General features: G+C 45.7%; 2 protein-coding genes across 3 annotated transcripts; one reads left to right on the top strand and one right to left on the bottom strand.

The window, feature by feature from the left end:
* The first annotated feature begins 39943 nt into the window (after positions 1-39943).
* LOC126536245 (serine hydrolase-like protein) lies at positions 39944-52843 on the top strand. Of its 2 annotated transcripts, XM_050183137.3 has the most exons (3): positions 39944-40054; positions 46727-46891; positions 49230-52843. In XM_050183137.3, the coding sequence occupies exons 2-3, from the start codon at positions 46729-46731 to the stop codon at positions 49976-49978; spliced, it is 912 nt and encodes a 303-aa protein (XP_050039094.1). In that variant the 5' UTR covers positions 39944-40054; positions 46727-46728; the 3' UTR covers positions 49979-52843. The 2 variants fall into 2 exon arrangements, with proteins under 2 accessions (XP_050039094.1, XP_050039095.1); XM_050183138.2 differs by lacking the exons at positions 46727-46891; positions 49230-52843 and adding an exon at positions 41234-44700.
* A 466-nt stretch (positions 52844-53309) lies between these two features.
* On the bottom strand, positions 53310-68220 carry LOC126536248 (uncharacterized). Its single transcript, XM_050183140.2, has 6 exons — positions 68039-68220; positions 65802-65902; positions 60919-60978; positions 60778-60852; positions 58986-59039; positions 53310-53514 (listed from the first exon to the last, which is right to left on the bottom strand). The coding sequence occupies exons 1-6, from the start codon at positions 68139-68141 to the stop codon at positions 53431-53433; spliced, it is 477 nt and encodes a 158-aa protein (XP_050039097.1). The 5' UTR covers positions 68142-68220; the 3' UTR covers positions 53310-53430.
* Between the last annotated feature and the right edge of the window lie 3869 nt (positions 68221-72089).

The following is a 72089-nucleotide window of genomic DNA, read 5'->3' as shown; positions in this document are numbered from 1 at the left end:
CCCACACCATTCACTAGATCATGTGAACACAGGGTAACATCTATGCAGCTTGAATAATTATACCCACAAAGAAATGTTGGAGACCCATCGTTTAAAACAGTCAAGTTGCATTTATCTATGGCGCACTCAATAACGTTACCACGTGCATCACAGTGATCACTGCCCCAGATGATGTGTGCATTGAAGTCGCCACATATAAATATATTAGAATGAGCTATCTTGAAGATATCCACAAGCGCTTCTACTGAAATCCGGTTTGAAGGTTGTAGATATAGAATAGATATAGATTAATCACTGTTATGCTGAGCTTGCCAAAGGATACTTTACATGTGATGAATTCCGGGAAGTCTGAGTCACTGGACTAAATTTGATAAGATGGTAGGTCTTTTCTGACGCACAGGAGCACTCTGCTAACAGCACCTTGACGAGAAGTCTTGTATATCACATAATTCGAGAGGCGAAAGTCGTCACTGATTCCCGCCTCTTGAATGCAAAGTATTGGGAAGTTGTATTGTACAAGCAGTTTACGAAAGCCAGCACACTTTCTTCGAAGACTGTTGGCATTCCACTGAAATATAGAGACATTATTGTAGCGGTTATTCATGCACTGCCTGCCGCAGTTTCGGCCCGGATTGTTGACACAATAGTGCTTCCAGAGGCAACAAGGCTTTCACTTCTGGTAGGTTGTTTGCTTCCGGCAGAGCAGATAGGATTGCCTTAAGAGCTGCGAAAAGCATTGGCAAAATCAGTTGTGTCACCGATGCGGTGGTATGTTCGCTATTAGCTGGCGTTACTCCTGCAGTAGGTGCATAAGGTCGCTGGGAAGAATGTGTGCGAATATTGGAGTTTTCTTGTGTATTACTTTCTGCCTGTTGTCGTCTGGGTTTCCGTAGCACTTATGCATAAGACTGGACGCTTGACTGTGATCCTCTTGATTGGTCTCTTTATTGCACTGTCGTTTGTTCTCTTGAGGAGGAATAGCTTGTTGATTATCTTGGCTGTGGTGGTTCCGGTGCCCGCTGTTGTGGGTGATCTTGCACTAGATGAACAATCTCAAGGTTTGGGGCGGGTTCATTGCGTCGCGGTTGTCTTCCATGGATAAGTTCGTGTCGATGCATTTGTGCCGCTGCCTTGTTCTGAGGGCAGCCTGACAAGGAGCTGGCGTGGTTCCCCGCACAGTTCGCACATTTAGGTTAAAGAAGTGACTTGCACTTCTTGTGGTCATGATCTTCTGAGCAGATTTTGCATCGACGTGTGCTGCGGCAGGTTTTCGACATGCGCCCAAATTTCTGGCAATTATAGCAGCAAAGTGCTGGTCCTAGGTATTCCTCGACAGGATGAGTGGTGAAGGCCAGGTAAATTCTTCCTGGAATAGGGCGATCCTCTCTGAAAGTCAGAATTACCGTGTGAAGTGGATGTGACTTTACTGCTCCATGTTCTTGGCAGGAATACCTTATCTGTCTGCGTGCCGATATAACTCCTGCGTCTTTCAAGAAGTCTAGGAGTTGTTCGTGTGTATACTGCAGATGCACATGTCTTACTTTCCCAACGTTTCACGTGTATGAATCTGGGATGAAGGGCTTGACTTCCAGGCCGCCTACACTTGAGAGCATCAAAAGGCGTTTTGCGGATGCTAAGGAAGCAACGCTGACACTGAAACTTCCATCTCTGTTCGTCCTGAAAGACTGTACTTTTTCTTTGGCAGCGGAAACTATTTTGGCAGAAACTCGGTTTGGATATACTTGCCAAAATATAGTACCTTCACTTGTTGGGCGAAAGACAACCGGAATGCCTTCAGCTCGCTTTTTCTTATACGTCACCAAAGTAAATGGTGCATCTTCACCCATCTCTTCTTCATCACCTAGCTCATAATTCGATGTTGTATCATCATATTTGCTGTGTTCTAGGCGAGGTTTCTTGGTCTCGGGCTCGCCATCAGCCATTATTCCTGAATTCGCCGAAGTTGATTCCGAGTTGTGGAGAACCAAACGTGCCGGCTTTATGAAGCTTTTTGATGCTTGTAAGGCCCCAGGCTTTTCTTTACGGCCTGTAGCATCATTTATATGTCTTGCTACATTTGGACGAGCATAAGGCTCGTGACGACGTTCTCGGCTTCCGACCACTGTAGTGAAGGGGTAATAGCCAGGTCCTCAAAAAAGAAACGTCGTACCTGTAAGGCGCCTGGCTCGCTGAATCTTCGCCCGACGTCTTGTTCGTCAATCGTCGCCAATGGTAATCGTGAATGTCCAAAAAACCATAAAAATTAGAGCACCACACAAAGACAGTGACCAAACAGATACACTTCTTCTTGCTTGCTTGCTTCTTCTTCCTTAAGAAGCCCTTATGCCCAGGTACACAAACAAATTAGGCAGAAGCTAAATCAGCTGAAAGATAAAGTCACGTCAATGTCCAACTTTTCGTATCTCTTTTTTTTGTCATGATATTCCTGCGTTTGTCCTGATGCTGGGTTCTCACAAGTTAATGGCAACGAAATTTCAGCGTTGACTGTTGCGTCTATGTCTTGTAGTAACGTAAACATTATTAACCACTTTACATGATGGAGAATTTCCGGACATCATTGAATTCTTATTAGACCTTTTCTTGCGCTTCTTCTTAAATTAAATTATGGGGTTTTACGTGCCAAAACCACTTTCTGATTATGAGGCACGCCGTAGTGGAGGACTTCGGAAATTTCGACCACCTGGGGTTCTTTAACGTGCACCTAAATCTAAGTACACGGGTGTTTTCGCATTTCGCCCCCATCGAAATGCGGCCGCCGTGGCCGGGATTCGATCCCGCGACCTTGTGCTCAGCAGCCTAACACCATAGCCACTGAGCAACCGCGGCGGGTATCGCTTCTTCTTAGTGGTTTATTGCTGCTGAAGGCAGACACAGAAAATGCCATCCAAACATGTGTGCAGCAGTGGTAGCCAATTAGCCGTTGATTACGGGCTTTTTTTAGAACCACTATAGATCACTGAGCATATTAATTTTTCCCCCATTTTCTCGGCAAGCACGCGATAGCCAACAGAAGGTGATTGCGACCTACCAAGATCATCATCATCATCATCATAAAAACTTTATTGTAAGACTGAGGAGTTTGGAGCACGCAGGCTCCCGGGCCCCCGCACGACCCCACTGCACCAAAGCGTTTATGTTCTTTCTCCCTGCGAGCGGGCCCAGGTCACTAGAAAGCTTTTCTTAAAGCTTACTTCGCCGCAGTAAGATCAATTCTGCGGAGAAGCCTGCTTTACTTCGCGGCTCTTCTTGAAGAAAAAGTTGTAGAAAAACTGGAAACGTCGCTCCTTCGGCCAGTCGAGACATTTGATTTAGTTTCCACAGTTGCACTTTGCACCATATTGAGGTGCTGTGCACTAAAAAACACATGTTTCAAAGTTGCATGAAGTGCGGCACACATGTGTCATCGTGTCGTGTTCATACGTGCGCCATATGACATCGGGATTTCTCACTTACAATTCACACTGAGGTTTTTGTTGACCGCTGGCGTATTGTATGCGGTAGGTAATCGTTAGAGGCTGGGGACTGAGGCAAGATTACTTACGTGCTACACATGTCCAGGGAAGAAGGGGAACCGAAGGGCTCGATTTTGTTAATCGTGATCATATAAAGGCACCAGACAATGAAGCCAAGGAAAGCATCTGGCGAAATTGACCAGGTTGCGGTTCAGTAAAAATACAAAGCTTTATTTCAAGATTAGGCAACGTCGATCTCTTTGAGGCCTGCGAATATTTGCTGAAAATTTATCTTCAGAATTCGAGTGATGCTGGAGTAGATTGGACCAACTTTGATACCTTAAAGACTGGAAATTGTAAAACGCACTGTATAGTTACAGCGAAGCTGTTTATAGCGAGGGTTCCGTGGATTTTTCATGTCTGTGTGTGCGTGTGCAAAATCTGCGTGTGCAAAACTCAGCTCCCGAATTTGATGCACAATCGCTTCATTCTATGCGTAAGCTTATGCGTCCGATCCCTTCGGTATTCATTTTCAGTAGATTAGTTATCAATAGGTACCATTATCAAGATCAGTAGTCTCTCAGGTAGATAATATCTTCTTTTGCTTGTTTACGGGGCCATGAGCCATTGCTTAGGCGGATATCAGCCGTTCATAAGCTTAAGTGACGAACAATTTCCCGTAGGATAGGCATAGAAATGCTTACGCATTTAATAACAGAGGTGATACGAGAATATGTGGGTTACGATTACCATCAATGAGGACTTATTCGCCTTCACAGAGTGGAATGGCTCGTGATAAATTCTTTTTTGTCGTTGTAATACACTCCGTTTCTATTCATTACAAGTGGTCACATATACATTATTATAAACAGGATAACGGAAGCGCACGTGCACTTCCGCAATCCTTTAAATTGGGCGACAGTGATTTCAACATGAGGGAACTCCTATATTTCAACACAACTCGTAATGTTTCCGTCCTGCGCCTCTTAAACAAAAGAAGTCAAATTGCGAAGACATCACCACGGGTAGCACGCAATTTCTTCTGAAAGTATGACTCACTGGAAAAGGCATGTTTACTACGTGCAGTTCGGGCAAAGCTCCAAATTTGGCAACTGCGCAACATCTTCACTTAGGTCCAGATAAAGACTGTCAGTTATGTTCTTTTTTAACAGCGCAAAGGCCAAGGACGAGACGAGTGCACGGACACAGCGCAAAGTTATACAACGCACCAGGAATAATTAGTTATGGGGTTTTACGTGCCAAAACCACTTTCTGCGTATTTGGCACGCCGTAGTGGAGGACTCCGGAAATTTCGACCACTTGGGGTTTATTAACGTGCGCCTAAATCTAAGTACACAGGTGTTTTCGCATTTCGCCCCCATCGAAATGCGGCCGCCGTGGCCGGGATTCAATCCTGCGACCTCATGCTCAGCAGCCTAACACCATAGCCACTGAGCAACCACGGCGGGTGCGCCAGGAAAGCATAAATAGAAGCATTATCCATAAACGCTTGTGGGGATGCGCGACTCTCGCGCGTCCCCTGGTATGTTTTTCCCGCATAGCGCGTCTCCTGTAATCCGGCTTCGCCGCGTGGCCTGGCGCCCGCGGCGGTCGGAGTGGTTGAGGCGCAGTACGAGAGATGGCGCGAGTGTTGCGCTGCTAACGCCGAAAGCGCCGAAAGACAAGGCGCTTGCTCTTTGGTTCGGGACAGCAAGCAGTGCGGACGTACCGTGCCGCGCGTGCGCCGATCCATGCTTCTGCGAGACCGTCTCGCGTGGCGGCCTTCGAACACGCCGCTGTTCACGTGACCGTACGCGCGAACGACCAGGCGGTGGGACCCAGCATCAGGCGAACATATTTGCTCGATATCCGCTCGCGGTGAGTCGGACTTCTAGATTTGTCGCGCGCCCATCGGCATGTTTTGTGGATAGCAACTCGGCTAGCAGGCATTGATCTTCTAAAAGGTGCAATAAATGCCCTTGCGATTGTTTGCACTACTGTGTTGTCGTTCCTTTGTCCCAAGAGCATGGTGTGAGGACCCCACACGCTTCAGGTGCAGTGGCTGGGGTTATCAATGTGTCTCCTTCTCTCCAACTTAATAACACTTCGGATTGGGATGTAGTGGTGTCCAGCTCGGAACCCACCGCCCACCTGCGGACCACCAACTGGGCTTTCGAGACCACCGAAAGCCAAGGGCTTACGATCACCGCACGTCCCCTGGTAGAAGAAAGAACCCAGCAATTCAAAGAACTGTAAAATCTGGGGAAAATAAAACTTTTCCTCCTCCTCCTCCTTCTTCTCCTTCCCCTCCTTCTGAGCTCGCAATTATCATTTGTTCATTTGAACAGATTACCTGGATTAAATCTAAAATCTAAAATCGCCAATGAACCTACTTACAAACTGGGAGATTCCATACTCAGGAAGGTTAACGAAGTTAAATATTTAGGTGTTCATCTAACTGCTGATCTGTCCTTTTCCAGCCATATTGACATAAACGTCAGGAAAGCCAGGAAAATGCTTAGCCAACTTATACAAACCCTTAGAACGGCCCCTCAGATTCTTAAAACCATAGCATATACGTCGCTGGTAAGGCCGCAATCAGTATATGCCACCGCCTTGTGGGATCCCCACCAGTGGTACCTGATTGATAAGTTAGAAGGCATACAAAACCCTGCTGCCAGGTTTATATCAAGGCAGTACTCCAGACACGCAAGTATAACAGCAATAAAGAAAAACATCGGACTAGAACCGCTACAGATAAGTCGCCAGAAGCACCGGCTGAAACTTCTGCACGCAATATACACTGATGCGACAGGCATTGACAAGCTAAGATACCTTAAAGCACCCCACTATATCTCAAACAGAAGAGAACAGTTTCAAAATACGTGAAATCTCCTGCAAAAAAAAAAAAGAAACTATACGAAGTTTTTTTTTCCCCGCAGTATTTCTGAATGAATTAAGTTGCCAGCTGAAGTTGTGAGTTTACCTCGGGATGTATTTTTAATGTATATTTGTATCAATGATTTGTGATTGCAATCTTCTTCCAAACCAATGGCTGCAGGCTGAATGTAGTTTTTTTTCTCTTGTACGGTTATTCATGTACTTTTTTGTACTTTTTTCACGTACTTTTTTCATGTACCTTTTTATGTACTTTTTTTCCGATCTTGACGCATTGCTGCTTTGTCATCCCTCCCTTTTGTGGGATTATATTCTCGTGCTAGTCGCTTTATATTGTACCCACTCCCCTGCTATAATGCTTCGGTGCTGCAGGATGTATTGTAAATAAATAAATAAATAAATAAATATCAAGTCCTAAGCTAGGCCGTGAATTGCATGATACGAAATGGACACTAAAAATGCACATTAATGCTAGTTAACAAAAACAAAAGGTCACTCACTGAAAGTAGTAAACCCTATATGTAACAGGAGTCTGTTTTTTTATTGTCGAATTTATGATCGTGTTCCTGTGGATACCTTCCCATATCGGCGTAGCAGGCAACGAGGCCACTGACACTCTGGTGCGCAGATCGCTGCCGTTCAAGCCAACGAAGAAGACTCCCCAGCAGAACATAATATTTTTATTTGAAGCAGAAAATAACATAATGATAGATGAACTCAAGCGCAAGGCTGCACAATTCTCAAATGCTAGGAATATTTTGTTCTCGCGAGCACATTGCATATTTGGGAGCCAGGTACATCGGCTCCTCCTAATTTTCTCCGTCACACAGGATTGCAAAGTGAATGGTGAGCCGTATGGGTTGTCGTGGTTCAGAAAATGCGATGCGTAATGGGCTCCGTGTCAACTTGTTTTTGATACTTCGTGTTGTTTGCTGGACTGCGAAGTGTTTCATACGGCATTGTGGTTGATAGCCGGCGTAGCTTCAGGCGGAGCAATTGCTCCGCCTGAAGATTTGCTTGTGGGAGTTCATCGTGTTTTTTTTTTCCTGTTTTTTTTTAACCTACGTAGAACATTAGGCAGTATAATAGCAAAAGCTTTTTGGCGCAACCCGCCGCCCCGTTCCAAAGGGGACGCTTATAAGATCCATCCATCCATCCATGCCGGCAACTTTTGCAAGGCGATGCCCGCTTACAGCAAGAAAAAGTTCAGCCAACTCCTGCTGCTTGACATATTATTGAAGGCGGCCGACCACTGGCAATCATCATTTAGGGAAAAAAAAATTGTGAATCCGGCTCTCCGTTAATGCGGAAGCACAGCAAGAACTTTTTTTGTGTTTTACGCTGCGCATTTCATGCGCTTGTTATTCGTAATGAATTTCAGCGGCACCTAATACAATTCTTAATGTGCTGACAAACACCTTCCGCAGATACTCCAGTGTTAAGTTAGGCGCGTAGATGGACTTTACGCCGCAAGCCTCCTGCCGCGAGATGGTACGATTACGCAGTTCAGTCGCTGCCTCCAGTATACTATGGAAACTTTTTTTCTTTGTCTGTACGCTTCTAACCTCAGTTTTATCACTTTGTGATAAAATTCATCACCCACCTCGAAAAGGTCAACAGACGTTCCAATCACCAAGTCAGTCGGGCAAAAGAAATTGATGTTCCTCGATCAGCTGTGTCATGGTTCTCCATCAATATGACATAGTGACTTCTGTTTGGAGCCCTAAAGTTAGCCAATGGAGAAGGCACTCGGATTTCGATGTCAAGTTTTACTCTCAATGGAGAATCTTCTATCAGTATCGTGTGCCGAATTAATTCTATTGCCGATAGAAGCCCATTCTCAACGGTCAGCAATCACTAGCTTTGTTCCACGCGAATGGCATTAAACATATTTACACAACGTATTCGCTCCATCTAATAACCTTCCACCTCTTACCGAGTTTGCAATGCAATAATGGAGGTTTGTTGGCGAAGCAACATGCTTAGACGCGCTGCTTCTAGCGTGTATAGCATATCTTCTCCTCTGTTGTGCTGCGACATGGCGCATCTAGCCATGATGACGCGGGGTTTGTCTTTGCTTGGTGTTCACTCAGCTAATCCAATGGACAGCGGGTAATCGCTACTACACAATGCAGAACTCGTCCCGCTTCATTTACGGTGCTAAAACTATCTAATGGGTGTTGATTTTAAATTAATTCTGCTATATTTCAATTTGTCAGCGTTACGCTTATCACTCTGCTTCGAGTCGCTCTTTACGTGGTCGACACTGCAACCAACGTGAAATGGCAAGTAGTCTAACTTAAACGCAGAAGCATGGGTGGTATAAAGTTAGGATTCATTTCGCTAAATTCTGTGCTTATCATCCGCCGTTCACGGCCGGCCTACCTAAGCGATTTCACTCTGGCGTTATCACCTGCTCACCTAGGCGACAATGCTCTAGGCGACAACACTCGGCCTACCTAAGCACACCGATTTGACCACTGATGAAACGCGAAAAAGAATATCATCAGATTAGGGTCGTTGCACGGTAGCGTTCCAAGTGACGTCACGACATGCCTCAACAATGCCACATATCAATAACTTCCAAACTCCAATGTCACTTAACATTCAGACTAAAACTGCTGCTGCACCAAACTAATATGGAAACTCACTGGCATGCACTTAGAAGGATGCTAAGGAATTGAACACCCGCCCTGATTGCTTAGTGCCTATTGTGCTGAGCTGCTAAGCACGAGGTCGCGGGATTGAATCCCGGCAACTGCGGCCGCATTTCGATGTGCGCGAAATGCGAAAACACCCATATACTTAGATTTAGGTACGCGTTAAAGAACCCCAGCTGGTAGAAATTTCTGGAGTCCTCCACTGCGGCGTGCCTCATAATCCGATAGTAGTTTCGGCACGTCAAGTCCCATAATTTGTTCTTTAAGAAATTGAACGTGGTCGTGTGCGGAAGTAGAATGCTAAACCGCACCAAATCACTTGCAGTCTTTCAACTTTGCGAATCACTTCAGGAACAAAACATAAGGGCGTATATAACGACTTTAACTTCTCAAAGACAGCACCAGTATTGTTGTCACATTCGTAGCTAGCCGGGGCTACGCTGTTTAGGAGCCAAGAGTAACTGATCAGACCTAGTTCGTGACAAGGTCACGGACGAGGTCCCGCCCTTATATTCACTCACGCAACGAGACGACTCTTTAGGTTCTCGTGGGGTCATTTCCAAATACTGCAGCCAGTTGTGGCAACATCTACGCGAGACCACTTGTGATCGGCGCAGCAAGAGAAGTGACGCGCACGTGAAGATCTGCGCCGCTGGGCGTGCTTCGCCACTATACAAGCGCGCTATCCGCAGGTTCATCAGCGATATTAGATTTGCGAAAGCGAGAGACCAACCGGCGTTCACAGAGGCGTCGCTGCTTCTCTATACTTTGTTCCATAAACCTATTTGGCTAATGGATTCCTTAGCCAGCAGTGGAAGCAGCGGCGGTAACGGCGGCTGTATACCACCCGTTCGTTCGCGCACTCCGCTCTCCTCAGGCAAACGGCCCGCACTTTCACTGCTGCGTATCGCTGAGTTTTGCCTTTTCCACCGAAGCGTCTTTCCGGCACGCTTTTCTTTCTGCCTACTCAAGTGATCGCTTCAGTCTTGGTTGTGGATGACGATATCCGAGGCTGCGAGCGTATAGATCTTGCTGCTTTGCAAACTGAGCACGGGTGCTAATTCAGACACCATTCCATTAGTTCTCGTCATGGGTGCGAGCCGTGCTCAACACGCTTTATCTGCCAAGGTATGTTCGTGCGCAGTAGGTCATCACACTTTTATTCTCCTCTATTACGATACCTTATACGCTTCGCGAGAACTCTGTATATTTAGGCGTGTATAGCATATTCAAAGCACAAAGCAACAGCGTTGAAGTTGTAACGTCATCAGCGTTGAGGTCCGTCATCGGCAGCCTACTTAGGCACGTCAAAGAGAAAATAAAGAGAAAAGGCGATTAAAAAATGATCCCTCTTTTTTACGTTCTTGACCATTTTGTCTTCTTTTTTTTTCGCAACAAACGAATTTGTTCCGATATGTTGCCAAAGCTATATTTTGCAATGTCTCTAAGGGAGTTTTGGTTCGCACGACTAATCGAGACTTGAGCAAAACACAGGCATCTGCATATGTGGAACGAGAAGAGAGAGAAATGACCTTTTATTTAGAGCACGCGAAACGTATTCACCCTAGGTGGGCAGCCTCCACAGCCCAGGGAGTCGTGGACATGAGCCATCTACTCGAGTGCATTCGATCAGATTACGCTGGCCATTCAGGTTGGGGCTTGATAGCTGATCCTCCTACTGCTCTTTGATTAGATCTTTGGTGGCAGTGGTTCCCTGTGGTCCCTTGCATCTCCACACTATGTTTGGTATGGTTTCTGGTAGTTTGCAGAATGCTCATTCGTAGCTGTAAGTGGTGGGCGAGATCCTGTGTAATAAAGTGCTATGGATGTGACGGATGGTTTGCATATTTCGGAAGGTGACGGCTTCTTCCCTTGTTATTTTCGGGTGGCGTGGGGAGTATGTTCCTCTATATAGTCTGCAATGTAGGAGGATATGATGTCCATTGGAAAATAAAGAGATATTGCCCGTGCTTCGAATTAAATGAATAAAATACCCCATTGACTTAACACACCAAAACGGTATAGCCGCCATATGAATTTGCGTTGTGAAATTCTAACGCACCTGACAGTCATGAATTCATAACATTCGCCATGAGACGAAACTCCGCGTACCACATAACATTGTTCTGAGTGAAATGTTTGAAAAAGCCCCGCCAGAAGTCCTTGTAGTACAAGCATGGAACCAAAAAATTACGTGAACCATGCCACTCCATATACACTGTTTCCCTGCGGGCCAGTAGTTCTGGCGCTACGCCACGCAGACTGGTCGTTAGGGAGAAGGCGACAACGGAACCGCCACTGAATGCGCCGCTCCCCACTTTTGTGGGACTCACCTGCGGCTGAGGCAATCAGGGAAGGAGACCCTGCTGTTCCCTCGGGGTCGTATTTTAGGAAACGCTGGCTCCCACCCACGTCTGTACACACGCTCGTCGCGCGACCGCCTCCGGCCCGTGGCGAACTGGGCAGGAAGCCCGCCCGTTGCCACACTCCCACCGCCGCTGCTGCCGCCGACAACACGTGTCGGGCGTCCCACGCCGCGCGGCACGCAACGACCATTTTCGGGCTAACGTCTCAGTGCGCAGCTCTCCAGTGTCAACGTTGGCTTGGTCGAGTATGTTTATTGTTGAAATACACATCACCACCCGAACTACCTCGAAGCCTCTCTCGACTTTCGTCGATGCACTTGCGACGTTCGTAGATTGTGGGGCCGCCTCGTAGAACAGCCAAAATGCGGAAGAAATAATATAACGATCCAAGAGCGTAACTTGCTTATCTCTCGGATCTAATGTTCATCTGCTAATACTAGTTTAGTATTACTTGCAATTACATTCGGTTAAGAATACGAAACAGGACAAAAGCGTCCTTACGTGACAAAGGGTTCATAAGGAAAATGGAGATTGTCGCTGTCAAAAGCGGGGGTGAGGGGTAGCAAGAAAAGCATTAGGCTACAGCTAACATTTTGACAAAGAGACTTGCCTTTATCCACTCTTTAATCGATAAGTCCCCTTGCCGAAACATTGGCTCAAACATGTGGCTTCCTTTGTTCGTCCACTGAGCCACAAAATATTTTTTTAATCATAGAAGCTTCTGTGCGACATAGACATACGTAGGGAAATTGTTTCGCCAACGACTTCATGTCTGAGGGTGTGGACGTATTCACAGCGTGCACAGAGATAAAGTTCATAATTTTGTTAAACACTACTTCCTTCGATGTCGCTACTTGGATTGCGGCTTGTTCGACCCTTCGACGTGGTGGGTAGGTGCTCACGATGACCTCGTGTATGCCGAGTCTTTTAGGGAGCCGATGGTTGGTTACATTATGACTGCGACAGGACTGCAAGTACACCCGGCGTTCACTGGCTAAGCTGAAAGCACACCCGCTTCATATTCGCTCTTTCAGAGCACCAGGTAAGTCTGACACTCGCGGCAGCTATTCACCGCCGTGTCGTTTCATTTTTTTTATTGAAAATAAAAAGACAATTACATTTGAATGCACTGTTGAAACCTTGTGAATCTGTGGCAAGCTTACTTCACAACTTTCAGATTCATGCTGAAGGTCTTCTATCAGCCCTAGAACTGAGTCTGCTTAAAATGTGTACTAACCAGCACGAAGCCATTATTTCTTTTTCAGTCCTTTATTTTCTTTTATATTTTCTTAGCTTTATGTCATCATGCGCTATTGGTTTAATATTGATCATGCTAGTATACGCGGCTCTTCGTTAACCTATATTCCTGGGCATTGATTACTTCAAAAAGACAAGCTTTTTGTGGAGACTAATTAATGGATCATATGTCGTCAGTCGGAACACTGACACAGCATTTCTTTCGACTCCTCGTGGAACGGATGTACGTACAGGTTAGAGCATTCATCGTTAGGTAACCGCAAAGAGACAACACTGAGGCCGAAAAGTTTCGCCGTGGTACTCGTACGCAGCGCACAACTTCAAGCCTAGCGCGAATCTAGAGCTGACGCCTTCCGCGGGCCGTTTTCCCGGCGCGCGCTACAGCCCGATGCGTCCCGCGCGCCGCGCGTCCGCGCGTCCACACAGTGGCGCCTGGTGGCCGCCTAAACAAGCTCGGGGCCGCCGGAAATGAGTCGCCGGACCGGAAGTCGCCCGCGTCCGTCGGGCGGCCATTTTTGATTGACCGTTATTCAATCTTGGTGATTGGGCAGCCCTTTTATCGGTGCCTCGGGCCGTTCCTCGCGTCAGCCCTCCTCTCCCTCCTTCCTGCCGGCGCTCTCTCTCGCTCACCCCCCCCCCCCCCCCCGCCTTCGTGCAGACGCGTTGTCCCGTGCGCGCGCGCGCCTTGCTGCCCAATCTGGTCCCGGCGGTGCGTGCCCGAATCTATGGCGGAGTCAATCGGCTAATGTAACTAGGCGAGCTTCATTTAATTAAAGCGGAAGACGGCAAAGTAAGGGGCCCAGCTTGGCGAAGGAGTGCGCGCTGCCACGGAGGGGCAGTCACGCGCTTGACGGGAGCTCCCTTCGCGGCGGCCCGTCGCTCGCGTGCATACAATCGACTCGAGGTGCGAGAGTGCTCCATTCGCTGAGCCAGGTTCTCTATGGGCACTTGTATTCTCTGTCCTTGACACTATATATCTGGTAGTACATTATATTGTTCTTCTTTTCTTTTTCCTCCTTGCCCTGGGGCGGCAGAATGGGCGGTCAGAAGAGTCCAGCTGCCGGTCAGCCTTGTTGTCTTTCTGTTTGTTTTGTTTTGGATATGCATGCTATCCTTCTGTGTATGCATATTTATTAGGCCTGTTTATATCCCATGCAGGTCGAAGGCCTCACTCAGCGTTTCTCTCAGCGTTAGGTACCGCTGTACTGCGTCAGCTGACTGTGTCACACGTACCAGCAAACGTCTTTAATCTCATCACACCACCCTAGACCATCGATGCCGCCATAAACGGCGTTTTCTACCTTTCGCACTCATTCTATTACACCTAGCAGGCCCCTGGCTTCCGTCTATGAGCAGTGGTGTTCCCATAACTTGACTACTGGCTTTTGATTACTGAACAGTCAGTGTCACCGAAGATTATTCGCGACGCTCCTCGTGAAATTTTTCAAGTGACACGAAATGGGATTGACTTTCTCTGTGTTGCAGTTTTACCTTGACCGTTAAGTATTCGTAAACCACGTCTTACGTTGGATCCTGTTCGCGTCGCTGTTTTCATCAGTGCAATGTTCTCAAGCTGGCTTCCACTGGCCCCCTTTTGAGGTGACTAAATCGCGGGGCTCTTTCCATTATTTTGTTATTAACTTCTGTCGATTCCTTTCACTGCACTGTGTAACTTTAGTTTTACCTTTTTTATGTTTCATTTTAGAATGATCAGGGCAAACATACCGGAAATATTCTAACGGGGCTGTACGGTCAGTACCGTAGGTTGTCGTTGTGAATTACTTAAAGTATTGTTTACATTTAGTATTAAGTGGGGAATTCGTTTTCTTCTTTCAACCAGGAATATGCTCATGGGAGGTTGTGAGAGTAATTGTGTGTCACATGGGACCCATTGAATAACCGCATCACTGCCCACATTCAATTTAGCCAATAGATATAAAATACATTCGGCACGCACACAGAGAGTGCATTAGCTCCCTAATAAATTGTGATGAACATATATAACACGAAACTGTGCGGGTTTATTTCCTCGAAAATTCGCGGAAATCGTTACTGAGGAAGAACGAGCTACAAGAATTAAAGTATTGCCGAGGCCGAGTGTGAAAGTATCACAAGTGTGTCTAGTAAACATCAAAAACAAATGGCACACTTGACATGTCGTTTCGGCGCCAGACTCCTCGAATGCCACTTTTCTTTACGGAATGCTACTGTGAGATGCTGGCCGCGCTGACGCAGCATAGCTGTAAACAAAAAAATAAAATAGTCATCTGGATGGGCTATTGATCTCTTCTGACATCGCTGCACATTATTCGCTCCTTCGTGATAGGTAAGTCTGTTAAAATCAACATTTTGTGACACTCTTTTCAGTAGAGCCATAGCCTCCGAGATCGGGTGCCGCCCTTAGTTTTGGAGTCCAAGGTTATAACGTTCATAAGTAGTTTCTTGTTTGTTTTTTTGTTTCTTTTCTTTTTTAGTTTTACGCTCCAAAACCAGGATATGATTATAAGCCATGCCATAGTGGGGGACTGCTGATTAATTTTGACCAGCTGAGTTTATTTAACGTTCACCTAGATCTAAGCACACAAGTGCTTTCGCATTTCGTCCCCATCGAAATACGGCCGCCGCGGCCGGGATCGAACCTACGACCTCAAGCTCAGCAGTGAAACGCCATAGCTACAAGGGCTGCCGCGGGGAGTCTGTTCATTCATGTGCGGTGCAGGTCAAAGTAATAGGAGGCTCGGCCACGATAAAAATTTTGTCTCACTCATTCCTCAACCCTGGACGCAAGGCACTCGTTATAAACACAAGGCGTGCAGTTCTAACATTTGTAGTGGCACGTACGCTACGTTTTATCTCTGAAATCCATTTCCTGACGTCAGAATTTGTAGGTGAGAAGTGGATAAAGATTGTGTATATTGTATGTTAGTGATTGAGTGTATTTTGTGAATCTCGTTTCGTTTCGTTTCGTTTTCCTTTCATGATCTCGAGCTGTTTTCATTTATTTTTTTCTCACGGATCTGTTTTTACGGTGTTTATCTGCTGCTAACGTTCGCTCAATTATTTTTCAACCGACTGTTTATTACGACGTGAAACTGCTAGAATTGTTTGTATATATTTATATCCTTTTGAGAAGGAGGAAGAGAAGGACAGAAAGGTATGGAGGTCAACCAAACGCGCGTCTGGTTTGCTGCCCTAAGCGGAATGCAGGAATAAGGCAAGCTTTCAATAGCATATATTGCCTTACTTACTTTGGTTCATGATCTACCGTGAAAATGAAATCAATAAACGAAATTATGCGACTGGTATTTTTTCACTATTGCAAACAATCCCGGTTAATATCTTCAAACAATGCTATCCGCACTATCGACAAGGGGTCTTGAACATCGCCTCACTTGCTTGAATATGCATGTTAAATACAAGCCGTTTCAGGAACTACATTTGCAACAGGGCCTATTTTGTATTTGTTTTCCATTCTCTGTCGTCTTTCGTCAGACGTCATTCGCCGTTCCTGTTTACAAAATATTTATTTATTTATTTATTTATTTATATTTTCGCGTACGACAAGTCTGCTTTGCGAATCAGGGCCCCGACTGCTGGTGAGATCATGAAAAGTTCGGTAGCATGCTACACTCCTGTAACACGTGAAGGCGAAAGCCTGCTGCACACGTGGTAATGTATTAAGTTATACGATCGGAGGGGTTAGACTTCTTGCAAGACATAACGATCCGCAGTGTGAAATAAACGTACAGCGCTGCAGGTCGATCTCCTCATCGACACACGCGAGCACCTAATGTACTACCTAAAGGTTCTTCCTTTCTTTCTTTCTTTCTTTCTTTCTTTCTTTCTTTCTTTCTTTCGTTTCTTCATTCATATTCAGCCATTGCATCTTTGCTTGCTTACGGAAATATGACACATTCTGATGATATTTTTGTCTCACTGGGCTAGACGCCGCTTTTATCGACTTGTCGAGTGACGAAATTCCAAACCTACTGCTAGGGGACACGGTTGGCGCGAGTTATGTTATTACTAATCTCCTCTGCAACGTAGCTAGCCAGAAAATACTGACTACAATCATTTCATCTATGCGCGCGAGGGAGACTCGTCAGGTTATGCACATTTGCTTTGACTGTGCCGTCAACAGGACAGGCTACTCATGATGGCTACCCATGACTGCTGGAGTGGGCTTATTGTCAGGATAAACAATGTACGACGCCCGACAACCCTTGTACCAATTTGCAAGGTAACTTTGCCACGTCGCGCAGTTGCCCAACTGTTGGAGGCACCGGTCATTATTCACATGAAAACTAAATGCGAAGCACGCAGGCTAAAATTCGGCGAAAACCCGTGACCTCGCAACGTGTCTGCATGTCTGCATTTCTGTTTCATTAAACGCACGGACAGTATTCATCTATTCTGATTTTAAAAAGAACAAAAAAATAGCTAAGCAACCTCTCACTTGGCAATCTGCCTTGCGAGAAAGCCAGCTTTACAATCAAGGAGAGCGTCTACTCCAATCAGTTTAAACCGCCTTTTTTATTCTCCTCGGTAACAGAATTTACACTGATGAATTCTTTGCCGACGGCTCCTATAAGTCACGCAGGTCGTCCTCGTCGACTTAAAGAGCGTAGCAGAATGCTGCCACTCCTACAGAGAGTGGCACGTAGGGCCCCCGATGTTGATGGAGTCCCCCGCGGCGCGAGCGACCGGCTCTAATCAGGGCGCCAAGCGAACGGGGGAATGGGGAGGGGGTGCTGAAGAGATGGTGGAGGCAGCACCCGGAGGTTCCTTCAATTAAGCAGGAGGCTCCTCCGCACGACACCTCACGTGCGTGCCGCCGCCTCCACTACGGCGCCGCTCGAGGCACCGCGTGCCGCCGCCAAGAGACACGGCAGCAGGCGCAGGTGTTTTCGCCCCCTCCCGCTCACCCTTCGCGGGCACCCCTCTTCCCGACAACGTCGACTCACGCGCGAGGGACTCGGATATCGCGGACCCGTGATTTCGGCCGGCCGGCTCCACGAATCACTCACCGCTGGGCGGCCCTCTAATGTAAACACGTGCCCCTAATAAGGGCCCGCTATTATTCGTCTCCAAATTGCGCGATCGTTGCAAAAACGAGACGCCGTGCTGTCCCGTCTGTTTTCTTTGAGTTAACTCGCGGGGTTACTTGACCGGCTTGCTTTAGTTATCCTTTACTTGTTTCTTCTTCTTTGCGGCGACATGTAGGCGTCGAGGCAATGCGGGGGAGTGAATTATACTCGGCACACTGAACGCCCGTACGTTATAGTGACGTTTCACTCAGAGCTTTCATTAAAAGAAAAAAGAAAAAAAAAACACGGCGCTTCTGCAACCTTAAGATCCGAGAAAAAAAATAGAACGATATATTTAGACCTTATACCTAAGATACTTGTGTCTTTAGTGAAATGTGTGTCTGGGAGTTATATTCCTTATCGTGTACTTTTTGGAAGCGACGATCTGTCTCGGAGAGATATCTCTCTGCAGTACCGCGTGAGTGTTTTCAGTGTCGTCGCATTTCCCACATCAGGAACACAGCGCAACGCTGAACCACTGTAGCGCCTTGCCGTGGCCCGCCAATAATTCCTGCTGATGATGAGAGAGAGAAAGGATGTATGGAAAGGCAGGGAGGTTAATCAGAGGCGGTTCCGGTTGGCTACCCTGCACGGAGGGGAACGAGTAGAGATCAAAACAGAAAGAGAGCGGAAGGGAGAGAGATGGCTCCTCACGCGCACGATATGGGCGACAAACAGATAATAGACAGTAGAGAGCTTTAGCAGTGCCAAGTTACCGTACGCTAAGTGCGGTAATACAGCACCGGTCGAGGACTGCGCTTGCGCGGACTTTACCGCACGGAATGACTTAGCATACGGCATATTAGACGGTAAGGAGTCGGTAAGGCTCGGCTGGCACCGCGTTTCGAGAGACGAGCTGCACTAAGCCAAAACAGTGAGAAGCTGGTGTCGGCCACAGAGTCCACGCCGTGCATGTTCAAGTCTTGTGTGCGTTTTTCACAATGATAGGACCAAGGCACGAGTTAACATTAATTCACCTGCTGCGACACAACGAAGTAGCAGCAAGCTAGCCCTTCTAACCGGGAGGAAACTTCGGCTTAACTGAACTGGTGGCCGTACAAGCGTTTAGGGTGCTAACAAGCGTTTAGTATACTGTGGCCGAGTGAGATAAGAAGAATACTAAGGAAAGCGAAAATCACCTAGAGGAAAAACAGAAAATAAAAAGTGGCATAAAAAAAGCGCTTCAGGTTGGTGGCGCCATCTAGTGACGCAGAGTTTACTTAGAGGGGACGCAGAGTTTTATAGCAGTAACTAACTATATTCTACTTGTCTGCTGGTGTGAAATGCCGACAGCGGTGCAACTGACACCGAACACGCCTATTTTTATATGTTGCTTAGGCAAAAATACCCATGTAACAAAAATATGTTTCACGTGTCACAAGCGGTCGCTACCGGCATTGCGACTGGCGACTACGTTTGCCATAACCCTGCACTTCCGTAAAGAATAATGTGTGTGTGGACAAGCTAAACCTTTCTAGTATTTGCCAAAATGAATTTTTCGCGCTCAGCACAACGTCGTTGTATTCTGCAAGGCCCCAATGTTAGCCACTATCATCATTAGGGTCCTTTAGCAGTGCTACGGAAAGTACGGTATACGGTACGGTAAGTGCGTAATACCGTACCAGTTGAGGACTGCGCATGCGCCAACTTCACCGTACGGAATGACTTTGAGTGCGGCATACTAGACGGTAAGGAGTCGGTAACGCTCGGCTGGCGCCGTGTGTCGCGAGCCGAGCTGCACCAAGCCAAAACAGTGAGAAGCTGATGTCGGCCACAGAGTCCACGCCGTGCATGGCCACGTCTCGTATGCTTTTTTTACCATGATAATACCAAGGCAAGAAGTTACTTTAAATTACCGTCTGCGCAGCGACGCAGTGACAACAAGTAAACAGTGATATAAAAAAAACAGGTAGGTGGCGCCATCTAGTGACCTAGAGTTTTTATTGCAGTAAGTAACTATATTCTACTTATCTGCTGATGTAAAGTGTCAGCATCGGTGCAATTTACAAGAAACAAACCCTTTTTTATGTATTGATCAGATAAGAACACCTATGTAACAAAAGGTTTCACGTGTTGCAGGACGAAGTGTCACAAGATGTCGCTACCGGCCTTGTGACTGGTGTCTATGTTTGCCATAGCCGGGCCCTTCTGTAAAGAATAATGCTTCTATGGACAAGCTAAAGCTTTCTAGTATTCGTAAAAATGAATATTTCGCGCTCAGCATATAGTTATTGTATTCTGCAAAGCCCCAATGTTAGCCGTTATCATCATTATCACATTACCGCACGCATCGAGCGGCACACGCAGCTAAAACGTCTTCGGTCATCGCGGTAAGTTGGTGCGGAACGGTTAATACCGTACCGTATACCGCACTTACCGTATCGTAATACGGCACTGCTAAAAGTCTCTATTATCAAATTACCGTACCAATCGAGCGGTACACACAGCTAAAACGTCTTCGGTCATCGCGGTAGGTTGGTACGGAACGGTAATACCGTACCGTATACTGCACTTACCGTACCGTAATATGGCACTGCTAAAACTCTCTAGATTTAGTTTAGCGTACGCTATACTATTGCGTACGCTATAAAATAGCGGGTCGTCACTGCGCATGCACAGAACGCTAAACGACCCATAGCGTATAGCGTACGCACGCTATTTCTCAGATTTAGCATTCGCGTCTTTGCGTAGTTTGCTGAGTTTGCGTGAAACATGGCGGTGGTCCCGGCTGCCCGCTTTGCATTGAATTTGGCGTTGCGTTTGTAAAATGCACTTCGTTCGTAGCAAATGACTGTGTAAACGACTTTCGCTTAGTCGCAAGCCGCTTCGATGACAGAGTATTATGAATAACATTGTGGTGTTTTCGAGATCGCTTCTCGCTTCGAACGAGTCTAAGCCTAACGAAAGAAACATTCGAGATGTCATCGCCGCCTATCGCTACAGTCGGGAAATCACCGCAACGACGGCAGATGGCCTCTGAGATCCGACGACGCAGGCCAACTAAACCTGTAAAAAACGTGCACTGCTTAGCATACGCTACACTATAGCTTATAGCTTACGCTAAACTAAAACTTACCGAGTCCAAATTCGCGTTACCGTATAAAAACAAACAAAAACATACATACATACATACATACATACATACATACATACATACATACATACATACATACATACATACATACATACATACATACATACATACATACATACATACATACATACAGCTTTCAGATATGTCCGGAATTCTAGAAATAATTCTCTTTAGTTTACCCAAAAAGGAACAAAGCGTGACCCACTTTGACTCAGAAAGGAGTTTTGGCACGTAAAACCCCATAATTTAATTTAATTAGGGCTGAGGGATAAATATAATACTTTAGTTATTTGTCAGGTGGCTCGACATCTGTGACGTTGACATATATTAAATTCAGTGGTGAAATTATCGAAGATTTCCTCACAAGGCAAGCGTTCCGAATGTGCACTACGTCAGATTCATTCAGTTTACATTAACGAACGACCAGAAATTCAGCTCTGAGTTCTTACAGACACGGACGAAATCGTGGGTCGTCTCTTTGTCTACCAAAATATTTATTTGTGCCTCACTTTGAGCTGCGATTCCATTGCGACCTCCGCTGTTCAAAATCGAGTCGAAGATGAACTAACAGACCAACTCCGAAATTATATGCCGGCGCTCTTAATGGGCCCGGCAAATAAGGACTAAAGAAGAGAGACAAAACGAAAATCTCGAATAATTAACCGACTTTTGTTTCAGACAAAGAGGCGTGCACTTCGTTAGTCCTGGATGAGTGGCGCCCGTGCCGACCGACCGGCTAAAGTGCGGGCAAATATTGTTCCGATAAGCCGATGTCACAATAGGGGATCGGCTCGGTTGCATTCCAATCAAGGAGGGTCCCTGTGCCCAAGAAGAGGCGCGCTAATTAACGGTCCTGAGAGGAGATTCGTATAGGAACCAATTTATTCCTGCACGGTAGAGGCCGGAGAAGAAAGGAAGGAGGGTGAGGGGAAGAGGGTGACGAGGGGGGTAGCGCAGCGCTACCCTCGCCAACAGTCGGACGTCACGCCAGCGCCTGAGTCCCGACCATCGCCCTCCTCGGTGACGAAAGAACGCTGCCGCTGCGATAACGCTGCGCGCGCCACGAAGGTTTCGCACCGCCAAACTTTTAGAATAGTAGTCTCGAATCACGTGTGTATGAGGGCGTGCGTGCACCGGTGGCGTGTTCTCGGAGTATGTATAGGCGCGGCGGATTGATTAAGAATGCGTTGTCGGGTGTGGCCAATCAATTTGGCTCCGCGTGAGAACGAATGGTCTTGTTAAGAGCCCTCGAAGTCTTGCGCCATTTCTCTCCGGCGGAGATTTTTGCCGTTACTATTCATCAATGTGTTCCATTTCATTCTCGTTTATCTCCCCATCGTAATGGGTAGGTGACCATGCAGAGCCAGTGGCGTACCAACTAGTGCTCGAGAAGGGAAAGGGTTGCGGGGGGGGGGGGGGGGGGGGTGCGATTGAGGCAGGCCGCAAGCCATCTGACCCTTTATTTCCATATTATATATGTGGTACAAGAAACTAAGGGAACTCCAGCGACGAAGAGCCCACAATATAAACATGTGACAAGATGTATCTTGGAGCATTACGGATTGCCGTTGCAAAGAAAGCGGGTGAAAATGCGTCACTGGCAGTTGTTTCTATAAGTAACATATCTTATTATGATTAATTCATAGTGACCCATTAGGGACAGGTCAATTGTAGTTTTGTTCGGCGCTGTCATCCTACCGCTCAATTAAATATAGCACGGCTGTTGTGTTTTCAAACATGCTTATAGACGGCCCCAAGGAACTCGCAGCTTCGACTTAGAAGAAGGTACCATCATACCTTTTACGTAAAGCGCAAGGGATGTCGCTGCAAAGCAGGAGGGAGAGTTCTTGCTGCAGAAGGAGGAGATACGTTAAAGAAAAAAGAAAAAAAAGCATTATTGGCCTCAACTCTTTTGTTTTGTGTGACAGCGTGCAGGCGACAGGACCCGTATTGAAAAGCGCAGGGGGTGGGGGTAATAACATAACCCCCCCCCCCCCACACACACACACTGAGGAATCTGGTAACACTAAGCAAGAGCTATATTTAGCTTCTCCTCATTTGTTCTCAGTTGCACCACTTGCTTAAAATACCGAGACCGAGTGCTCTATACGTGTAACCAAAATCCTACAGATAACGAATATAAGGTGGGTGATCTGTGTCATCACAGGGATACCGGACGATTTCCATGCATTTAGCCATTTCATTACGTAAGAAAGCAATAGGTAACATGCTTTTTTTTTTCGAACCTTGCCTAACAAATGCCCTTTACCTTCGCACGTGCACATACCTGTTATCTACATGGTCTGTCCCAAAATTTCGCGCAGTACATTTAACAAAATCACTTACCTGACAGTATTACAGATACAGTAATCTGGACACCTTCAAGATGCATCACATTGGACACAATACATTGGTTTCACCTATTCTTCCATTGCCCGAAGCTTCCTTGGAAATCCTTTTCAGTTGAAAGCTTCAGCATCAATGTCATACCTTTTCTAATTGTCGTCACATCACCAAAATGCCGCTCCCAGAGCACACACAAGTTTGTACTTATGAAAAAAACAATTGTTGCAGAGACTAAATTCGGCGAGTAGGGAAGGGGTTGCAGCACAATAATGGAATGATGGAATTGCAAGTGACTAACTCACGCACTATCAATGGATGCCAAAAACTCAGGCACTATCAATGCAGAGTGCGGTACAAATTCATAGTACACAATTCCATGGCAGTGAAAAAACAAGATCAACATGACTTTGATCCTTGTTTTGTTCTTCCTCGCTCTTTTTCGGTCTTGGCTCATCTTTTTCCACTCCTTGCTTTGCGACTTCGGCTCCATATCGTATTCGCAAATCCAAGTTCTGTCGCCAGTGGCGACGCATTGAAAGAACTCACCGCTGTCGTCTGAGGTTTTTCTATCAACTCAACAGTCTTCGTCGCAACTTTCGCTCATGGGTCAGCAGTCTCTGCCCTATCTTGGCGCAAACCTGTTCATTTCCAAAATGTTAGTCAAGATCCCGTGAACGGGCGACTTCCCCAAACCAAGTGCTTCGGCAATCATTCTAACGGTCATATGGTAGTCATTGAACACAAGAGAACGTCCGTGGTCGACGTTTTCAACTTTGCTCTAGGTGGAGGACGCCCCGATCCTGCATCGTACTTCGGGTCTTTACCGCCTTCCCAAATGCGCTGGACTAAGCTAAACACAGTTTCCTTTACGACATCCTTTCCATAGGCCTTTTGCAACATTTTATAAATTTCAGCTCCATTCTTTCCCAATTTCACAACAGATTTGATTTTGATAATTTGTTCCCTGTGTGAACCGATGTCCTTTTCAACAAAGACTAAATGTGGGTTGCGCAAAAAGTGCACGCATAAAATCCTGCCTCGTCAAGCAGCAGTCCGGCTGGTACTATAGGGTCAGCCAGTTCTTTCGAGTGGAGAGAGGGAATGAGTGGTACCGCTACACCCTCTCCCACTTTCTTGCTGACTCATTGCGTGAAATTTTCGGACACTCCTAGTATGGAGGTGTCGGCACTACAAGACATGCCTTCTCTCCGCCAGTACGTATACAAACATGCATTAGCGAGAGTGACATAACAGCTTGTCAGAAATACAGTTACCGTAAATTTAAGCACTATTCCAACCGTTCGAAGATAGGTTCTAGGATAGCCGCTGCAATGGCTCAGGCCGCCGCTTTACGGCAACAGTCCTCGCCAAGCCCGTAACGCCCTAATTATCTTTCATCTTACGCGCACGTCAAGCACACGTACTGGTTGGCTCATTGCCCATTTGATTTAGACGGCTTGAACAGGAACTGGCAATCACGAAAAAAGCTCTTTAACGAAAAAAAAAGAAGAAAAGTACGGTAACGGAAGTCTCGAGACCAAACGAGCACTGACAGAAAACAAAGCGAAAAAAAAATTACGTAGAAGGAGAAGCTTCAGGAGAACGAGAACGCGAGCGGAGCGGAAAAAGAGGAGAGAAAAAAAGCTCATTCGCATCGTACTCGCGCTCCATAATTAAATTAAGCCCGAAAATTAATGGCGGTCATTTCTTCCCCGGGAGGTGCCTCGTTACACGATACTGCCGAGTGGCAGCGGCGGCGGCTAGAAGCGCGCGAGCATCCGTGGTACTCGGCAGAGGGGCTCCGACAGGGAGCAAGGGGAGCGGTAGCTATCGTCTGTGTGTGTGTGTGCGTGTGTGTGTGCGTGTGTGTGTGTGTGTGTGTCATATATATATTTATATAAATAGGGAACTATATACTGCAGCTTCTCTGAAATGATATTTGTGTGTATATTGGTTGCTTTCTTGTTTATATCGTTCGTCAAAACGTGTGATGAGCGAACATCCAGTCGCTGCTGAAAATCGCGTCTCGCGAGGCGGCCGTCGGTGTCCCAGATTTTCTTTTTTTTCCGTTCCCCTTCGCTTGTTTCTTTCACTTCCCATTTCCAAGCTGTGTTTAAGCGCGGCTGGAAACGTGCTGAAGTTCCTTCGGCGCTTCCGCTATGGCGGCGTGGAAGCGGCGTCGCTTTCGCGCTGCCCAGTTCGGCCCATTCCTTCGCCCCGCACACCTGACAGCCGTCATCTGTAAACGGGAAGACTAATATCGCCGTGTCCGCGCACGCTTCGTAAATTATTCTAGTTTCTGGCGATATTAGCCCCGTGTTTCGCCCGATGGAGTGCTCCGCGGCGAAAACTCACGGACGCCGCGGGGGAACATAGACGGAAGTACAAAAGCCTAGAACAGAAAAGGTAGCTGTGAAAGCGATACCCAGTAGGTTGGGAACGATTCCGGAACGAGGCGACTAAAGTTGCCGCAGGAGGCTATATATAATAAAGGAAAGAAAGTTAGCCCCATTAACGCGCCCAGGAGCGAACGGCGCGCCAGGAGGGCTGGCGCCAACATCCAGTGCTCATGACGAACAGTCCCACAAGGACCCCCCTTCCGTCTCTGACGTGAGCGCGATCGCAATGTAGCAGTAGTTCTCTCTTACGAGTGCACGAGAGAAATGAAGCCGACAGGATAATGAGCGAGCCCGTGTGGGTATTCGCCTTCCCTTGCCTGCGCTCTTGCTAGTAGCGAGTACACCAGTGCACCGCCTCTAGCTGACTTCACCAGTCGATCTTCCTGTTAGCTGAGGAAAAGAGCGCGAATGTAGAGCGATGACCAATGCAGTCAACTCCGTTTTCCCTTTCTCTACCCCGCTTGCTTGCTTGCTCCTCACTTGTAGCGCTTCCACACTACGGAGGGTTGGCCAAGAAACCTGTGGTTAAAGGTCAAAGGGGACGGGATAGAGAAAAATCTGAACGTTAAAGTAAACCAGGCTGAAGTATAACGTTTCTGATAATTAGGAAATAGATTTACTTGGGAGACTCGGAAATAAAAATATTTGTAATTATATATAAACAGCAAGTTTCGTGTGATTTCTTTTTGTATTAAAATAATTTCGAGCGTGCAATCAGCGATTCAATTAGCTAAATATTAATTTCTAGAATTAATAATTAATAATAATAGAATCTTGTGTCACAGAGATAGTTGTAAATGGCCACGCAGATGTTACTGTAGCTAAAGACCAATGAAGAAGCCCAATTGCCGGAATGAAAATTCGGATTTATTCCTCTGATTTCAAGATCGACGGCATGCTAATAGGAAGTGATCAACGTTTTTGGGTTCCTGGCAGGTAAGGCGCAAAGGGGATGGTGCCAGACCGGACCTGTATAGGCAAAAATTAATGTTGGGATGGGGCACCGTAATTTTGTTATGGAGATTTATAATTTACATGTGGGACACCATTTATTGTCCCATGAAAAGATCAATGATTAAATTCCGACGTCTAAATTTTAGGTTTGTAGAATTTTGTAAAAGAGAACATTTTCTAAATCAAGCCACAGTGACATAAGCCGAAGTAAGTATAACGCACATAACTGGCCCATCAAGAGATATCCGTCCACTGAGTGTGTTTGACACTTCCTTTAAGAATACACGACGATGGCCTGGAACCCTTGGCAACCGCACCAGGGTTAAGTTCGGAGTGGTTAATGATATAAATGTATTCACTACAGTAGTTTCTGAAGATGAAGTGAGTGATGTGCGTTCTGACAGCGAATCGGTCACTATAACCACTGTTGAATAAGTTGAAGGAAGTTTTTGAAGAGCTAAGATGTAATTTGGGTGAGCTAAACATGTAATACGGGTGAATGAAAACCGTTTATAAAGATTTTATTTTAAGGGCCACGGAGGAAAGAAAGTGTAGGAGAAGCCCTAGCTAGCCCGGATCAGTTAGGACTGTGTGGCGGAAGTCACGCGGTGCTTTTCGCAAAGGAGTACTGGGACTAGTGTGCCAAACACCAACGTTGCCATGGCAACCACGCTCCTGAAGCTCTCGCTGCTGCTTCCGGCCTCCGAAAAGTGAGACGAGATTTTTCAGCCCGTGTCTTTCTCGCAGCACATTCCGTTTACGAAACAAGCTGACTTTGGAGTGTGGTGTGTAAGCTTGAAGTTGTGTTCTCGGTCTGTGAGTGTGAGTGCCAGCCAGCAACAGACAAACTCACGTCATCACGGCGCGAGTCTTCGTCGTCTTTTTTCGATGTTCCACGATAAAACACAGGTGTGCGTGTGCTGCACCAAAACTGTTACAGAAGTTTCGTATGCTTTGTTCTGACGCGCGTCGGTTGCACACACATCCGGCGGCTCATAGCAATGCACGTCAGCGCCTCTCCTATATTTTCTATTTCCTCCACGTTAAGAACACATTATCTGTGTACAGCCTCGTACACCGATTTACCGTCATTATCATGAAGGCAGAGCGCTCGTTAGAAAACTCGCCATAGACGGTGGCGCCAGATTTCCCCTACGTAATATAGTTAGAGTCTCTATGCGTGCAGACATAAGGCTAAATGCAATGACGCTGCTCATAGAAAAGAAAGAAGAAAATGCAGTGGCTATCGAAAGGTAAATGCGAGAGATGTGCCTTAGCACACCTTTGCACCTCTTTGACGTCCCAGATACGAGATTTAAATCAAGTTCACCACACTAAAAACTGTTGTTCAGGATTTCACTGGACAGACATACTGTCTCTTCGAGGAGCCAAGCGCAACTAACGATGGCCCGGGGCAGGGCGCCATACCAAAACGTTTTCGGTTTCGGTTCGGGTTCAGGTTCAGTCTACTGCATATTTTTTTGGTTCGGTTGAGGTTCAGCTCCGGAGCAATAACAGGATGGTTCCAGTTGGCTTGAACTGGCTCATACGGTTTTATAGCAGGGTGGTATAGGGGTGAAATAAATCTTTTAGAAAATGTTTTTCAGTTTATGAAATTCATGTTAGCGAAAAACAGCTTATTTCAGTCCTCACGTGACACGGACCAGCACGTATGTCTGATGTGTTTAATATTACGTAAGAAATTTAATATACGGCGACATGAGGCGCATGTGTGCTTTGATTTGTTTGCGAAGTCCAAATTGCGCAGAGCGTTGAAAACTCATTTCATTCCATTTAGCTGTGCCGATAAGCTCCTCGCTCCTGCGTCCGCCTCGTGAGTTGAGGTTGAAGGACCACTGAGGGGGTAACAACGTAAGATACAACGACACAGGTCTGTGTGACAGGTGCTCCCCTATAAAGGTTCTTCTTAAGCCGAGCTACAACTCTGCACTCATGCAGGTTCGGTTGTTTCATTGACCTGAAACTTGGACGCTGTCACGTTTTTACAGAGACGCCGTTAGCGTGATCAGTGGCGTTCGAATACATTGTATGACCTATGGTATGACTGTTCTCACAATTTTCAAAATAATAAATAAAATAAAGGTAAAATGGATCATTCACGAAATTTATATTCGGAGTACATGTCGAAAATGATCAAAGTGATGCGCAGATAAATTTTGAAGCCTCTTGCTTAATTAGGTGCTAATTAAAAACTGCCCAAACTTCGTTTCCAGCCTGCTTAAAGGCGGGGTATGAAATACTCGCAAAATTTCCCACTTCATAAATGTATCAAGGACGGCAGATTTCCTACATAAAGAAAGAAAGGGTCATAGTGTCGTGTATCGAAAGTTTTAAGTTCGTAGAATAGTCATGTGTCGTGAAATCTATTGGTGAACACTCGTTTTCCCACATTTTCATGCATTATACTAGGAGTGTTGTTTGTTTTACCGGTCTTCGCGGTGAACTGTGCAAAGTACGTTGTTTATGTTTGTTGAATTAGGAGTCGTGTTGTGCATCATGTATAATAAGTGCATGTTTAATATGCCTACGTCTGACGTCAGGGCATGTTGCAAAACCAGGAACGCACGTTCATATTCGTCGGGCCAAATGAAGGGCGCGTTACTGGCGAGGAGCTGGTGGAGCGGCCACGCAGGCACGGCGAAGTTGCGTATGAAGCGCCGTAAGTAAGAAGCAAGTCCGAGAAAACTGCGTAGGTCTTTTTGACGCAGCCGACGGCAAAATTCGAGGACGGCCGCAAGCTTCTCAGGGTCCGGTCGAATACCTTCTTTGCTGACGAAGTGCCCCAGAAATTTGATGATCTTGCTGGCGAAACGGTTTTATATATATATATATATATATATATACATATATGTATATTTGCGTTGGAGCTGCAGGTTAGCGTTTTCAAGAAAGGGATGGACTTCATCAAGACGTTGAAAATGTTGCGAGAACGTGGCTGAAAACACTACAATGTCGTCCAGATAGCACAGACAGGTTTTCCATTAGAAACCACGCGAGATATGACGATGATGCGTTCGAAGGTGGCACGCGCATTGCAGAGTCCAAAATGCATTACATTGAACCCGTAGAGCCCATCGGGGGTGCTAAACGCCGTTTCTTCTTTGTTGGATTCGGGCATTGGTATTTGCCAGAAGCTTGATCTAAGGTCAAGGCTAGAAAAATATTCGGCGCCGTGGAGCGAATCCAGTGCATCGTCAGTCCGTGGCAGGGGGTAAACATCTTTGCGTGTGATTTTGTTGAGCGCACGGTAATTCACGCGAAAGCGCACTGAGTGGTCTTTCTTCTGCACTAGAGCAACTGGGGAGGACCAGGGACGCGAGGAAGGACGTATGATGTTTCGTCTAAGGATGTCTGATACGTTTTCTTCGATGATTTTGCGCTCAGTAAGAGAAACGCGATATGGGTGCCGGTGAACAATGCGGGTGCCGTCAGTCTGTATGCGGTGAGTAGCGGCGGTAGTAAAACCGAGGACGGGCGAATTGACGTCGAACAAGCAACGGTGTTTGTTCAATAGGGCGAGGAGATCTTGATTCTGGGCAGGCATTAGGTGAGGGCTTAAGATTGCCGACAATGGTGTGGAAGAGGCATTACTTGGCGGCGATGTGGACCCGGGGGGCACTGTCGATAGGGCGACAATATTAACGGGGTCAGTGTCAACAGCGCAAGTGACAGATGATCCACGGAGAAACAGCTCGGGTTCGGGAGTTTGGTTTAAGGCGGCAAGCAATAAAAACCCCTCAGAGAAGCGAATAAGGCCAGGGGTAATCAAGGGTATGGCCGTAGAGTAGAATGAGTACGTCACCATTCATAATGTTGCAGGAGTTGACACTTGTAATTTCTTCTCTAGATGGCCAAAGAACGTAATCCGAGGAGGTGACGAGGCGAATATTGCGTTCTTCATGGTCAGAGAGAGAATAGCCGGTGGCATCTAGTTGTATGAGGCGCTTACGAAAAGAGGTATAGAAGCAGACGCAGAAGATAAGAAGTTCCACCCGAAGATGAGTTCGTGGGTACACTCACGAAACACCGCAAAAACAATGTGGTGACGAATTCCGTCTATGGGCACACTGTGCTATTTGACGAATAGCGTTGGTCGCTCCACGAAGTCGCTCCACTTTTCGGAGGCGGAAACAAAAGTCAGCACGGATAGTCGAAACGGCAGAGCCTGTATCAACGAGAGCTTCAATGTGCCATCTTCTGCAAATACTGACAAGTTCGACGGTCCCTCCGGAGGAATTGTAGGCTGTCCAGTGGATACAGTTTCCCGTCCTAAAACTGCATCGGGGAGTTTTCCGGGAGGGCGTTCGAGACGTGAGAAGCGGGTCGGAGAGCCGGCACCGAACGACGACGTGGAGAAGGCGACCTGCGGCGAGATTCACGTGAATTCACAGGCAAATCAGTAGGGTAGGAAGGAGAAGGTGACCGGTCAATGGTGTAGCCGGGGCTGAAGCCTGTAGCCGGGGCTTATCAGGCTTCAGCCCTCCCCCCCCCCCCCGCCCCACGAAAGTTTTCCGTGGTGTCATTCACCGCCGACCAAAACAACCCCCGGTGCCGGAAATCATGCTGGATTTTCTCTAGAATTCCTTGTTCACGCTTGAAAAGACATTGCAGCGCGAACATTGCAAAATCGGACTAGATTTCGCGGCAACGCACATGCACCGGGAGTCACATAATGCACGGAGCCCCATCCGAGCAAAATTTCAAGGGCGTTTGGATGGCGAGCGGGCTCGTCGTGGCACCTCGCGGAGGCCGTTGAATCTACGGAGCGCATTATTTCAATTCCGAATCTTTATGGGTATAAAGTTCTCATAAACTTTTGATGCGAACGTGCATGGTGATTTACAAAGTCGTGCTTTATTTAGATTTTAAATTCCGGGACATTGAGGGTTTAATGTTATAATTTGACGCCAAAGGTGGATTGACTTCTTTAAAGTCGTACATCGGACCATACAACTAGACAAGCCATACGAACACACTATCAGTCAAGTTGACAAAGCACGCAGCGAGGTCCGATGAGACGAAGCATTGTGGTGGTTCATTTTTGCCGTCATGTCACAGAAAAGGATATCAACATTTTTTCTTCACCTGCGCCAAAGCATCCATGTCAAGTCACTAAAGCCAGGAAAGGTAACTACGTTCTTATTTATTTTTCTACTTTGACTTTTATTCGCTAGGACACACTGAGCCTCTTCAATTTTTTTTTCTCGCTACCCGCGGGCAGCCAGAGTCCAGAGAGCATGCGCTTTTCTCGTGTTGCACCGACGACCGCACGGAGCACTTCGATGCGCGTTCGTTTTTCTCTGGTTGAGTGGATTTTCGCCTGGTAGAGTTTTCGACGCTTTCTGGCTTGGAGACGAGAAAAAGAAACAATGGTCACTCACCGCCATCACTGCGGGGACTCGACGGCATGCAACACGTTCGCTTGAGCGCAACCTCTCCATAAAATCTTGTCTCGCCGGTGTAGGATACCGAGCAGGATCTGTATGGATCTCTGTGGACCAAGCGTCTGACGTTTTCTTCGATATTCCTTCGGTAGCCACATTAGGTGCTCAAAGTAGGCATTCGATTGTGGCCAACATGCTTTACTTTGCGCTTTCATTTCCGTGCCCCCCCGCCCCCCCCCAAAAAAAAAAAAAAAAAAAAAACATTGTTGCGGTGCCGCAAATTCTCGCATGGTGAAAGTTTGATTTTGTTACTTCTTCTTTTGCGGAAAGTATTGGACCACGGGCCGCTTGAGTTGCCGGATACTCCTATTACATTATTGCGGTAGCAATTATATGGACACTCCAGGCACATTCCTGCCATCGCCGCCGCACTCAGGTTCCGTATAAAGTGCAAGGGCGATAACATCGTGACCGCGCGCCGCATGCTGCATGTGCGAGTGAAAGCCAGGGGAGGGGGGGGGGGGGGGGCTGGAATGGGTGAGACGACGATGGTGGATCAGTCTTGTGTGCTCAAAGGAGAAGAGCGGGGAGGAAGCGCGCCGCCTAATGTCGCGCGCGATACAGCGGGGGGAGTGGATGGAATGGGGGTGGGATCTAGGATTCTGTGAATCTCGGATTGCGCAAGATGTTTATTTGCCTTATTTGACGCATTGTATACAGGGACTTTTTTTAGATACGTAGATTTATTGGAGACTTGTACGTATATTTAAATATCTTGTTGCGGGGTTTTGTGTGTATGTGCAGTGAACTTTGTTTCCAGTGACACTTTTTTGCCTTTTATCAAGCTGTAGCTTCGCATTTGTATATTACATTGTATCTTCTAATTTATAATGTAAGGTGGCGAGTCAAATCAAAGTGAGCCAACCCACACCGCGCAATAATGGTTCGGTTCATTATGTGCGCAGCATGCGCGTAGCACAGAGGCATCTCTCATTTACAAAAGTGACGCGCAGGTGCGAGGATAAAGGTTCTTTAATGCTCTCATACAGTGGGTTGAACATGGTTGCGTGACATAATAGACACTCCAAAAATTGAACAGCGTGGTGTCGTGAGGTTTTTGACAACTGAAGGTGTTTCCCAAAAAGAAATTAGTCGCCGTATGGCTGCCGTGTACGTTGAACATTGCATTTCATTGGCCACAGCGAAGCGTTGGAGCAAACGGTTCAAAGAAGGACCTAAAAGTTGCACAGACGATCGAAGACTGGGGGGGCCAAAGCCACCGTGTAATCGGCCCCAACACAGTTGCCAAGATTGATGAGCTGATTAGACAATAACAGAGGAGAAGCATCGATGAATTGGTATAGCGTGTGAACATCAGTCACGGTTCGGTTCACATCATAATTCATTAACATCTCGGTTATCAGCTCTTGTGCGCGCAATGGATGCCAAATATTTTGAACCACCGCCAGAAGACGGAGAAGTTCGGCGCTGCTTTGACTCATCTGATCCGGTGTCACAATGAGGGTGACGACTTCTTGTCTGCAATCATGACAGGGAATGAATCATGGTGCCACTACTACGAGCCTGAAACACGCCGGCAAAGCTTACAGTGGAAACATTCCAATTCACCGCCCCCAAAGAAAGCAAAGGTAGTCATTTCCGCCGGAAAGGTGTTGACATTATTGTTCGATCGTCAGGGGCCATTACTGCTCGAATTTGCTAAACCTGGAGAGACTATCAATCGTTTCCGATATTTTGAAACACTGGATCGGCTGCGTGGCGCAATCAAGAGCAAACGACGTGGAAAATTCAGGAATGGGGTCATCTTGCTTCACGACAATGCCTGTCCCCACGTCGCTGATGTGGTTAACATAAACTGGCAAAGTTCAAGAGTGAAACGCTGCAACAACCGTCATACAGCCCAGACCTGTCGCCTTGGGACTTTCACATCTTGGGGCATTTGAAGAAACACCTCCAGGGAACCAGATTCGTGTCGGGCGATGAAGTGAAAGAGACAGTTACAGAGTTTTTGAAGCAGCAACCCACGGAGTTTTATGACACGGGAATCACGCGACTCGTTAGTCAGTGGGTCGAAATGCTCATGGAGATTACTTCTAAATATAGTACTGGCCATTTGTCTTATATTCGCATTGGCTCACTTTCATTTTACTTGCCCTCGTATATTTTGCAGAACTCCTGCTCTTTATATGTGCTCTCTGTTGCGACTATAATTCCGGTGTAATTACTCACAATATACGCCCGGTGATAGCTGCTTGTGCGCAATACATTGGAACAAAGGACAGCGCCATTGGGATTGTTCCCTGGCCGTGTCATATGTACAAAAATGTAAACAATGTTCTTGAAGGACAAAGTTTCATTAGAATATTTGTCCTCAACTTGGTTATTTCATAGCCTTTACATTTTTCATATCAGCGGCATGCACTGCTTTGCTGGTTTCAAACTGATTTAGTTCTAAAGATCGCATGATATTATCTGTACTTATTAAATAGACAGAAAATATGGAAGCATTGATATCAGTTATTTCAGGCACAATTTTTGAGACATACGAGTGTATTCGTTTATGAAAAAATACATATTTTACTTATCTTGAAAGTGCACAGCGTTCAAGAATTCGTTTGCAGCATATTTGGCAATGGCAAGGCAGTTATTATTCACGTATTTCATCCTTCGACAAATTCTATAAGGAGGAGGCCGAACTGCAACGTCAGCCACCCACAAACGAAATTTCTGGCTATGCCACTGTGACCGGCGATAGGAGGAGCCGGTAGGACGTGCGCGGATAGCCCATTGCACAATGGATGCTTGTACGTTTCTCGGTAGCGTAGCCACATTGCTCATCCTGTTGACGCCTTCGACAAGATCAGGAGATGTGACCTCGATAACCACAACAGTAGTAAATCGGTCTTGCAGGACGCGAAATAAAGTAGTAGCGCTGCACACGCACTGGCGGTGACAACGAAGCCACTGGAGGGTGGACTCCTGGTGTAAGCAAAATCCGGTGATGGCTCGAAAAAGCGCTGCAATGTCGGTATACGTTGGTGCCTGGTGAGTGCAGGAGCCGTCAGAGCACTGTAGACATGAAGCGGACGTGACCTCTTGCCGAATGATGTCGCGTAAGCCGGTCAGTGGAGAAGACACGGTATTTTGAGGAGAGCAGGAAGAGCACCGCCCGTGAACCTCTTCACGCACGATGTCCTGGATCAGCGTGGCCGAGGGTAGACGAATGTCCGAGGTATCGGGGCATAGCCGAAGGGACTGGAGCTCCTCAATTTGCTAGCAAATAGTTATCACATCCTGGATGGTAGCAGGATTCTTAGTGGCATGGGCGTTGAAGGCGACAGTGTTTATGCCTCTAATAGTGTGGCGTATTCGGTCGCTGTGGGACACGGTGGCATTCACACGCTTGCACAGTGCAAGCACATCCTCAGTGTATGAGGTGCACGATTCCCCAGCGAATTATATGTGTTCACCCAGCATCTTGTTCGGGACCTCAGCGCGAACAGCATGTTAGCTATTTCACAAACTGCCAGCTAGCGCCTCCTACCTTGTACACCAGGATCTGCGGCCGAGACGCGCCTAGTGGTGGGATTCTGCTTCTGTTGAGAGTGCGCGCGCGTTCGTGCGACGACGAGGCTGTGCGAGTGTGAGCGCGAGAGATCGTGTGCGTGTTCGACGGACGCCATGTGTGAGTTCATGTGCGACAAACTTGAGCCCCTGCGTTGCTTGCTGTGACTATTCTTTCTTTTTTTTCACTTCAGAAATCCAGTTCCATTTACTCAAGCACCACCGTGGTCTGTGAGAAACGGCTGTCTCCAACAAGCAGGGGCACCAAAAATCTGCCGAAGCTGTTGCGTGAACGTCGCCCAGTGAGAAAGATCTGGCTCGTGGTTCGGAAACCAGCTTTTCGCTACATCGGACAGGTAGAACGGGACGTTCCGTAACTTCTGTGAACGGTCCCACTTGTTGAAGTCGCTTACGAGGTCGTAGTTCTGGAGCCAGTCTTCGACGTCATTTCCGCGTAGACCAGCGAGGACTTGGGGTTCGCGCTGGTGGCTGTTGATGGTCATGACGTAAGGCGAAGGCTGCAGTGGAGCGGCGGCATCGGACGTGACTGCATTCGCTTGAGCGAGTGTGGCCGGCGGTGTTATGCGGCTACCTAGCGGAGCTCCAGTGAGAACGCGCGAGAGGTCTTGTAGAACGAAAAGCGCTGTCCACCACTTATAAGGAGCCGCTTTATTCGAACAGAGCTCGTGATGCCACGAGGATCAAGCTGTGCAGCTGGTCATGATCTATACAGATGAAGAAGATGTACAATGAATGATGATTTGTAGAGATGATGAAGTTGAAACTGAGGCGTCTGTAGCGCTCACTATCTATATCTATATATATGTGTACGTATGTATATATTATCGCTGCATAGTTCCGCACGCCTACATGGCATAAAACAAACACCGCACGTAGTACATTTTCTTTATCAATTATAATCACCTTACGTAATTCAGTTGAAAGCATGACTACATGTTTGTTCCATGACATGTTTTAGTGGAACCAGATACCAAGAAACTTTTGTTCGACAGTGAGTAACAGCCTTTCCTTATTGCAACTCAATGCAATGTCTACGTTTCATGGCGTATTGATCGGCCTGAAGATTATGTACTTGCTTTTAGCAACATTAAGTGTCAGTTTGTTTGGTTGTAACCAAATTCCAAATTTATACAAATAATTGTTTACCTCGGACTCGAGTTGGACAAGCGATTTACCTGTCGAAAGTACATTAGTGCCATCGGAGTAAGTAATTAATTTAGGTGACTGTGGTGTGCAGCAAACATCGTTAGTATATGCTATGAATAGAAGAGGGACTAAGATTGAGCCATGCTGCATGCCATAATTAATGACAGCGGACGCTGAAACATTATTACTAATCTGGGTGAACTGTTTCCTAACACTTAGGTCCGTTTTATTAACGCTAAAGCAATTCCTCATTCCCCAAAATCACCTAGTTTATCCAATCATATATCATGTTTAATCATGTAACATGCCTTTCTTCAAACGGATAAGGAGACATGTGGTGCATGATGTATTTTATATATTCCTGGGTATTTCATCTTTTGTACGTAGCAGTGCCTTTTTATAGATTTATGCTTTAGGAACTCACACTGTGCTTCGGTAATGATATTGTTCGTTCTAAAGAAAAAATCTGTTCTTGCATACACAGCGTGTTTCCGCGAACACTTTAACAAAATCTTGAAGGTTGCCTGGGGCAGACAGCACCTTTCCAATTAATGAGGTGGTCTACTCGAACTACTCGGCACTACTTGCATAAATATTGATATGCTAATAGACTAAATAACAAAAATCCACTAATTATGCTTTAACTAATTACCTTATGGTTCATATTGCAATTTACAAATTATAGCCGAGCAGTTCGCAAGGCGGATCCACTTCTTACGAATTCTCAGGATGATACCAGTTTTGAGATATTAATTCCCGAGCTTTGCGGAGAAATGCATTGGCGTTCCAGTTACTTTTGTGCTTGAATGCGTAAAACGACGTTTTGTTAAGAAAGTAACTGGAACGCCAACGCATTTCTCCGGCAAATTCGGTAAATAATATCTCAAAGCTGGTGTCATCCTGAGAATTCGTACCAAGTGGGTCTGCCTTGCGAATCCACGGCTAGAATTTGTAAATTGCAATATGAGCCATAATGTAACTAGTTAAAAAGTTAATTAGTGAATTTTTGGTAACTGGTCGATTATGCATTTCAATTTTTGGGGAATGTGAAGTCGGCCTCTTCAAGTAGGCCAGCTCATGAACTAAACTTCTGCTATCTGGCACAGGCAACCTATAAAAATTTTGAAAGTGTTCGCTGAAACACTCGGTATAACTACTTCGAAAACTCTAGAGAGCGCCGGTAGGACAGATATGGGCCGGTCGTTCGATAGTTCGGATTTACCTCCACCTTTATAAATAGAACAGATAAGGTATTTTTAGGTTGAAGGAAAATGCGCCATTTTGTAGCATGCAATTAGGTATATGCGTAAGTGTGAAAGAAATATGTGTTGTAAATGTTCAAACTTGTTGATGAGTTCAACTTCCAGAGGAGCAACTAGAGCTAAGAGTATAGAGTGCAAAATGCATGGTCTAAATAATATTGAAGCATCAGGGTCTCGTGGATTTCCTCCATCATACACATTCGCAGAAAAAAAATATATAGCAAGGAAACAAACTAATTCACGTCTGTGATCACAGCAGTGCCGCTATTGCCAGCCGCGATTACAGCAATACATGGAATTACATTATTTTGTTGCTCTTTGCCACAGATTATTCAGTGAATTAGAGATAGCCGTCATTGGGGTGCGATTTGAACATTATCTATTATTCAAGGGTCCTTTGACACTTCGCTGCATTTTGAAGTGTTTTGTGGCCTTCCAAGTTCATTTAACCCAGTGAAAAAAAAAAAAAAGAGAGAGAGAGAGAGAGAGAGAGAGAATAAGTAATAGGAGTAATAAGTTGGAAGTATTATGTTGCTACGTTGCTACGAAGCTATCATGAAAGCAATTTAAAATGTTCAGGGCATCGTCTTGAGTTTATCTTACGTTACACTAAAGCGAAAAACACAGGCTACATTCTGTGGTATTGTGACTAGATACCACAACTCGATGTCATCTGGCTTCAAGCCTGAGAAACGCCCAGCATCGGCATTATGGTGTCTCCGGCAAATTCACATGTGGCCCTCAATTCCTTGGAATGCTAAGAAGGCAGACTTGTCACCGCTAGCCCTGAAGCAGTTATCTCTGCTTCTCCTCAACGAGTCTTATTTTGACCGCATACAGATTTACACGGACGGTTCCACCAATTCCAACAGCTCTGCTGGAGCAGTAGTTGTTCCATCGGACGCCGTGTCTTTGCAGTTGAAATATTGGCACAATACTGCGTCGACATCAGCAGAACTTGCGGCTCTTCAAGGTGCACTCAAGTACGTGCTCCAGCAGCCATCAAATCGTTGGGTCATCTTCTGCGATTCCAAAGCATCCTTACAAACTCTGCAGTTTGCTCTACGTCATGGGTTACACGAGCAGCTAGTGTACGAAATAAGGCACGCTTATGATCACGCGCTCGAGAAAGGCCACGACATAATGGTTGCCAAGCCATTGCGGAATTGTCGGCAATAACAGCGCAGGCGAAGCTGTGCGTTCCGCTCACCAAAGACATCAGCGGGTTCCTATACCACTTTCAAGAACTGACGTTGCGCGACAACTTGAATCACTTGGTCGCCACATCACACTTCTACGATGGAATTTGCCGGGTTTCACCAACTCATGCTTGCACTCTCTCGACCCTAACTTGCGACTCTTTACAACTTTACTGTGTCGCATGTGGTTGGGTGATGCATTTACAAATTCCTATTCATTCCTGATAGGAATGGCCAACTGTGCGGCGTGGAATTTGTGGGGGTGCGATGAAACTCTAGACCCCGTCTGTGTCACTGCCCATCCTTTGACAATCAACGACGTACATTACAAGCGAAACTCAACCTGCTAGATAATACAGCGGTCTTAGAAGAAAATATCCTTGGGCCATGGCCTATGCATTATGCAAAAAGTCACAAAAGCACCTCTGAGTTTCTTGAAGGTCACTGGATTAAAAGAACGCTTGTGACAGTGGAGATTCCTCTGCGGCTGACTGTGAAGGACTATAATTTTTCTTTTCTCTCCTTATCTGTTCTTCTCTTTTCCCCCTCGCCAAGTGTAGGTTAGCCAACCGGGCACATCCTTGGTTAGCCTCCCTACCTTTTCCTTTTCGTTTCTTTCTCTCTCTACACTAAAGCGAAATGACGTAAGGTAAATGCGCTGCTGACTTCAAAACGGCGCGGGAAAAGTATTCATTTACGCGCCCTTCGTTTGGTGCAAAGATCATTCAATAGATGCCGCCTCTGCCGCACCGTTCAAGGTTAGCAGAATCTCGATTGCAGTCTGTGCACATTGGGCAGGAAAACTCGAAGGCCGGGTGGTTGCGAAGGCCAGAGGAAACTTAAATTTGTCTGCCACAGCGTCCCTTCCTGCTGCGCTTGCGAAGACAGTCTGAAAACGCCCAGTAAGTACGATACAGCGTTTCGACGTTCTTTTTTCTGTGAGCGACAGCGGTGGTTCTGCGGATGGTAGCTGCGCGATGAATGAAATGATGCCGCAGCGGTGCGGTGCGTGCGGCGCGTTATTAGTTTTTGGCATTCCTATCTGTGTTACGTTAAGTGTGTCAGTGTCTAGCCCTGTACTTTGCGTGTTACTGTCGTACCGAGCCACTTAGAAGTGTGAAGTTACTTTAATGTTCCTAAAATGTGTTATACATGGGCAATACGTTTGCAATGCTTACGTAACTGGGAAGCGCATGCCACCTGGTGTTGGAAGCGTTGGATTGTTCGTCAACGCCTACGTTATCTGACCATAGATGGCGGTGCGGAGTTCGTGGCGCTGTGTGGCGGCAATTTCAACTCGGGTGGCTACGGTTTAATCGTTCGGCACGCATGTTTTGCTTACTGCACACAACCGGAAACGATCGACTAATACGACGTTGAAGCGGGGGGGGGGGGGGGTTAAATTATGTTCCTGCTAAGCGTGTGTTTAACCAGGTGTGCGACAACAGCGTACCACCATTGTAATTTGTGCAACTAATGCCGGGTAGCGTGTGCACTTGGCAGCACTTGGTATTTTTTCCTCTGTAATAACAGCTACGCGGAGCCCATCATGAATGTGATCTGAAGCTTTAGAAAATGTTTTGCAGCTCCCCTGTTATAAAAAAAAATATTCTAGACCAGTCTTGCGTAGACACACTACGCGTAAGAAAAAAAAAAAAAGAAATGTGGGAGGGGGAGGTGTTCTTATGTCTACATGGCACAGACGGACTTGCAATTTCAAAGCCGATTGATCAAGCTACCGGCAAGCAATTCATAAACGAACGATAGGGTTTCCCTCTGATGCGTGATTATGTGTAGATTTGCCTTCGTATATCAAGAAAAAGCCGTGCGTATAGCTTGCTTCCGGAACCTCGAGCATTTCGAGTAAGAAAGCGTCAGGTACACTGTTGAGCTGCTCGGGGATCTTGTGGAAGCAACGCATTCTTCCGTTAAGCACGCGCCATCGAAAGCACGGCAGTAAGCATTGTACATAAATGGTGACGCACTCAGTTATTTAAAGCCGATATGTACGAATTTGACCTCCTTGTGAGTAAAATCCCCAAATTACAGGAAAACTACAGAATGCGATGCTTCCATTGCAGGTCTCCTGCAGAACCCCTCCGTTGGAGCCGTTGGGAAAAGTTGATGGGGAAGTGAATAACTACTATAAAAACAGATACTGAAGTTGAGGACATGGATCCTGTCGAGCTGCGCATAGAAGTCCCCTATGGTTTTCTGGCTGCGAAAGCCTGGGGTCCCGCTGACGGCAAACCCGTCCTCGCTTTGCACGGATGGCTAGATAGTGCTGCCACATTCGACACGTTGTGTTCCCTTTTGGATTCCTCTCTGAGGGTCGTCGCGCTCGACTTTGCGGGCCATGGCGACTCATCGCACAGACCTCCTGGTTGCCACTACAACGTCCTCGAATACGTCATCGACGTCCGCCGCGCCGTGGACTACCTGCAGTGGCATCGGTTCTGCATCGTGGGACACAGCATGGGTGGCGCGGTTGCCCTGACGTTCGCCGGCATCTTCCCGGATCGCGTCTTGTCTGTGGTCGCTCTAGACGTCGTCGTACCGACGCTGATCGTCGACTCGTACCTCACTTCGGTGCTCACGCACGGCATCAACAAGTTTCTACAGCTCGAACCGCTGATAAAGAGCCCTTCTCCGGTGTACAGCATGGACGATTTGTTAGAACGGCTAGAAAGCGCCAGTCCGGGACAGCTCAGTGAGAGGTCCAAGAAAATTCTGCTAAGCCGAGGCGCGCGAGCGGTGGAATGCGGATTTGTGCTGAAAAGGGACATCAGAGCTAAAACCACCAGGACGTTCGTCCTGCCGCTACAGACGCAAAAGGCCCTCGTTTCTCGGTACAAGGGAGACATGCTCATCTTCCGCGTCACTGACGGTGCTTCGGTTCAGCCACTCAAGAATTTGGAGGCGGAGTTTAGGATGGCATACAAGAAACACTGTAAGAGGTTTGAGTACATAGAATTGGAAGGCGGCCACTACGTTCATCTAAACCAACCTGAGCTTCTGGCGCCTGCAATTAACCGCTTCCTTTGCCAGTCTGCAGTCGGGAAAGCGCGCCTGTAAAAAAAAAAAGGAGAAAAAAAGCCCTTATCTTTGTCGATTTCTTGCACTCGCTTTCATGCATCTGTTCACGCTTGGACACGCAGTGGCACCGTCGTGTGTGGCGTCACGTGGTAGACATGACGACGTATACATGACAATACATGACAGTATGATGCAGCATGGCGTATATTGCAATGTTTTTTTTTTTTACTTTGACCGTTATGCATAGACAATTTGAGGTTCCCATAGACTGCGTAGTTGACTCGGCAGTATACATGATCAAATATTCTCTCTTGAGAGGAGATTGTTGCTGAGGTTGTTTGTTGTTTACATAATGATCTTTCTGGGTGGCCCGTTTATATTGTTACAAGCAGTCGTACTCAAGAATACTTACTCTGCTATTATGTCATGCATACAGTGCAAACATCGCATTGAAATGTCTGCCGGCGCTAACGGGCATCTGAAATTAGGTGTCAGCAATTCACATTGACTAAAATGTTGTCGTATGACTTTCCAGTGGTTATACTGGAATGCATGTTGTGCTCACCGTAATCTCTGCGAGCCAAGAGTTAGCGTGAGCAATGTGGTCGCGAAGTGAATTGAGTTTGTGCACGCAAAGTGACCAGCTTCATGCTATCCTTTTCTGATATCTCATGAACACACTACTCAGTATAATCATGAGAAGCTATGCTCACTCTTATGGTCACTTTTAGCGGACATTCTTTGTGAAGTTTGGTACAAGGTCTGCTCCCGATGTCATGTTTGAGAGTTGGGTCTCTACGCCTGCCTTTGTATTCGGCTGCAGAAGCGGCTTATTACGTCTATCTGTTGTGCAATACATATGTCCTGCAGTAAAAGCATTACTGTACATTGATGATTTTTGTCACAAAAAGATATGTTCCTCGCTCAGTGTCACACGTACCTGAAAACTTTAATATTTCTCGTATTGTTGTTATTGCGGCAAAGTGTGCATTGTTGACATTTATCTCGGAGAATGATGCGCGTTTTAATCTGTACGCATTATTAAGCTGTATCTTGAGAGGCGGCACAGAAATGGATTTGCGTTACGAGAGTTCCGTCCAGAGAAAGTAGTTATTGAAAGCTGCCACGTAACGAAAGTGTGAGCATCTAAAATTTCGTTCAACTTGCAACACACGTTTCCTTTTTTTTTAAATGGAAACGGGGGTTAGCAAGTCAGACAGCTAGGTATTTAAAAGCAGAGACCCGAAGGCCTTAGACCCGTGGACCCTACGGATAAATCAGTGTAGCGCACATCCTCATGTATGTTTGGCCTGTGATATGGTGAAGTGCTGCCAAGTTAATACGACTGTCTTCCTCTGCTGCTGTGGTAGATCGCCTCAGTAGCGGTATATATACAGTATATACGACGTCCACAGTGGTTGTATTGCTGAAGGTTGTCGGTGATAAAGTTAAGAATTAGACGAACGCGCGCAGGAGTGAGTAACACGTCTGTCTGGGCTTTATGTGTAACTGTGCCTTATCGACAGCTCAGTTAAGGGGCCAGGCGCAGGAATGCATTTCTTGCATGTCTGCAGTGCTGTAGGTTTAAAACCCCTATATTTGATGCATGGTGGGTTGTGCCCGCCAAAGCATGTCTCGGGCGAGCAGGTTCGCTCTTTCGCTATACCCATCATTCCGGCGTGGCGTGGACTCTATCTATGCCCACGAAGTAGCTTAGTTGCTTGTGGATATTTGTTTTTATTGGAACAAGTAACGTAAAGTGCAGGAGTTTTCGGCAAGTGTCCTCAGAATCAGTAGAGATAATTCTTGTCGCATGTCACACCTGGTACCGTTCATTAGACGTTGGTTGAGTATCTATCTATCTGCCTATCTATCGAAGTGAACTTCTGACAAAGGTGCCCGAGAGCGACAAGAAATCGTGTACTTAACGGAGATGCGTTAGCAGCCTCTTCCCCATTTCATAGTAATCCGTGACAGTTCTGGAAACACGTGCGTACATGCGCACATGTGTTTGTGTGCGCGCAGTAATTAATTTAGGGGGGGGGGGGGAGGTTGCTTTTAGGGGTACTGCTTGCGATATGGGTGGTGTGTATGGGATGCTTCCACGTGAGTCGACTGGAAACTGGCTGGCTTGGGGCTGATGAGCCCCACGCTAGAAAAAAAAAAGAAAAAGGGAAAGAAAGGTCGCCGCGCTTGCGTAACTGCAAAAGTGTGCTGACATGGACACAGCTTCATGCTCTACCATTGGCATATATTTACACACTAAGCTCAACGGGTCTTCATCCCTGTGAGCTTGCTGGGGTCTTTATCCCACTTGAGTTTTGGTCACATAAGCAATCGCAGATCACTATTGCTCTTGCTACGTTTCTTTTTGCGCCTTGCTGGATTTCTTCCGCCAATTGATAGTCTTATTGAGGTAATAATTGATCACGTAATATACCGGTGTGGATGGTTATGGTGCTTCTCTGTAACATTCCGGCGAAAACAGCAATAAATGAATATTTTGTTTGCACCCATGCCTTTGTCACTTTGTCTCTGTCACCATGTAAATTCCATCCATGTTCTGTGGTCCTGCACGGACGTTTCTGTCTTCAAATTTAGGCCGCGCGAGCACCGCCTTCGTGCGGGAAACGCTACTTGTGCTTCACTTGCGTGGATGACTGCATTGTCGCCCATTCATCTAGTTCCCAGCTTGAGCCGATATAAAGGTGTACTAGTGACGGAAACTATTTTTATGCAGGTGAAGTTGATATAAACAGTGCACTTCAGCGGTATCGAGGCTCGCAATGGCTCGAAATGACGGCGTTTCTTAGTGCTTGAAATTGTCCACGGACCATTCCCTAAAAGCAGGGAAACGCGCGGCATAGTGAGCTAAAGAATAAAGGGGATGGGTAGTTGGTTTCAGTATTTGGCACGTTTGCGCGCTATGAAAAAGAAAATCATACAAAGGCGAAAAAGAGCAACACGATGAAGACAGTGCTTGCAACAAGGCGGAGGTTCAGCGTTCGTCTTGTCTTCATGTTGCGTATTTCCGTTTTTATTTTAATGTCAAACATACTTTGGCTTGGCTCACTGTAGGCACATTGTGGTTGGGGTGTGCGAATATATATCGAATCGAATAGTCACTATTCGTAAACGCAAATATTTTTTGAACACTATGCGAATATTTCAAAACGTCCACTGCGTCCAATAACATAAAGCTGGAGCAAAAAAGTATGGTCAGTTGTCAACCCCGCGGGCATGGTATAGACATAAGACTGTTAGAACTTGCCTATTGGAGCAGTCTATAGGTCACTTAGGTAGCCATGCTTTACAAGCTGAAGAGTCGAAGCATGCGAAGAAACTACTTGTTTGCTCCTAATGCTCCATTTGTGCTTTAAATAAACAACGCTTCATAAGGTACTATGTAATGATGGAAACTTGCTAACATTAAGAATACAAGGATCTGAACACCGTGTTATATTAGTCGACTAGTTGTGACAGGCTCTTCATTATTCGAAAACTATTCGATTCTCTTCTCGCACTATGATGCCTGTGAGTATCTTCAAGCGACGGCAAGCAATACTGCCTTGGTTTTGTCCAGCTACGTGGTCATTTGCATATTTTTAACCCTTAGTGCATGATATTTGGGACAACCTGTATAACGGCGCGTCTGAGCCTCGAGAATTTAATGGGGCTTATTCAATAGGCTACTCTGTAGATATCAGGAAGCGACGTTCGTAGTTGCAAGTCTCAATTAATGAGTACTCATTAATTGTTACCTGCCATATTGCATGGAACCTTGCGGTCCTTTCCAGCAGTGTTCATGCTTTTAACCACGTGACCAAGGTGCATTTGACTGTTCATAATAAGACGAGCAATAAGCTGACGACCTGAGTTTCTCCAACTCGTGTAGGAAGTTTTGCCCATTACTATAGTAATGAGGTTGAACTAAAGTTGTTAATTATAGTGTCGATTTGGTAACGTGGCCTTCTATTTGGGAACTTAATTTACGCATGCGAACACGTTGATGTGGCTTTACTTTTTTAACTTATTCATGCTACCAAATTACTTTTGATAGAACTCCTGGTCCTACCACCTGACTCGTATCGCGCCAGCCGGCACCCAGAAACTCTTGGAGTACACTTGCGTCATCACCCTGCATTGCTGCGAACCAAGCGGGGGCTCTACACAATATTTTTCCATGTCATGTGCTTTTTGTCGTTGAAATCTTTTGGATAAGGCGGAGGGCCCACGTTGGCACAAGCGGTAAAGGGAGGGTGACGCTGCATTACAGCTGTTTGCTCGCGTTACTGAAATTATTGTTCGCGTTCGGTTTCTGCACACCAGAGCACCGTCACTTAGCGCACTAGAGCTTATGACTTTCTCTGATTGGCACTTGATTGGATGCACGCGTGTAAACTGGTAGCACGGCGTCAACCTCCGTCTACTTTGTGGGGGGCCTGCATATCACGAAATCGCTGCAGCGTATGGAATATTGGTATTCGAAAGACCGTTTATGTTTGATTTATCGCACCCCCGCACGTGTCCGCACGCAGGCATGCCTACCGAGTGCACGGAAACCAAGTTCACCATCCCGTACGGCAGCCTGGCTGCCAAGCAGTGGGGCGACCAGGCGCGCGCCACCACCCGCGTCCTGGCGCTGCACGGCTGGAGAAACAACGCCGGCACCTTCGACACCCTCATTCCGCTGCTCGCACCAGGTTCACGGCCTTTTCTTGTGCCTTCTAACAGTCTTGTTAAGCACGAAATATGCTTATTGGTGGCAGGAACCTTTTTTTTTTTTTTTACGCGAACTTCCCGGACAGCTCAGCGGGGCACTGTTGAGCACTGTTCATTGACTAAGCTAAGTCGGGTCTAAGGCCCTCAGCCTGCCGACTTCGGGACCGGCTAATTACTAAGCCGTCAAGGTGCCAACGTGCTAGGACAAGCTACTGCCTTTAATGATGCTCGCGAAGTTCTCGGTGCTTATATGTGAAAGAACTAGCCCCCGGCAGTGTAAACGTAATGCGATAGGCGCAGTGGACCACAATTTTACCGCTGAAATAAAATAAAAAAATTAAACGAAGAGCAATATATAGAGCCTGCAAGACATGCCAAAGAGTATAGAAAATTCAATTGCGCGGGATGGCAGTGAGGAGGCGGGGTGCACGCTAATACGTTTAGTTGTTCACCTGCATTTGACGCTTCTGTGTGCTGTTGATGGATGGGTAGAGGTCAACGGATGACGTGTTAAGCATTTCGTGCTTAGCTACCTCCTATCTAAAGGTTTGATAGTATTTTGCTTTTACTTTCTGGGTGTGGCATTTTCGGAGACTCTAATTGTGAACATGAAGCAAAGGGGCCAACCAAAGGCGGAAGAGGTAGTGTCGCATGCACATCGCTATGCGTTACGCCACTGATTTAAAAGTATCGGCGCTGCAGCTTTACTCGCACTGATAGAATTGCCTTTCAATTATTGCATTGTATGTAATGCAGTTATGCAACAGTACACCTTGGAAGAAAATTCACTAATCCGGTTGACTCTACACGTAATTTTGTTGCTCTTCTTTCAAGTAAAGGCTGAGGTGAGAAAAGAAGGTTTATCGCGATGACGGTTTGTATTTGCTGTGGTGAAATATACTATGCTGGTGGAATATAGTATGCTTAGAAATGCTCATGTGTGGGCCCCTGGCTTATTGTGAATTATGTGCATTGCCTTGGTACATACAACTTTTTTGTGTCCTTTTGCGTAACGTTTCACAGAAAAAATAAGAATAAGTAAATATTGGCGTCGCACGCATACTTTGGAGATTATTGGCAACGTTAATGCGATTAGCAATGTTTCCTATGACGGACGTGTTATCGGTGATGGTTAGGTTTTATACTTTATGATGATTATGGTATTTCCATGCCATCATCCCCATGCCATCCGTAAATAAGGAAACCTTATGGCCACAGCATTAGGCACATCAAGTAGCAATCTCGCTGCTATAACCACACTGCCGACTGATCGATACGATGACATAGTATATCTTGTAATCGCTGCAGCCCAGTTGAGACTCGGTAGAAACTCGGTAGCAAACCCCATTATCACTAGTATCCTGGCTGGAACTTCGATTCGTTCCAATGACCATCCATCAAGCGGCCGCGCTGGACACGGAGGTGTCTGTTGCACATGGGGCACTGCCGCTTAATTGTCGTTAAGGCTAAGTGCCCCCTGGTGTCACCTTGGCACATATATTATGGAGGCGTTTACAGGAATGGACACATACCAGTAATACATACGCAATAGTACATACGCAGTACTGAAGTTGTCTCTCTGGGCACATACCCAGTGGTACATACCCAGTGACAAAAGTTGTCTACTAGGTGAGACAGCAGTCAGCAGCAAGTTGCCTATTTGGGCACGTACCCAAAGGCACATGTCTGCTCGGCAAGACAACAGCCAACACATACCTAGTGGCGCAAGCTAGTAGAAAACTTGTGTTATTGGGTATGTAAAGGAGCTCAGGCACATACCACGAGCTGAGTGAAGTTCCCAAATACTAATCGCATTAATAACAAAGAAAGAAAAAGAGCGACTGATCTCGTTTCAGAATACTGCACCGTGTATCAGCAATAAGAAGCAGTGCAGAAAGCTGTCTGCCGAAAATTTTGGTGCGATTAGGGAAAGGGTGTAGGTCCAGGCAAAATGGAGCAAGATACTCCTTCATTTCGCACTTTTAAACCAAGCCACCTCAATGTTAAAAAAAGAAAGCCGGTTCAAGCGAAGTGTAACGGTTAAATCTGGTTAAAACAAAAGTTTAAACTACTAGTTGAACTAGGAAAGCTTTCCAATCTTCCCATACAGTTCTTACCTTCTTTAACGCGAAACGTGGAAAGGCTTCGGTGCTGTGCACGCAGGTGGCTCTTTAGCTATGAGGACCCGCTATAACGCCTAATCTCGCCACCTTGCTTACGGATTTGTGAGAAATACGTCGATAATTTAAACGCATGTGCCGTACTGAAGCAACGTTGCGTTCGGCGAACCCTTTCTTTTTATTCCTCCTCTCTCTCCAGAGATCTTTGTGGTCGCTCTGGACCTGAGCGGTCACGGCCTGTCGTCGCACAAGCCCGCCGGCTGCAGCTACAGCTACCACGAGTACGTCATGGACGTGTGCCGCGTCGTTCAACAGCTCAAGTGGGAGCGCTTCTGCATCATGGGTCACAGCTTCGGCTGCACCGTGGGCATGATGTACGCGAGCTTCTTCCCGGACCGCGTCCAGTGCGTCGTCGCGCTGGACCTGTACGCGCCTCTGCATGTGCCACGAGAACGCCTCACCCAAGACACCAGCAAGCTGATCAGCAGCTTCATTCACCTGGAAAGCAAGCTGAACCAGCCGCCGAGTTACACCGAGGAAGAGCTGCTTAAGAGGCTCGACGAAGCTACGCTGCACACCCTGAACAAGGACACTATGCGAATTCTAATGGGCAGGGACGTCGCCCGCGCCACCGGCACCGACGAGGAAGGCAAGCTCGTATTGCGCACGGACCAGAGGACCAAGGTCATCAGCACGGTTCTGCTGGACGCAGATTTCCAGTACACGCTCATGGAGAAGATCCGCTGTGACCTGCTAATGATAACGGCGTCGGAGATCGACGAGCGCATTATGCGTCAGAGCATGGACCGCTTCTTCGCCGTTTACAAGCGCTGCTGCCCGCGCTTCAAGCACGTTGAGGTCGAGGGAAACCACTACGTGCACCTCAACCATCCCGAGAGAGTGGCCCCGCTGATAAACGAGTTTTTGGCCGATGTAAAGTCGGTGTAAGAAATTGTAGGAGATGGAGAACATTTAATATTTTTTTTAGATATTGAGGCGGTGAAATATTTCACGCGATAACTTTAACAATTTATAGTGACATAGCTTGCTTGGCCTTTTGGCGCGTGTTAGATCAGACTGATAAACCAGCAGAGATAGGGACGTGGCATAGAAGTGGCATAAAAATTAGCGCACGTGTGAGGACAAAATTTGAGAATTAGTGAAGGCTCACTTTCAAAGGATTGAACATGTGAAGCTAATTAAAAACATCCTTTTGAAGAAAAGTGTGCGCTTTAGCATTGTGCTTTCAATATTCTTGTTACCACTTTCGCAGAACCACTTCACTATGCTCTCTTCTGCCTTATGTCCCTTAAGACGGCGTTGTTGTATTCAAAGCTCTACTTAGCCATTGAAACTTACTCTGTAGAATGGTTGCGGGGTTTGTGTTGTTGGCACTCTGAGGTATCTCCCACATAGCAGAATTACGCAAACATATCTGTGTGAGCTTTGAAGAACATTGTGTTTGGAAACGCGTGGGAATTTTGCAGGCATCAGTCATTGACGGTTTCAGTATCTGACAGTGGTTTTATTTTTCGCATTGTTCGCGGTGCGAGGGTGTGTGCGATAGAAAGTACAGAAGTGAAGAAAACATTTTCATTTCATAATTGGAAGATTCTTAGCTCTGAATACATTCAGGTAAACTGAACTGGAAACACAAGGGTGCCAGCATTCATCAGAAGGTTCCTTGCCGATGTTTCTATGTTTGCTTATGAAATATGTTACGAAAAATTAAGCTCATTCGTTTTACATTGGCTCAAGTTTCTTCCTAATACAGAATACTTATATTGTTCTATTAACTTCTGCAAAGGCTTCGGATCAACTAAACCAACGGCCAAACAGTAGTTTTTTAGTTTCCTTTTGCTTGCGCCTCATGATATTCAGCAGTTATAATATATATAAGAATCTTAATGAGGTGCTGAGTGGACAGTTTTTTGCTGTCCAGCTACTGTTGTCTGGGCATTTAAATATTTACATTAGACCTTCATAAAGTTCGTTCAGAGTTTAAGGGCTGCATACATTTCAATATTAGGAGCTACCGCTGCTTTTATTCTAAGAATATGTGCAGTGCCACCCCAAGGAATGTCTTACTTATAGGACACATTAAAATTCTACAGAAAATTCTTCAGGAAGTCATGAAGTGAAACCGTCTGTATAAAATGTATTGCTGTTTATACGTGTACGGCTCCAGAAAACGGCAGTATAGCTGCAGTTTTCTGCGGCTGCTATCAACAAGCGGAATCTACATTGTATACATTAAGCTGCTGAAGAATGCTGCACAATGATAATATTGTGAGGCCGGCGTTCATGTACCCGTCCACGCAATATACTGGAATGTAAATGTGTCTCAACAATTGCTGCTATTTTGTTCTGCCTCGTTGCTTTTTTGTAAGCATGGATTTACACTTTCATATTTTTGTCGCAGCAGGCATATCGCACACAATATTTTCGCTCACATCCTTGAGAAAAGGATGTGGACGTGCTTTTACCTATAGCCGGGTCATTGCACACTAGTGTTTGAGTCACGCTGTCACTGTCCAACGCACATCATAGCATTTTAGGCATTAGAAACTGTAATCACTGCGCACTTTTTCTGTTGACTTTAGCATTTATTGTTGACTGAAGTTATCCCTTAAGCGTTGTAATAATGTATCTGGTGCGTTTCACAGATACATGGCTACATTTAACACGCGAATGCTTTCTTTAGCATTCCCATTTGTAATAATACTGTGTGAATATACGGGTGTGTAAGTTATTGGACACCATTTCAGAATTTGTATAAGAGCCTGTAAGTGACACTATTAGTGGCACGTACTTGACTTGGGCATTTATACATGGAAGCGAAACCGGAGTAGAATTTGCCGATCGTTCATTTCTGCACATTCCTGAAGTGGGCTTTTGAAATGCGTGCATTGGAGTCATGCTTCCATGTTCTTTTTGTGTTTTATATTTGAGGCGTTTATTGGAACACATCGTGCAAAATAACCGCTCTTTTGAAGCCAGCTTTCTTTTGTTAAGCTTTGCAAATGAAGATATGACTGAATATACTCTTCAAATCTGTTCAGTAGCGCACCTGCTGACGTGATAACACTAGTGTGGTGAACTCATGTTTTTACAAAGTGTGTACGTCTGGTTGACATTACGGGAAGGCGTCTTCTCTTGAAGGTCCTTTAATAGGACGGCATAACGCACAGTCACATTGAGCTATTGCCTGCCGTAGAGTTTTGCTGTTGCTTCTTATTTAAGCTATGTGGAATCGCAGGTGTGTTAGCGTACAGATGCGTTTTTTTGTTATTCTGACGCCAGGCATACTATGCAGCAAGGGCATCACGGTTTACGGCATCTTTACCAGGGTGTTCTAATGAAGCCATTTTGCGGCGTGCTTCACTTTGGCCAAATAAAGCGTAACTGCCTTGGTCGCCTTTTCCCAATGCCCTTCACAGGGTAGTACGTACATGCCGGTGAAATGGCATAGTTGTTTTACTGTATGTGAATGGATGAGCTGAAGAATGGACGTAGGCATAAATGAGTCAATGCGCAGCTTTTACACGTGCTAATAGAATCTGGGTGGGTCAAAGGTACGGAACGCTGTGATTCTCCCCGGAGGGCCCACACTCGGTAAAGTGAAACCGTCATTTTTGCCGAGGTGTGTGCACTTCTGTGTGAATAGTCGTTGGAACATGTTGGAGTGATATATTGCGCTTTGTTTTGTGCCGATCATTGTTGCAGTGATATATTGCGCTTTGTTTTGTGCCGATCATTGTTGCAGTCGCAAATGTGTGTTTTTGTTTAATAAACTTTTTTTTGGCACTCCCATTGTCTGAATGTAATTAATTGCGTATGCTATGTGCTAACATTAGGCGATAACCGGGAAACTCGAAGCAACTAAAAGCATTATATGGGATTTGGCGTCCTCAAGCTGGGTTTTTTTTTTTATTCCAGCTTTATTGTTGACTAAATTCTCGGGGAAAAGGGTTGTGTCGGCTTCACGCCGGAGTCGCGGTGTCTCACCACCGTGCCGGACGAGGAGTTCTAAAATGAAGTTGCCGGACGAGGAGTTCTAAAATGAAGTTGCCGGGCTCAGAGTGAGCGATGAGGCAAGAACATGTATAAGTACCAACATATGTGAGCCGTCAAACTTTATTATGGCGCAAGCAGTGAAGGTTTCATAATAAAACAAGGATTGACGGTGACGTCAGCTCCTTATCAGTAAATGTCTTATGCAGTGAAAAGTTAAGGTTTCAGTCGCTGTTATTTGTACGAAGACGCTGTAATAATTGGATCAGATTAGTTTCCATTCATTCTTCATGATAACAGCAACCTTCTATTTGCATGAGTTATCCTGTCCATCCGTTTTTTTTCTTGATTTACATCAAGAAGTATTGTCGCCGCCTGGATCCTTCTTATGCTTTTACAAAGTCTCCAAACCATGCCAGCATTCCCAGCAAGTAGGCCTCGTCTTTTGGCATGTTCTTCGGCTGGCATTTCTACGAGGAACCAGAAAATCAATGTTGACAAAGTTAAGCATATCGTCAAAAGAGTAGCAGTATAGTAGTGAAATGACCTTCGTTCACAGAAATACTTCAACTATAAGCGTACATGCAGATGATGCCACCGTTACAATCCGACAACAATAATTTCTCAACGCGGGAAACGCCAGTCCACGTGTAGTTGCGTTTCCAGAAAGATCACTGTCGTGACTCGAAATATTTGTTACAAAAAACCTCAATCACAACATCCTGTACAAAAAACAAAGCTCCAATATTTTATCTACTATGACGGTTTCCTTCCATTGTCTTAATTTCAAGCATACTATGTATAAAATTGGATACAATCTCGGGTAATGTGCGCGTTCAAATTAGTGGCAATCACCGCACACAAGCACATTTAGTTCTTGCATTGTCTTTTTTTATTTCTTTTTCATTCGGCGTTGGCACGGTGCATGGCTATGCGCATGCCAGTACGTACAGTCGCATGTGATAGGACTTGCAACACCCTTGTTCGTGTTCGAAGGGGCTCTATAGGGCTGCGCGGCGTCTCTGACATTCGAAATAGCGGCTTAAGAAATACCAATTATTGGAGCCTTGTTAAGGCCTGGAATTTACCCTGTGTCTGCGGAGCCGTACAGTCTTGGAGCCCCTTCGACCACGGGCACCGGTATTGCACATCATATTGCACGTGACTGTGCGTTCGTTTTAGATATATTTGCCAACATAAAACGGGTGCAGTTTCTTAAAATTTATTTGTACATACTGCAGCCCTATTGGGCCATTGCAGGAGTGGGTATGAAAAGCAAAACAACGACAAATAAAAGCAATATGAACAATACAGACGCAATGAAAATAGTTACCCATTCAATGGTCGCTAAAAGTAAGTTTGAAGGCAGAGAACGTGTATCACCAAGCAAAGAATTCCAATATTCAATAACACGGGGAAAGAAACTGCATTTAAACGTGTCTGTACGGGCAAAATAAGGCGCAACGGTTAGGTGATGGTGACTTCTACCATTGGATGGTTTAGCAGTAGTTAGAGATCTGATGAAATCCGCCAAGAGGAGTTAATAATGCAATGCAGAATTTTTAACGATTCCCTGCGTCGGCGATCTGAGAGCGGTTGCAAGCCAAAGGATGGAAGCGCTGCGGAAGGTGAAAAATCCCTATCGAACCTGCGGCATATGAAGCGAATCGCTTTCTTTTGGACGACCTCGATTTGATTAATATCGCATTGCTTGCGCGGATTCCAGACACGAGGAGCATATTGCGACCCTTTAAGCTTCCAGTCGTTTTTCACTACCATATATTTTTCCCGAAAATCCAGCAACTTCGGAATAACTGGGCGAGGATGCTCTCTGCGCTTTCCGCCGATCCTGTCGCAACGCTCAATGTGTGGGGGCGTAATTTGCAGCGTACCAGAAATTATCTGTGCAACCCTATCTAGTTCAATGCTCTCATTTTCATCGAGATTTTCGTGCAAGCCGTGTATAATAATGTTGTTGCAACGGCAGACGTTACCAAGCTCATCATTCTTGGCAACAAACTGAGCCACAGTTCTAGTTAGTGTTTCTATCGCAGAGCAACTTTCTTTTTCAATCTCAACTAATCAATCTCAACCAATCAATCAATGTTTCAATCTTAACCAAGCAGGGGAGTATTTTCAGCATAGCGTTGCCTTTAAACCGATACTGTTAAGCACCTACCTCGCATGCGCGGGGTTTGCGGCACGCTAAAGGTAACAGCAACGTTATACCGACAACTGCGTGCTTAAGTGCTCTATTAAAGAACATATCTAGCTATTTGAAATCGTTAAAAAGCTGCTATGAGGAATTAAATCATTTCTGATGAAGTTTGGCAATAAACGATGCTGGTAGTCATGATATGATCCTTCTGCAGGACTGTTGCTCGCTTTCCTGTATTTTATTTCGGAGGCATCTACAAAACAATACTTGCGTGTTTGCGAGCGACAGCTATTGTATGCGCTCGTACACGTGTGCGCTATAAATAGAAAATTCTTAATCTCTGAAGTGTCCATATAAAATGATAGATAAACGGTATCACCGAGACGGTATGGTAGGAAGAAATGCTATTGCACAACACCTGTTTGTGTAATTTAGAAAGTCGAAGAAAAATGCTACGTCGCGCAATCTTTCAGCTTTATATGGAAAAACATGAGTTCTTCGATAAGTGATTAGGCGAAATCATCATCATCATCATCATCATCATCATCATCATCATCATCATCATCATCATCCTGGCTACGCCCACTGCAGGGCAAAGGCCTCTCCCATACTTCTTCAACTGCTACGGTCGTGTGCTAATTGTGGCCATGTTGTCCCTGCAAAATTCTTAATCTCATCCGTCTACCTAACTTTCTGCCACCCGCTGCTACGCTTCCATTCTCTTGGAATCCAGTCCGTAACCCTTAATGACCACCGGTTATCTTCCCTCCTCATTACATGTCCTGCCAATGCCCATTTCTTTTTCTTGATTTCAACTACGGTGTCATTCACTCGCGCTTGTTCCCTCACACAATCTGCTCTCTTCTTATCCTTTTAACGTTACACCCATCATTCTTCTTTCCATAGCTCGTTGCGTCGTCCTCAATTTAAGTAGAACCCTTTTCGTAAGCCTCCAGGTTTCGGCCCCGTAGGTGTGTACTGGTAAGACACAACTATTATACACTTTTCTCTTGAGGATAATGGCAACCTGCTGTTCATGATCTGAGAATGCCTGCCAAACGCACCCCAGCCCATTCTTATTCTTCTGATTATTTCAGTCTAATGATCCGGATCGGCGGTCACTACCTGCCCTAAGTAGATGTATTCTCTTACCACTTCCAGTGCATCGCTACCTATCGTAAACTGCTGTTCTCTTCCGAGACTGTTAAACATTACTTTAGTTCTCTGCAGATTAATTTTTAGACCCACCCTTCTGCTTTGCCTGTCCAGGTCAGTGAGCATGTATTGCAATTGACCCCTCAGTTACTAAGCAAGGCAATATCATCAGCGAATCGCAAGTTACTAAGGTATTCTTAATTAACTCTTATCCCCAATTCTTCCCAATCCAGGTCTCTGAATACGTTCTGTAAACACGCGGTGAATAGCGTTGGAGAGATCGTATCTCCCTGCCTAACGCCCTTCTTCATTGGGATTTTGTTGCTTTCTTTATGGAGGACTACGGTGGCTGTGGAGCCGCTATAGGTATCTTTCAGTATTTTTGCATACGGCTCGTCTACACCGTCATTCCGTAATGCCTGCATGACTGCTGAGGTTTCGACTGAATCAAACGCATTATCGTAATCAATGAAAGCTATATATTAGCGTTGGTTATATTCCGCACATTTCTCTATCACCTGATTGATAATGAATATGGTCTATTGTTGAGTAGCCTTTACGAAATACTGCCTTGTCCTTTGATTGACAGAAGTCTAAGGTGTGCCTGATTCTATTCGCGATTACCTTAGTAAATAATTTGTAGACAACGGACAGTAAGCTGATCGGCGTATAACTTTGAAGTCTTTCGCGTCCCCTATGTTGGCGTTATTCCAAGATTACGGTACGCTCGAGTTCATGAGGCATTGCGTATACAGGGTAGCCAGTTTTTCTAGAACAATCTGCCCACCATCCTTCAACAAATCTGCTGTAACCTAATCCACCCCAGCTGCCTTCCCCCTTTATCTAGCTCCCAAGGTTTTCTTTACTTCTTCCGGCGTTACCTGTGGGATGTCAAATTCTTCTAGACTATTCCCGTTTCCATCATCTTCGTGGGTGCCACTGGTACTGTATAAATCTTTATAGAACTCCTCAGCCACTTGAACTTTCTTATCCATATTAGTAATGATATTGTCGGGTTCGTCTCTTAGCACATACATCTGATTCTTGCCTATTCCTAGTTTCTTGTTCACTGCTTTTAGGCTTCCTCCGTTCCTGAGAGCATGCTCGATTCTATCCATATTATACTTTCTTTTGTCAGCTATCTTACGCTTATTGATTAACTTACAAATTTATGCGAGTTCTATTCTAGCTGTAGGGTTGGAGGCTTTCATACATTGGCGTTTGTTAATGAGATCTCTCGTCTGCTGCGATAGCTTACCGGTATCCTGTCTAACGAAGTTACCACCAACTTCTATTACACACTCCTTAATGATGCCCATGAGACTGTCTTTAATTGATTCAACACTAACGTCCTCTTCCTGAGTTAAAGCCGAATACCTGTTCTGTAGCTTGATCCGGAATTCCTCTATTTTCCCTCTTACCGCTAACTCATTGATCGGCTTCTTATGTACCAGTTTTTTCCGTTCGCTCCTCAAGTCTACGCTAATTCGAGATCTTACCATCCTATGGTCACTGCAGCGCACCTTGCCGAGCACGTCCACATCTTGTATGATGCCAGGGTTAGCGCAGAGTATGAGGCCTATTTCATTTCTAGTCTCGGAAATTCGGGCTCCTCCACGTTCGCTTTCGGTTATCCCGCTAGCGGAAAGAAGGTATTCATTATCCGCAAATTATTCCGTGCTGCAAACGCTACTAATAACTCTGCCCTGTTATTCCTATAACCTATGCCACATTCTCCCACTGACTTGTCTCCAGCCTGCTTCTTGCCTACCCTGGCATTGAAGTTGCCCATCAGTGTAGTGCATTTTGACTTTACCCATCGCCGATTCCACGTCTTCATAGAAGCTTTTGACTTCCTGGTCATCATGACTGGATGTAGGGGCGTAGGCCTGTACGGCCTTCAATTTCTACCTCTTATTATGGTTCACAAGACCTGCCACCCTCTCGTTAATGGTATAGAATTCCTGAATGTTACCAGCTATATCGTTATTAATCAGGAATCCGACTCCTAGTTCTTGTCTCTCCGCTAAGCCCCGGTAGCACAGGATGTGCCCGCTTTTTAGCACTGTATGTGCTTCCTTTGTCCTCCTAGCGTCACTGATCCCTATTATATCCCACTTAATGTCCGCTAATTCCTCCAATAACACTGCTAGACTCGCCTCACTAGATAACGTTCTAGCGTTAAACGTTGCCAGGTTCAGATTCCAATGGCGGCCTGTCTGGACCCAGAGATATTTAATACCCTCTGCTGCGTCACAGGTCTGACCGCCGCCGTGGCCAATTGCTTCGCAGCTCCTGGGGACTGAGAGCCGCGGTTTGATTGTTGTATTCATATAGGAGGTTGTGGCCAAGTACTGCACCAAGGTGGCCAAACCTGCTCTGGTGAGGGAGTGCGGTACCTGTTCTGCTCCCCGGTATCAGGCCGCACTCCAGGCTTGTTTATGCAATTTTATCAACGCGCGGATGTTTTTTTTTTAATCCGGTGGAAAATTGCGCGGGACTGGGATTCGAGCCACGGTCCTCTTGCACGCGAGGCGGATGCTCTGCCTCTACGCCACCGCTGCCGTTAATGTCTCACTGTACGCGAAATGTCACACTCCAAATGCCGACTATAGACTACAAGCTTACCTTCACTTCGTCGATAATAGTGCTGATGTTCACGTGGTAGTCTGTGGCCATACTCTGTAATGCAACAGGAACGGTCTGCGTATCAGGCTCGAGGAATAGCACGTCATCATCGCATATGAATAGGCTGAACTGGATTGTTGCTCTCGAGTTATGGCTTGCTGTTATGATGCTATGTAAGTCTTTATACCATTGCATGGCGATGACCTAAACCATAATTATGGCCTCAATCCCCATTTTAATTTGCGTTTTGCTGTTATTACAATGAATCTATTACATTCTACCGCGAGTGTGGGCATCCGTGTAATTTCTTTCCTTTTAGATTAAAAGTTATTTTTCTGTTTGTCATGATGTGAGCCCATAGCTCCTAAAGAGGTGGGATACAGTTTTTAAATCTCAAAATGGAACGCCGTCCTCACATTTTAGGCAAAATCTGATGTAAGAACAGAAGAAACAACAAAGTGTGGTAGATCGCGGGGAATGAGGCGCGGCAAGACCTTAGAAGATGTTCAAATATTGTGTCAATTCTTTCGGTGTGTGTTTAATAAACTTTTGTTGTCACTGCTATTGTCTGAATGTAATTAATTGCGTACGGTGCGTATATAGCAGTAGCTGTAGGAGAATAGTGATGACATTTCATAATAACAGAATATCCTCTAGAAAAATGTCAATAAGGCTTTTCTAAAAATGACGTCAAACGTGACCGAAGTTGCACAACATCGGTTGTTCAAGGTCTTTTCTTTTTAGATTTAGCGCAGACTGACGTGTAGCTACTTTTTTACGGAAGCTACAAGCATCTACGTTGCTTTACTGACCGATCTACAAACTTATCTTTCATATTATTATTATTTATTATTTGCCTTTGTAATCTCTATGACAACGAACGTGACGTTCTTCAGAGGGTGTTAAACCGATTAGATAACAGACCATTTTCAGAGAATAAGATTCTCGGAGCATGGCCCCACGCGTCGCAGGCGTACAAAGCGACGCGGGCACTGCTACGTTTCATGAAAGCGACTGGCCTCAGTGACTAAGTATAGGCGTGAAGTTACGGACATCCGCACGTACTCACACTGATAGTATCTTCTTCCCTCCCTCTCCTTTCTTTTCTTTCCTTAAACCCCTTTTCCTGAGTAGGGTAGCAAACCGGACGTACATCTGGTTGACCTCCCTACCTTTCCTTCCTACCTTTTCTTCCTTCATTTGCATTCTCCTCCTCCTCCTTCTACAGACTTCCAGCCTATAGACCCTCACAATGCAGTAGCAACGAAGATGTATTGTTTTCTTCCGTGCTGGAATGACTCAAGCAAGCAGCTTTGTGTGTAATTCTTGTGGCGTGTTTGTCGTTTTGTGAAGTCGCAATGTAAAAGGGCTGGCGTCGGGACGGCCATTGCTCTTTCTGCGTAATGCTGTACTGGACAGCAAATATATTTTAAGTACCCTCACGCCTTATTCTTTTAGAAAGCATTTGCCTCTCATTAGTTCCTCTCTTTCATGTGGAGGAAGCGTGCTTCTCAGATAAGCTCTCACATTATTCGACATGGTGAAATGTGACTCCAGCAATGAACGGCGATGTGAATATGCGAAAATATTATGGGCGTGTTTGCACCCTCATTACCTCTTGACAGTCATCAATGTTGATGATGAATTCTTAACTCTCGTCAGTGTCGAGGTACCGTAAAAAATATGCTGCCACATCTAGTATCAGCACCACTCTAAACGATAGTCAAATTATTTTGAAGGTTGCATTGCGGGGTGATATAGAAATATAGAAAATGAAAGCGGTAGGACTTACTTTAGACGCCGTCTCCATGCCTTGAAAGAGCTTTTTGACACAGTTCGGAAACGCAGTGTGAAATTCGTCGCTTTCCTAGATGAAAATAGTACGTTTGAAGTACCTGTGAGCACTCTCAGCCATGTTTTGACTTGTCCTTACTTTGAGATCGTCCACATAGGCGTAGCAGATGCGGATGACGACGCACGCTCTTTTTATTTCCTGCAGGATAGTGTTTACAAGTATACATTGGCATGCTGCACATGTTCCAGTGAACCTCCGATATGTCGAGAAATATTTTAGTTTGCAAACTTAACATAATCATAAAACAAGCACGAACTACAAAGGGCCAACTGTTTCGAAGCAGTAGTAAGAGTGTCACCTTTTCAAACTAGTAGACAGCTGTATTCTTTTAGTTTTCAGGTGGCGCTGACTGTTTACTGTATATACAAGACGGTTCATGCAGATTAAATAGACACATAGATGGTAACAGTAATCGCTACATGCATGGAAGCGCATGTTTCCTTACGCAATTTAATTACCCTTGACCCGCACAGCACTGCAGTGGCATTGTGAGTGTCTTGCGAATGAAATTATATTTTAATATGATTCTAGCTGGCGAATGATGTCGAAGGCTAAAAGAAATATTTGATATTGCCAGCTTACTGAGTATCGTAAATACGTGACAGTTCAAGGGCATAACACTATCCGTCAAGCCGCGTCTACAGCATTGTAATTTGAAATATTATTGTCATTTGAAATAGGTAAGGATTATGAATATCTGCACGAGAAATATAGAAAAGGAAAGGAAAGGCAGGGAGGCCAACTATCGAGTGACTATTTCGCAAGTACGAATGTTTAACGTGCACCACGCTTAACGATTTCGTCCAACCCGCGGCAAATGTACCGAACTCTTGCAAAGTACAACAGTTCAGTCAGCGGGCCAGTGTGTGCTTACGTCTGTCAGTAGAACGATGAACCGGGCCATCTTATGCTATAGCGTGTAGACGTGCTTTGCATATGATGCAATTACTTATGCGAATACGAAAGCACGCACCACTATGCAGGAAGCTTCGACGCTTCCTGTGCAGTGATTCATGCCTTCGCCTTCGAGTTCATCCTTATGGTCGTATGGCGTAGTCTATCGACCACCCAGTTCAATTTTACAACAGTTTTACAGTGTTCTGGAAACCATTCTTTCCGGTTTGACCGATAGAAACTTTAACTCTGTAGTTGTAACCGGGGACTTCAACATACGACACTTACGGAGACCTAAATGCCGATTATTCTCTGTTATTACAATCATACAATTACAAAAACACAATCCCTCAACCCACAAGAATTACAGCAACCTGAGCCACAATCATCGACCATATTCTATGCAATCATAATAATATTCTCGCAGGTGTATACAATACGAGTATAACAGATCACTCTCCTGTCTTCGCATTGATACCTAATGATGGAAGCATTACTAGGAATGAACTAAATCCACGCACAGGTCGAATAAATTACTCGCTGCTTCATGACAAAATTAAGAAGATAAATTTCTCTGACGTACTCACTGCAGACAACAATACCGAATGTGACAAGCTACTGAAAACCCTCTCCCGTGTCATCTCTGAATGCACAACAACCAATCATCACAGGTACGAGCAGCCGTTGTGTCCATGGATGACTAAGACTATATCAGGCGCCATTAAGGATAGGGACACTTGGTATCAGAAATGGAAACAGCAAATACATAATATGTACTACTTACAGCAGTTTCGTAGCTCCCGCAATTTTGTCGTTGCAATCATTCGTAACAGGAAGAATGAGTTTAACGCGCAACTGATCCGTAAGGCTCAAGGTAATTCTAGAAAGATGTGGGACATTATTAACAATGTATTTAGTGCACCTGTGAAGAGGCACATTGCTCCTGACCGAATTGACACCGAAAAAGTTGATGAGTTTAACACATACTTTACCAACGTTGGGCCAGTTCTAGCTGACTGTATAACTCATCACACATGTGATGTTAATTACCCGTTATTATGCTGCACATTTTGCCTTAAAGCAATAGAAAATACTCTAGTACAAAATATATTAACCGATATGAATGCTAACAAGGCGGCTGGTCACGATGGCATTACTGTCAAAGTTTTCAAAGATAACGTTGACCTCCTCTACCCTGTTCTTACAACCACATTCAATCTTAATATCGCACGCGGTACATACCCTGAAACTAAAGATTGCTAAAGTATCTCCTATATATAAATGTGGTGATAATAATGACCCTGGAAGTTATCGACCAATTTCTGTTTTGAGTGTTATTAATACCGTGTTTGAGAAGGTTATTTCTATTCATTTGAAAGAGTACCTGAGCACAAACAACTTTTTAAATGAATCTCAGCATGGCTTCAGAACCGGTCGCTCTACGTCCTCAGCAGTACTAGAGTTGTCGCAGCATATAAACGAAGCACTCCATAATAATGAATTAGCCTTAGTAATATTTCTAGACCTCAAGAAGGCTTTCGATACAGTTATTCATTCCATACTACTAAAGAAACTTGAATACTACGGTTTCAGTGCCAGTACTTTCAACTTATTTTCTAGTTACTTAACCAACCGACAGCAGCTTGTTGAAATTACTAATTTTACGTCTTCGTGTTCTTTTGTTAAAACTGGTGTGCCACAGGGGTCTGTCCTAGGACCAATCTTATTTTCTTTGTATGTCAACGATTTTCCTTCAATTCTCACATCTGCCAAAGCTGTCATGTACGCGGACGATACTGCACTGGTGTTTACAGGCACACACTTCATGAAGTAATACAGATTGCTAATAAAGAACTAATCTGTGTTTCATCATGGTTTGGAGCAAATAAACTTACACTCAACGAAGCTAAAACTCACTACATGATTTTTCATTCTAGGCATAGTCATGTTAACAGTGCACCTCTGCAAGTATATCTTGATAATAGCATTCTGGAGCAGGTGAACACAATTAAATATCTCGGCGTGACACTAGACAGTAGTTTAAACTGGAAACCACACATTGATAATGTATGTTCGAAGCTAGCGTCAGCGTGTTATGGGCTCTTAAAGGCGAGGGCATGCTTCGATATTTCGGTACTGAAAATAATCTACTTTTCTCTCTTTCATTGTAATATGACATACTGTTGCGAATCATGGTCGTCCACATTTAAAACATATTTGGATCCAATTTTGCGCTTTACAAAAGAGAGCGGTGCGGATAATGACGTTTTCTAGTCCATTCGAATCCAGCAGTCATTTATGTTGCAGGTTGAAAATACTTCCCTTTACCCTATCCTCCGAAATGAAAGTTACTATTTTAGTGAATAGCATAATATGTCGCAATCACTCATTGTCGTTTAGTATATTTGTGATTCCTACACGAAATACTAGACACGCCACTAACATAAATTTCAATTTACCAGTTACCCGAAACACATATGGTCAAAGACTAATTCAGTATCATGGTACAAAGATATGGAACACCTTACCAATAGAAGTGAAGAGTGCCAGTAACTTTTTATTTTCCATAAAAAGATTATATCTCTCAAAAATTAGTTAAGAATGTTGCTTTGTCCTTGTGGTGATATTTTTTCAGTAATACTATTCTATTGTTGCACTGATGTATGTTTTCTTTTTTTCCTCTTGTTTCTCATCCTGTACAATTATGTATAATCAATACGCATTTGTTCATCACTGTCCTGATCGCCGCAGCACAAACGCACGTATACCACATGGGCCCACACTAGCCGTGGCTATGGGCCCAACAGTTGTTTGCTTATGTTGATGTACAAATTTATGATGAAATAAATAATGTCTAATGTCTAATATGTCATTACATGCCTCAGATGCTTAGCCTTGTGTTTCGTTGACTGATTAAGTAAAACTCAATGTCGGAAGTTTCCGAGTTAGGCACGACGTGGCACCTTTGAAATCGCTATTGCGCATCGTCTTGCGTTTATGTCCTGCTGGACACTTTGTGCAGTGTCGACCGTGGCGTGCGCGTTCGTTAATTTTGTGAAGTCCATAGCGTTCAGAAAGTGCTCCTAATCCGGTAAACCGGTGCGGTGGCTCAGCGAATACATGGCATATCTTATTTTGTTCTAGCGCAAGCTTGACACGGTCAACAGAAGGCACATCTGACACACATAAGCGCTGTGTGTGTCAAATGTGCCTTCTGTTGTCCGTGTCAAGCTTGCGCTATAACAAAATAAGATATGCCGTACCAACAAGCCCCTATTGCTATCCTCACCGAATACATGGCGTTCTGCTGGTGAATATGAGGCCATGGGCTCGATTCCTCGCCGCGGCGGCCGCATGGGGGTGGAAAGGAAAAACGATCGTGTACCGCGATTTACGGGCACGTTGAAGAAACCCGGGCGATCTAAATCAGTCCGGTACTGTTCACTAAAGCGTATTTCACAGTGGGCTGTGCCAGCCGCGGGACGATAAACCCTACAATTTAATTTAGAGTGTTCTTGGATTTCTCCGCAGTGGTTCTGCCTGAATCTCACCACATCAAATCATCGAAAACTAAACAAAAAAGAAGCGGCCTCCAGACATGTTTTCTTCCGGAAGCAAAAGCTGCTTGGCAGTAAGCAACGAACATGAGATACACACAACGGGAAGGCCGGTGATAAATGCATTCATAAGTCCGACACGCACATGTTATGCTCTACTTGACGCATATGCACTTAATATTGAACAATAGGACCATACAGTGTGCGCATAGAGAATTCATAATGTGCTTAGAAATTCTCCATAAATATTTTTGTTTCTGGAAGTGTTCATCTCTTCCACGCGCTCTTTTTTAAGCGGCCTTGTGTTACGGAGGTTTGCAATCTTAAAAGGGACGTTTGGGCGAGTTGGTAAGCCATTTTGAACAGAACAGCGCGTATTTTGACAGGGACAAGGAGGGACAAGTCGTCCGTGTCGTGTCTCCGTCCTTGTCTCTGTCAAAATACGCGCTGTTCTGCTTACAATTATAGCATGCTTCGAAGCATTTCTGTCGGGCGTCGTGTCTTTGTCACCTTAACGATAGTCGGCTCCACTCCAAGCATCTTTAGTTGCTCCCTGCAAGACGCAAACAGGTCTGCGGCGAACTTCGCTGATTTGGCTAGTTGAATGGGATCTAGAAAAGATGGGAGAAGACAGCTTGCCACGTCATTCCTTAGATTTTCAAATATATTTTTCTTCTTATGCAAACAGTTCTCACCGTGCTCCTAACGACTAATGGGAATGAAACAAATTTTTTTTGTATAAAATTTCTTAAAAAGTGCTCTGCAACAATTTTATCACGTGCTCAACGAATTCCTTATCACAATGAAACAAATCATTCGTTTAACTCGATAGTTGCAAATGTTTTACTATATCAAACACATTTCCAGACTGATACCTGAAAAACCAGGGACGATCACGTTTGAACTTTGAACACGAACAAGCGAGGTTAAACAATAGACAATATTTCACGCTGTGTCAAAACAAGTTTGAACACGAAGGATGCCAGTCCGTACCGAATGGTCACACTGACAAAAATTTCTAGTCCTCAGAGCGCGTGATCACGGCTGCTGCTTTGCCCCGTGGTGAGATTTCTGTGGCGCATCGGGTGTCCGAAAGCTGTCGGTGTTGAGGATAGCATTTCTTCTCCATTAATAGGAGCTGAAGTGTCCTGAGCATCCCATTTGAGCTACACTAAACAAACCCGTGTCGTTCATTCAGTGGTATAGAAATGTGCGAAAATGAATGACACTGTAATTTGGACCGTTTTCGTGGTGCAGTTTGTTCTATAGAAACGAGATGGTGCTTTTGGCGGTGCGCCGCACGTCGCGTCAGCGACAGCGCACGAACACAAAACCATTACCGCCTCCACTTTGCTTCTGTACAATCAGCTGTCGGAAATGGAACTGATTTTTCGCTAACGCGCTGTGCTCCAATCATGCCGGATTGAATCATGTGGACAGAAAACGACATGTGCAGCAGTTGGCTGCAAAAATAGTAACTGGCATATCAAGAAAGGGATGACCCTGTGTGGCCAAGTTAGCAACCGTTGCTGCAACTGTCTGTACGTGTTACCGGCACTTTGAGATGTGCGGCTTTATTTGAGGATACAGAAATTCGCTCATGCGCCAGAGTTGTATCGCTAGCCCTCAAAGATTGTGCTGCAGCGCCGGTACGTCGGCAAGAGTGAGTACCGCTCGTTAAACGATGACAAAGGGAGTAGCGCCGCTTCCTGTCATCTTACGTTTCGAGCATAGCATCTACATACATCTACCCCAACTGGCGCGGAATTTTACGCCCACTCTATCGCTAACGTGTCGATAATTGAATGGGCACACACTTGAATATATGCGCACCATATATACACGTACAATAAATGGCGGACTACACCGATAGCGCAGGAATGGTCGAAGCTGAATATTTTGTGACGGTCCACAAGAATAAGCGAGTTACTAGCGGTAACACATCTTTGCTACAAGGTACTACAATGTACAAAACGGCTACGTTTCAAGCCTTGCGCGCAGCAGTAACACACCTGTCGGAACTGAGCACAATCGCGAGCGATTAGGCTGAAATAATCAGATAGTGACCGCAGCAAGGAAATTTACTGAGTCAGAAATGTGATAAGCCGCTGCTTCAACATATTTGCCAAATGAAGAAGGAAGAACAAAACACACTAATCCTGATCCAATTCATGAGCGGAAAGTTTGGATAGCTTGGAATACATATTTAGCCTCGCCTTTAAACCAAACACCGTATACCCTGCTCGCGCCATTTGGACTTAGCTTAGTCAGCTTCCAAAGCGTTTTTGCATGGTCTCTGAAGCGGTGGCCAAAGCTTCGTGTCGTCCGCCCAGTCACCGTCTACGATATCTCCCAAAACAGAGGTTTGCTAAGCCGCACCGGAGTCAAAAACACTCGTTCTAAACGCGGAGGCAACGGACGCAGTTGAGGCAAGCAATGGACGCGCCACCACGGGATCAAACATGGCAGCGCCCACGGGATCACCACGTAAAGGGTCAGTAGAGATAAACGCGAATACGGAAACAGCGAAAAAATTATCGTTAAAGTAATTATCGACTTAAGCATGCTGCATCAAAAGACGGAGTCCATGTGTGTACAAGTATATAGTGTATTTCTTAGCACCTCGCGCGCACACTGCTGAGTTCAGCGTTTTAAGCATGGTTCGGATTTACGACACCTTTTGCACTTGCGTGCTTGCAGCGGCCTTCCAGCCTATAGCTCCAATCGTTCCTTCAGTGCGTACTTACTCAGCTTCTTTCCACACCAGTTCATAACTTGAGTCGCTTTAGTGCACTCACACTCGTGCAGGCAGAGCAATGCCGCTAGGAACACCAGGGAAAATGGAGGCATGCTGCGAGCCAACCTTAGGGTGGCAGGGAGCCACCGTGTTCATTTACCTAAACTGGAAGTGCGAGGCACCGGCATGTGCGCGCAGGTAAGATAAGTAAGCAGCGGTCTGCATTGTCCATTTGCAGTAATATACGCTGGCCGAAGCGGGCTTGCACCTTGTGTTTGTTCGCGCTGCAGGTGACGACGTCCTTGAGCAGCTTATGCTAGGCTATGGCATGTCGAGCCATGAAGACATATTATTTCCAGGGAGTGTTGGTGCGGTAGGAGGAAAGGAACGAAGGGCTCCATGTGGGACAGGCCCAGCTGTGCACACGCCATAATTTTTTTTCCGAAGCTCTATCTTTCATATAAGCGTGCATTGGCCTCGACGCTTGTCCAAATTTTCACAAGAACGTCAAATCAAAGGTGCGATGATAAGTGCATGCTGATAGTGAGTGAATCGAAGTGTTATATAATATCACCTATAGACGAACAAGAAAAAGGAAAACGGTATGATAAAAGCACAAGCTGAACGTTCAAGAAAGAAGGGGCGCCTCGCGACGTACTTGCAGCTTTCAGTATTCCACAGGCCAGCCAAAGCAATCGTGGTGAAAAACATTGCGCAGCAGATTCAGATAAGAATAGACTTTGTATAATAATACCACAAATATAGAAATGCAGCGTGTGGTGGGGCATACTTACCTAAGTTTGCGTGCCGTTGCAATTGTAGTGCTTGGGAGTAGAGCTTGAAATCGCCGCTACTACAGAACTTTCAGTTCTACTAGAGGCATGCCAAAGCCTTTTGTGGAACATTTTAATTTATGGTAACTAAACTACGCACCATTTGATGTGCGAAATTCGCTGAAGATGTAAGCATTATTTAACGAAGCGGACAAAGTAGTCAACTGCCGTTTCGGCAGTCTTTCAAAAAGGTTGCCGAGTCCTCATCCTGTAGTGTATAGCTACTCTACTTATCGTAACTTTGACATATTATAACCACTGTATTAGCAAGAACATTATTTTATTTGTTGGTGAATTCAGAAAAAACTTGACCATTTTGTTTGCTTTCCTATCGTCTCCTAATTCATTTTATGTACCCATCAGACAGCTACTGACGTCGTATAAGCTAACCCTTCTTCGCATCGAATTATTTGCCCATTAGATTGTGACATAGCCACTGCATTCATGTCACTCGTTCATTAAGTGCTTGCAGGAATGTCCGATGGATACACTGCTCCAGTAGTTTCCTTCTCGAAAGCAGCGCCAATCTACCGCCCGGCAGCCCTGGGCTGTCGTGCCCTGTCCATCAAAGTGTTATACTGACGGATCTGGATTGTCACCGAGAGTCTGTCATGGGACACATATGAAGACCCTTTAATTGCATCTGTCAACCTGCCCTCGGGTCCATCACAAATCCTTGCCAGTTATTTTGTGGCTTAGCGTTGTTCCGTTTACTTTCCAAAGTTACCCTGCGGCGATTGTGGTGAACAGCGCCGATACAGGGAGCCAGGCTTTCGTGCGGCAACTGTTTGTCCTGTTACATTTCAAGCAGATGGTAGATATCCTGTGTATAGGCTTCGCTAAATGCATGCGCACCGTTCGCAGAATCGGCAGAAAAAAACGTATTTATGCGCGCCATATCCGTCGAGGCTCAGCGGCAATCACGGCCTGGCGAGCCCCGAGGGCAAGAGAGTTGCTGCGGCATTTGATATTCAGCGATGCCTTTCGGGACGTTGCCACGAGCCGAGTGCATAACGTATCAGTCGCTCGAGGCAGACGGTGATGCGAATCGCGATCCTCATTCAGGCCAGCCGCTTAAGCGTCCCCGAGATCTCGCCGTTATAAGGCCTGCCAGGAAATGTGGCCGTCTTTTGCGGGAACAGTGTGACGGCAGGCGAACATGTTGCAATCGAGGTGATTCCTTCTGCGTTCCTTCTACCTGAAACCGTTCACTTTATAAGATAAACGGCGTAAAGTTTAGAAGGGCACAGCGATGACGCCTTTCGCCGCTCTTGTCTGGCCTTATTTACATACATCTTGAGGGATGTGTGGCGAAAGCGCCCAAATGAGTGCGGTAGAATCTTGGCAGTCCATCGCAGAGTGATAGCGTTGCCCGTCTGGACGGGCGACTGATCTTACTACGACGTGATAACACCGTGGGCTGCATAAGAAAATATCCTGCACAGCCTTCGACGCCTATTTTTATGACTAAAGAGGAGCTACGTGGGAACTACCAACACTGTCAATTTTATTGCCCGTATCATTGGGCATGCTTACGCCTCAATCAGCTATTTGCTTGATTATTTTTCGGTTGTGCCGACCATACGGTGGGAACTCTTGCTTACATAAGTCTTTTATGTCTTTCCCGTCTTTAACTCGAGCGAACCACTGAAAACCAGTCACTTTTGCCGCAAGATCCTGTAGTACATATGAGAGAAGCTTGGCAAAACGTTTCGTTGGGCGAGTTGGTTCATAACTAAGGACGAAGATTCATAGTGCGATAGAGACACGGGCAAAGACGCAGTGTACATGACTGGCGATGTCCTGTGCACTACGTCACCTTTCTTGTCTTCATTTCGCTATATTTCTTTCCTCGTTTTTTGTTATGGGAGAAGTCCTTGTCATCCTGTTTCCGTGCTGTCAAGCTAGCACAGACATTCAAGCCAGAGAGCAGGGACATAGACATCTTCATCACACGTCGTCAGCCTCGTGTATGTTTCTAAACATGTGAAGCAGTCTTTGCCTCATACCAGGCACATTGCGGTAAGTAGGCTCCTGTCTTACCTGGTCTCAGGCCTCTTCAATGAAGAGAAAAAAAAAACACAAACCCGATGGTGGAATAGAACCACGGTTCCGAAGCACAAAATATCGATGTGGGAGGCGAAGGTGGCGAGGCATTTAACTAATTTTATTCTCGGGTTTTACGAGCCAGAACCACAGTATGATTATGAGGCCTGCCGTATTGGGGGACTCCGGTTTAATTTTGCCCACTTGGGGTCCCTTAACGTGCACTCAATGCACGTTACACGGGCGCTTGTGCATTTCGGCCCCCATCGAAATGCGGCCGCCTTCGTGGGGATTTAATCCCATGGCCTCGTGCTTGGCAGCGCACTGCCCTAGCCACTAAGCAACTACAGCGGGTGTGACAAGGCATTCTCGACAGGGACGCTTTGAGGGAGGTTTGCGTGTGGCACTGCGAGCATTCGTCAAGAATCAACATAACACTAAAAGTAGCCACTAGGTCTTGAGCCTCGACGCAAGAAGCGCGGTGTATGGGGTAGATTCAGGAAGGCCTAACTAAAGCGAACAGGGCGCTACAGTCTGTCAGTACACCGGCACGCTGGCCTCAATACGAGCCTAATTATTCTCCCACTCTCCCTTCTACAGCTATCAAAGGTCGCAACAAAGACGACGTCGCCAGTGGAAGTCTGCCGCAAAATGCTGTCAAGAAAACTGCGTATACTTGATGGAAAACCGCGGCTGCTGGAGAAGCTTTTGGTTTAATACACTTTCTTGGAGAGAACCGAGATTCTGAATAATTATTGGGTATCTTTATAAATTACTCGTGATTCAGAAATATTTCTATTTTATTAGCGTTTCTCTATATTTGAACATTTTTTCGTAATTGTGGATCTGCGTTTCCTGTTCTTGTAATAACTATATGTATGCAGAGCCCACGGTTACAATGCTGTATTTGTTGTGATATTCATAGTGTGTAGCATCTCTACTTTGTATCTCTGCTTATGTGCGTACTGCCATTATCCAATGTTCTAAGCAGATATTAAAAAAAAGTTAAAGTATGCGGTTTTACGTGCCAAAACCACGATTTGGTTGTGAGACCTAGTGCAGGACTCCGGAATAATTTAGACCACCTGGTGCTCTTTAGCGTGTACCTAAATCTAAGTACGCGGGTCTTTTCGCATTTCGCCCCAATAGAAATGCGGCCGCCGTGGCCGGGATTCGATCCCG

Source organism: Dermacentor andersoni, chromosome 4, assembly GCF_023375885.2.
Source record: "Dermacentor andersoni chromosome 4, qqDerAnde1_hic_scaffold, whole genome shotgun sequence".
Taxonomy (NCBI): Eukaryota; Metazoa; Arthropoda; class Arachnida; order Ixodida; family Ixodidae; genus Dermacentor; species Dermacentor andersoni.
The sequence above is the reverse complement of the archived record's forward strand: the minus strand, read 5'-3'. Positions and strand labels throughout refer to the sequence as shown.

Coding starts and splice junctions, on each gene's coding strand:
- LOC126536245 (XM_050183137.3), top strand. CDS start 46,729: ATGCCTACCGAGTGCACGGAAACCAAGTTCACCATCCCGTACGGCAGC. Junction 46,892..49,229: donor CATTCCGCTGCTCGCACCAG/GTTCACGGCCTT, acceptor CTCTCTCTCCAG/AGATCTTTGTGGTCGCTCTG.
- LOC126536248 (XM_050183140.2), bottom strand. CDS start 68,141: ATGCCTCCATTTTCCCTGGTGTTCCTAGCGGCATTGCTCTGCCTGCAC. Junction 60,979..65,801: donor TGGAGCCGACTATCGTTAAG/GTGACAAAGACA, acceptor ACTATCCTGCAG/GAAATAAAAAGAGCGTGCGT. Junction 59,040..60,777: donor GCATGGAGACGGCGTCTAAA/GTAAGTCCTACC, acceptor GTTGCATTACAG/AGTATGGCCACAGACTACCA.